Source organism: Sciurus carolinensis, chromosome 13, assembly GCF_902686445.1.
Source record: "Sciurus carolinensis chromosome 13, mSciCar1.2, whole genome shotgun sequence".
In the NCBI taxonomy this organism is placed as follows: Eukaryota; Metazoa; Chordata; class Mammalia; order Rodentia; family Sciuridae; genus Sciurus; species Sciurus carolinensis.
This window is the reverse complement of record NC_062225.1, coordinates 77,332,264-77,404,352: the sequence shown is the minus strand read 5'-3', so window position 1 is coordinate 77,404,352 and position 72,089 is coordinate 77,332,264.

Genomic DNA, 72,089 nt, shown 5'->3' with positions numbered 1-72,089 from the left:
CTTGTTCCAGAGTCTTCTAGAGCCCAAAGGTGACTGAACTCAACTGATTTTTAGGACTTTTTATTGTTGAGAATTGTTGTTTTTCTGCCTTTACATATATTATTTACTAAACTTTCTTATCTTTTGTGTCTAACTTTTTCCTATTTTGACAATGGTGCATAAATGCTCATTAGATTTGTTCCATGCTGGTTAGGGCTTATCAAGAGGATATCGTCTGGTTTCAGGGCAAGCCAGTCAGCTCCAAGAACTCAGTCCCAACCTAGAATTCTTAATTTGCTGCTATTTTAATGCAGTATGTCTAAGTTTGGATTCTTTGTAATTATTCTATTTGGGTAGAATGACGTATATCACATCAGGTCAACAAATTTTGTGTACAAGCATCTAAAAATAGAGTTAACTTCTAGGCCTTCTATTTCAAAAGACACCAAAGTAATGAGGACAAGATGAATGAAGTTTCAATGAGGAAAGAGCTGGGGTCTATGGTGAGTTGACATTCACAGACCACTTTTCTCCGTTAAAGGTATTTGTGTATTCTAGTTGTGGGACAATAATCAGACTTGGCCTAGGCAGAATGTCTGTGTTGAAAGAAAGAGAAAACAGTTCAGCTAAGATTGTACAGATGATGAACCAGAGTGCAAAGGCAGAGCCCCTGAGTATACACAAGCTTCCCCACAGTGCTCACTGAGTGCTGGGGGGCATGGGAGTTTGGGGAACATGAGAGTTCGGGGAAGCAGACCAAAAACATCTAAAAACAATAAGAACTCTCTGACAGTTTCAATGGTTTGAAAAGAAAACCAAACCAAAACAACTCAACCTATAGCTAATGTGTCCTGAATACTTTGCACAGAAAACTAAAGAACAATGATTAGTACTCTAGAGGGCAGAAGTGAATCTCTCAAACTTTCAGATCTGATGCCCCCAAGTGCTAGATTCTAGAAAGAGAATCAGAGGTGGGCAGAATCTTACCAAGACTGAAGCCTAAAGCAGAACATTCTGTCCCTGGTCGAATGTCCTTGTTCACACTCTCAGTCTAACAGAAGGCAGGGTGATCATTCTCCTGGAGAAGGCAACAGTATCCTCACAGTCTCTGGGGTTCTTTATACCATAAAAATCATAAAACATGTGAAGAGGTAGGATATGCCTGAAAATCAAGAGAAAAGACAGATAAAGGAAGCAGACTCCCGAATAATCTAAATATTGGTTTCAGGCGGCAAGGATTTTTAATGGACTTTTAAAATATGTTAATCTTTTATAGGTTTTTTTGTGCTTCTTTAGTATCTTTCAATATTTCTGTAATTTTTCTCAACTAATATATTTTCAAATAGTGTCTCTTAATGCCTGTGCAACTCTAATTAGATATAGCATGGATATTCTTATTCTATCCAACCCATCTAATGTACTTTGAATTTCACTTTTAAATTTTGGTCTCTTTATCTTCGATTAGTATGCTACTCCAGGGGAAAGATTTTGATCAGTTTGTTTACTGCTGTTACTTTAGAACACAAAAAAGTTAGTCAGTGCAGTAAATTCTAAAGAATATTTTGATTGAGGGAAATAAAGCCTCTAAGAACATAGGAATGAAATGATATATGTATAAACTCATTTCTATGCATCAAAATAAGTATTAAAAGCTATTATAATAGTGAGAGATTATAATATGTACAAATAAATAAAAGAATAGTTAATAATTATTGAATGCTTGATTTTTAGTTTTATTCTACCTTCTAGTATTCTGCTCTATACTGGTTGGTCAGCATAATTAAATATAATATTTGAACTTCTATTAAAACAAAATTATTGAATGTAAGAAATGAATAAAATTACAGTTATTTGTACCTATTATAATTTTATACTAAGGAAACTTCAGACAATTTACTGAAAACCCAGTAAAACTAATAGGAGGGATAAATAAAATGATTAAATATAAGATTAATTATAAGATTAAGTATAAAATACTTTCCACATACTGGCAATGCTAGTTCAAAAAATATAATGTAAAATATTATCCATATAATAAATTCAAATTTATTAGAATAGTTTTTTAAAAACTTATGGAATTAAACATAAAGAAGATAACTTTTCTGAGATATAAAGATGGCGTTTGTTTGAAAATTTATTTGTGGCAGTGTTTTCAAATGCCAATGCTCAGGACACTGATATGAGGTACATCAATATAGGTAACGCATATACATACACACAAATGTACATATTCTATGGCAAAGAAGTTTGAGAAATGTGATTTTCTGTCTCATTATTGAATAACCACAGAGATATTCACCTGGATATATTTCCAGAATATTCTGCCATAAGTAAATCTATAGTAAATATACCTCTGTTTAACAAAGATTCATTTGAATATGAGCTTTTGGTAGAACCTTATTAACCTATGGCACAGTGTCATGAAGATTAACATTTTGAAACAGTGCTAATGAATAAGTTTAACCTAATTCAAGTCAAAATCTCAGCAGCAGTTTATCTTCAAGTGATTCTATTGTTCCTCTGAATGAACAGCCAGTGGTCACTAGAGTATACCATTTTACAAGGTGTTACCTTGAGCAATTTCTTCTTCCAGACATTATAGTATGGTACAAACTAGTAATAACTGAGAATGCATCTTTGTGCCTGAAAAGAAAGGTAACAATAAATGGTATTAAATGGTCCTAAAATCCCCATGTAATAATCTGTCTCTTAATGAATGTTTACCAAAGAATCATTGTGCTTGAATAGTCAGTGCATTTCCTCTGTGTGCCTTGATTTATCTATGCACTTCACATCCACAAAAGAGAAAACAGAAGTCACTGGGAAACAAAAAGATAATTTATTAAATAATATCAAAAAAATAATTTAGTTATTTCAGTATATAGCCTCATTTGACATAGCAACAACAAAAAAATTCTATTTATGATCAAACTATATTTAACTATAAACTAACACAAGAAAATATAAGCAAAAGGCTTGAAAATATATTTGGATGGGACAGGACCATTTAAGTTTAAAATAAATGAGGGAAATCGCAAAAATTTTAAAAATCAATGGATTGGACATCAGAACATTAAAACCATTTTCTCAAAATTATAGACAAAATAAAATGGAAAATTACATAAAATATGAAATATAATTTATAATAAATGCATAAATATTAATATGTTAAACTCTTATAAGCACATTAGATAAATGTTCAAAGGTCACGAGTGTGTACAGTGGTGCACACCTATAATCCAAAGTGGGAGACTGAGGCAGGAGGATTACAAGTTCAAAGGCATCCTTAGCAACTTAGCAAGGCTCTAAGCAACTCAGTAAGATGCTTACTTTAAATAAAATATTAAAAAGGGATAAGAATGTGGCTCAGTGGTTAAGTGCCCCTGGGTTCAATCCCTGGTACAAAAAAAAACAAAAAACAAAAAACAAAAAAAAAAAAAACAGGAGTAATCAATGCATAAGAAAAAAAATCAAATCAATAAAAATGCACATACACTCATTGCATGCACATTTCTGTTCATATAAGTTGGTGCATATTACTTTATAAAAATTACATATCTGATCTACTAAAGGATGACATAGTCCAATTTCTTAAAGTCAAAATCCTGAAGTTCAGTCCCATTTCCCTAGCATAATGCACCTCTCAAAAGAAATATTCCAGATTGTTTCCATGAATTGCACCATGGCCACATTGCACTACCCAAAATAGTTGTGAAAACACACAAGCCATGAACCTTTTCCTCGTTTTGAAAGTGACCAGGAATTGAAGAAGCAGGAGGAAGATGGAGGCCATGGCATCCCACTGACTGTTGTACTTTTGTTTTGTTTACTCTTTTATTTTCTGAATGGACTAGTAGCTAATCTGAATGGCCCTACAAACGTTGAAGAGTAACCCTGGTGACAGGTGTGGGAAAGCTTAGGTGTTGGAGAGCAGGTGGTTCAGTGGATTTTCCAAAGATGGTCTATGCATCCACAATGGTTTGTCCAACCTAGAAAGGGAAGAAAAATGAACCCATGGCTTTTCTTGACTAAGCAATGCCAAGGAGACCCACAACCCACTACTTTGGAATGGGAAAGCGTCAGTATTGTATCATCTACCCCCAACCAGATATGAAAAGCTCATCCCTGCAACAAGGGCACTTAGGAGGCCAGCACACCAATTTCTTCCATAATATAAGCACAAGAAACACCAACTTTGGTTTAACTTCCATTACACATGGTATTCCTTTCAAAAAAAGAGTAAATGATTCAGAGTAAAGAATTACAAGCAAGCCTTATTCTCCAGAATGGTCATTGCAAAAGTGAATTCATGGTTGCCTTCATACAGGAAACAGCTCTTCAAAAAGATAGTCAAAGGATTCTTAAAACTTTCATAAACAAAATGGCCTTTTCATTGCAATATATTAGGGATTATTCTACTCATAATGAAGGGATTTCTCTTCACGCCACTTCTAGTAATGGCAGCCACATTGCCTCCCCTGGGTATCCAAGAGTGGGCTTTCCCTGTGAGGAGCATGGGTTCCATGCAGACATTTAGGAAGTAAGATAGTAGAAGGCTTTACCCAAGGTCATGCCCCTCAGGACAAGTCTTTCCTTTGCTTGTTTACATTAATCAGCAACCATAGGATTGGCTTTCCTAATAGGCAGTCCTACTTCTGTGTCCCCATAACCTTTCCACATCTTTTACTTTTCCTGATGGGGAAGTTTTTCCCCTGATTGCAGCTTTCTGTAGCCAGAGGGCCCTGTGTATCCTTCTCTCCTTACTTTGTACATCCAGCTGGGCAAAGTTTATTCTGTTTTATGTACCATAATCTGTCATGGCTGATTTTGTTATAACAAGATCTGAACAGATGGGGAATGGTTTGCTCAAGAATTACTTGCAATATGAGTGACCTATAGAAAAAATTGGAAGTTGGAATGCAATCGCTGCAATAAAATCCCAAACTCGTTATCCTCCCCACAGGATGTCCATGTATCTCGCCCCCACATGAAGGTGTTAATGACTAATCCAGAGACCTATAAAGGAGTCTAGTCCTCTGGTAAACAACACATGCACAAACAAAGAAATAAGATAGCAACAGAGAAAGGCACTAACAATTTTTTGTCTTAACTTGTCTTTTTGATTTTTTTTTTCTCTCAAGTGACACTGACTTATAAGATACAAACACAATCAGTTAACAATGGAATGGAAATGCTGTAAATAAGGTAATTTCCTTACTACTGGAAAATCTCCAGAATTAGACAGATTCCCATCGGCATTTAATAAACTTTTTTAACACCTACTGAGTCCAATTTCATAGTTCTTCAAAGTTCTGGCTAAGCATAACAGGGAAGATAATCAGAAATCCTTATGGACAATATGCTGTCTGAAAGAGTATTAAAAAAAAATAGATCAGGCAATGAGGGCGCCATTAATCCTCTAATCCAACTGCCCACACTTATGTTGATTTTCAAAAAGAAAAAAAGATGCTTTTCTAAGTTGTTAATGCCTCCATTCCAAAAAGAACATACAAATACATTTTCAAAATCCTTTTCTGCATAAGTTCTCTGTGGTTTAGTATGTCTCACTCTGACTGCTCAATTAGATCCAGCCTGAAGCAATTTCTATATTTAAAAAATGGCAACATTAACCATATGATCTTTGAACAGCATTTATGATCCAACTACATATTCTCTGCAGGACCTAAAATAACATGACTGGAGAAAATAAATAAAATGAAGAGAAAGAAAAACTCCAGTTTTCATCCTGTTGTACTGTAAAGTGCTCCTTTAAAAATATACTATCCCTTTTAATATGCCTGCCCATATCTTAGGTATTTTCCATTTCTTTATTTCCATTTCTTTATTTCTTATTCTCCACACCTTCCCTGATGTCTTTAGTATATATCAAAGTTAGGAAATTATTTTTTTTCCCTATATCTCATGGTTAATACTTGATTAGACTATGCCTCTACTGTCCTTTCCATTTTAGGGAAAATTGCTTCTGCTATAAAAGTATAGGTAAGGAGCACTAGCTTTCATCTTGCATTGTTAACACTAAATAATACCAAATAAATAAGTGATCATTTCCACAGTGATAGTAGATCAATATTTAAATTTTTTTTTCTCATAGCCTAACAATTCCATCATGCTTATTGAAAACAACACAAGGAATTGAAGGTCTTTTGTTCATTGACTGGCAGGATTTGAAGCCACTTCCTTGGTTTTGGTGAAAGAAGAGTAGGAGGAACTTTTACAAGACTCAGCTCCACAGGTCATTTGATGTCTTCAGAGAAATCACCTGACCTCCAAACATATCATTCTTATATTGTAATCTGTGCCCTGAGTTAGGTATTTAGTTAGACATCCAGTGCTTTACTACTCTGGAAACTTTCCCCATAGAGACTCACGAACTTTGGCAATCATTTTCCAAAGCTACTTTAAAAAGTGAGTCACCCAGGTAACAGCGCTCAGCCTTTCAACAGCTCTTTATCCCTCTTAGGTAATTACCCTGCAATGCAGAAAATGACAATGGTTCTCATTTAAGAGCAAAATGAATGGTTTTACTAAAGTTGGGGAAGTCAGTGAAGCTGGTCTCTAGAACTCTGGGAATGTCGATTCTCGTTCACCCTGGAAGATACCTGGGCCTCTCCTCTCTTTTTTCCTCCTCTCCAGGTAACCCAGTGAGGACTATTTATTTTCCTTCTATGTTGTCCTCCATTTAATCAGAATTCAGGCAATGAATTTTTTATCCGCTTTTCTTCTGCTGTGCTCCTTCCTTGAACAACCCATGAACAGTGTAAGTGCCAGGGAGAAACCAGGGCTTTGTCTAAAATCAGAAGAGAACTCTGGCGGGAAAGAGGAAGAAACTGAAGGAAGAACTACAGGTGGTACACCTGCTGCCACACACACAGCTGCACACACACACACACACACATACACACACACACACACACAACTTGTGCACACACATGTGCAACATTAATTACACATTAAGGGCCTTTAAATAGACATGATTAGCATCATTTTCATGTATTGTTTTATGACTTGTGTTCTTTCCTCAGCATGTGTTTTATTTTTTTTTTTTAATTTATTTATTTATTTATTTTTTTTACGTTTACATAGGGTAATGATGTTTATTATATTTTTCCCCTCCCCCCCACCCCTCCCACCCCTCCCACCCCTCCCACCCCTCTTTTCCCTCTACACAGTCCTTCTTTCCTTCATTCTTACTGCTCTCCTTAGCCTAACTCTAAACCTAACCCTAAACCTAATGCTAGCCCGTCCCACCCCCCATTATATGTCCTCATCCGCTTATCAGCGAGATCATTCGTCCTTTAGTTTTTTGAGATTGGCTTATCTCACTTAGCATGATATTCTCCAATTTCGACCATTTGCCTACAAATGCCATAATTTTATCATTCTTCATTGCGGAGTAATATTCCATTGTATAAATATGCCACAGTTTCTTTATCCATTCATCAACCGAAGGACATCTAGGTTGGTTCCACAATCTGGCTATGGTGAATTGAGCAGCAATGAACATTGATGTGGCTGTATCTCTGTAGTATGCTGATTTTAAGTCCTTTGGGTATAGGCCAAGGAGTGGGATAGCTGGGTCAAATGGTGTTTCCATTCCAAGCTTTCTGAGGAATCTCCACACTGCTTTCCAGAGTGGTTGCACTAATTTGCAACCCCACCAGCAATGTATGAGTGTTCCTTTTTCACCACATCCTCGCCAACACCTATTGTTGCTTGTATTCTTGATAATCGCCATTCTAATTGGGGTGAGATGAAATCTTAGGGTAGTTTTGATTTGCATTTCCCTTATTACTAGGGATGTTGAACATTTTTTCATATATCTGGTGATTACTTGTACATCTTCTTCTGTGAAGTGTCTGTTCATTTCCTTAGCCCATTTGTTGATTGGATTATTTGTATTCTTCGTGTAGAGTTTTTTGAGTTCTTTATAGATTCTGGAAATTAGCGCTCTATCTGAGGTATGGTTGGCAAAGATATTCTCCCACTCTGTAGGCTCTCTCTTCACATTTCTGATAGTTTCCTTTGCTGACAGAAAGCTTTTTAGTTTGAATCTATCCCAGTTGTTGATTCTTGCTTTTATTTCTTGTGCTATGGGAGTCCTGTTAAGGAAATCTGATCCTGAGCCAACAAGTTGAAGATTTGGACCTACTTTTTCTTCTATAAGATGCAGGGTCTCTGGTCTGATTCCGAGGTCCTTGATCCATTTTGAGTTGAGTTTTGTGTAGGGTGAGAGATAGGGGTTTAGTTTCATTCTATTGCATATAGTTTTCCAGTTTTCCCAGCACCATTTGTTGAAGAGGCTATCTTTTCTCCATTGCATATTGTTGGAACCTTTGTCTAGTATGAGAAAATTGTATTTATTTGGGTTTGTGTCCATGTCCTCTATTCTGTACCATTGATCTACCTGTCTATTGTGGTACCAATACCATGCCGTTTTTGTTACTATTGCTTTGTAGTAGAGTTGAAGATCTGGTATTGCAATACCCCCTGCTTCGCTCTTGCTACTGAGGATTGCTTTAGCTATTCTAGGTTTTTTATTCTTCCAGATGAATTTCATAATTGCTTGCTCTATTTCTGCGAGGTACATCATTGGGATTTTAATTGGAATTGCATTGAATCTGTATAGAACTTTAGGTAGTATAGCCATTTTGACGATATTAATTCTGCCTATCCAGGAACATGGGAGATCTTTCCATCTTCTAAGGTTTTCTTGAATTTCTTTCTTTAGTGTTCTGTAGTTCTCATTGTAGAGGTCTTTCACCTCTTTTGTGAGATTGATTCCCAAGTATTTTATTTTCTTCGATGCTATTGTGAATGGGGTAGTTTTCCTAATTTCTCTTTCTGAAGATTCATCACTTATGTATAAAAATGCATTGGATTTATGAGCATTGATCTTGTAACCTGCTACTTTACTGAATTCACTTATGAGTTCTAAAAGTTTTCTGGTGGAATTTCCAGGTTCCTCTAAATATATAATCATGTCATCAGCGAACAGGGATAGTTTGAGTTCTTCTTTTCCTATTCGTATCCCTTTAATTTCTTTGGTTTGTCTGATTGCTCTGGCTAGAGTCTCAAGGACGATGTTGAATAGAAGCGGTGAAAGAGGGCATCCCTGCCTTGTTCCAGTTTTTAGGGGGAACGCTTTCAGTTTTTCACCATTTAGAATGATATTAGCCATGGGCTTAGCGTAGATGGCCTTTATAATGTTTAGGAATGTTCCCATTACCCCAATTTTTTCTAGTGTTTTGAGCATGAAGGGATGCTGTATTTTATCAAATGCTTTTTCTGCATCTATTGAAATAATCATGTGATTCTTAACTTTAAGTCTGTTGATATGGTGAATGACATTTATTGATTTCCGAATGTTGAACCAACCTTGCATCCCTGGGATAAAACCCACTTGATCGTGGTGCACTATCTTTTTAATATATATTTGTATGCGATTTGCTAAAATTTTGTTGAGAATTTTTGCATCGATGTTCATTAAGGATATTGGTCTGAAATTTTCTTTCCTTGATGTGTCTCTGTCTGGTTTAGGTATCAGGGTGATATTGGCTTCATAGAACGAGTTTGGTAGGGTTCCCTCCTCTTCTATTTCATGGAATAGTTTGAGGAGTATTGGAATGAGCTCTTCTTTAAAGGTTTTGTAGAACTCGGCTGAGAACCCATCTGGTCCTGGACTTTTCTTTGTTGGTAGGCTTTTGATGACCTCTTCTATTTCATTGCTTGAAATTGGTTTATTTAAGTTGTGTATGCCCTCCTCGTTCAGTTTAGGTAGTTCATATGTCTCTAGAAATTTGTTGATGTCTTCAAGGTTTTCTGTTTTGTTGGAGTATAGATTTTCGAAATAGCTTCTAATTATGTTTTGTATTTCACTCGTGTCTGTTGTGATGTTTCCTTGTTCATTCCGAATTTTAGTAATTTGAGTTTTCTCCCTCTTTCTCTTTGTTAGTGTGGCTAAGGGTTTATCAATTTTATTTATTTTTTCAAAGAACCAACTATTTATTTTATTAATTTTTCCGATTGTTTCTTTTGTTTCGATTTCGTTGATTTCGGCTCTGATTTTAACTATTTCCTGTCTTCTACTACTTTTGGTATTGGTCTGCTCTTCTTTTTCTAGTGCTTTGAGCTGTAGTGTTAACTCGTTTATTTGTTGATTTCTACTTCTTTTTTTGAATGCACCCCATGAAATAAATCTTCCTCTAAGTACTGCTTTCATAGTGTCCCAGAGATTTTGATATGATGTGTCTTTGTTCTCATTTACTTCTAAGAATTTTTTTATTTCCCTCCTGATGTCTTCTGTTATCCATTCATCATATAATAGTGTATTATTTAGTCTCCAGGTATTGGAGAAGTTTCTGTTTTTTATTCTGTCATTTATTTCTAATTTCAATCCATTATGATCTGATAGAGTACAAGGTAGTATCTCTATCTTCTTGTATTTACTAACAGTAGCTTTGTGGCATAAAATATGGTCTATTTTAGAGAAGGATCCATGTGCTGCTGAGAAGAAAGTGTATTCATTCTGTGTTGGATGGTATATTCTATATATGTCCGTTAAGTCTAAATTGCTGATTGTGTTGTTGAGATCTATAGTTTCTTTATTCAATTTTTGTTTGGACGATCTATCCAGTGGTGAGAGAGGTGTGTTAAAATCGCCTAGTATTATTGTGTTGTGGTCTATTTGGTTTCTGGAATTGAGAAGGATTTGTTTGACGTACGTGGATGAGCCAATGTTCGGGGCATAGATATTTATGATTGTTATGTCTTGCTGATTTATGCTTCCCTTAAGCAGCATGTAATGTCCTTCTTTATCCCTTCTGACTAGTTTTGGTTTGAAGTCCACATTATCTGAGATGATGATGGATACTCCAGCTTTTTTGCTGTGTCCGTGTGCATGGTATGTTTTTCCCCATCCTTTCACCTTTAGTCTATGGGTGTCTCTTTCTATGAGATGAGTCTCTTGCAGGCAGCATATTGTTGGATTTTTCTTTTTAATCCAATCTGCCAGTCTGTGTCTTTTGATTGATGAATTCAGGCCATTAACATTCAGGGTTATTATTGTGATATGATTTGTATTCCCAGTCAATTGACTCATATTTGTTTTTGAAATGATTTGGTTTCTCCTTTATTTGGCTATTCCTTTAGGCTAGCGCCTCCTGTTGCTGATTTGCATCGTTGTTTTTCATCTCTTCCTCATGGAATATTTTGCTGAGAATGTTCTGTAATGCTGGCTTTCTTTTTGTAAATTCCTTTAGCTTTTGTTTATCATGGAAGGATCTTATTTCATCGTCAAATTTGAAGGTAAGTTTTGCTGGGTATAAGATTCTTGGTTGGCATCCATTTTCTTTCAGGGCTTGGTATATGTTGTTCCAGGCCCTTCTAGCTTTTAGGGTCTGGATTGAAAAATCTGCTGATATTCTTATTGGTTTCCCTCTGAATGTAATTTGATTCCTTTCTCTCGCGGCCTTTAAAATTCTGTCTTTATTTTGTATGTTAGGTATTTTCATAATAATGTGCCTTGGTGTGGGTCTGTTGTAATTTTGTATGTTTGGAGTTCTATAAGCCTCTTGTACTTGGTTTTCCATTTCGTTCTTCAGATTTGGGAAATTTTCTGTTATTATTTCATTGAATAGATTGTTCATTCCTTTGGTTTGTTTCTCTAAGCCTTCCTCAATCCCAATAATTCTCAAATTTGGCCTTTTCATGATATCCCATAGTTCTTGGAGATTCTGTTCATGATTTCTTACCATCTTCTCTGTTTGTTCCACTTTGTTTTCAAGGTTAAATATTTTGTCTTCAATGTCTGAGGTTCTGTCTTCCAGGTGTTCTATCCTATTGGTTATGCTTTCTATGGAGTTTTTAACTTGGTTTATTGTTTCCTTCATTTCAAGGATTTCAGTTTGGTTTTTTTTCAGTATCTCTAACTCTTTATTGAAATGATCTCTTGCTTCCCGTATTTGGTCTTTTAACTGTTGATTGGTGCGATCATTTAATGCCTGCATTTGCTCTTTCATCTCCTCCTTCAATGCCTGCATTTGCTCTTTCATCTCCTCATTAGCTTCCCTGATCGTTTTAATTACGTACATTCTGAACTCCCTGTCTGACATTTCTTCTGCTCTGCTGTCATTGGGTTTTATTGATGTAGTATCTAGGTTTGTTTGGGACATTTTCTTCCCTTGTTTTCTCATAATGGTCAGTTGTCAGTGGGACCCTGAGATATTGCAGTTTTCCACTATTGGCTTATAGTGTCCCAGTAGATTTCCAGTGTATCACCTCCCAGCCTTCAGTAGCCTGATGTCTTGGAGGAATCTGATAAAGCAGCTCATTCGAAGAATACTGCCCCTAGCCCCCTACTGGTTCCACGTTTTGGAACTGGCTCTGTGCGGAAATGCTCTCACTGTGGGCCTGCACCGTGCAGCTGGCCGTGTGGGAAGAGCCCACTGCCGGAGTGTGGAAGACTACCTTGGGAAGACTCAAGCTGCCCTGCCCGGCTCTGCTAAGCCACCTCTATCTGGGCCTACCACCCGGGCTGAGCTTTACCCAGTGGGCAGACTCACCCGTGGCTCCACTTCAGTCCGAGTCTCTCAATGCCTCCCCTTCTTAACTCCTGGGTTGTGGAGCGACCGGGGGTGCAGTCTCCCTCTAGGCCGCCATCTTGGATCGCCCCGTGAAGAGAGCCCGCAGCCGGAGTGGGCAGAGCCGCCTGAAGAGGTCTCCGGCTGCCCTGCCCTTATCCCTGAGGCTGACTGCAGATCGAGGCTCTCCGCTGGTTCTTTGCAGGAGTACACTGCACTGCAGCGGCTCCGGAACTCGGAGCCTGCTCTGTTCAGACAGGCTCTCACTAGCGGGCCAGTTCCATTCCAAGAACCTGGAGAAGCTGGCTGTGTGGGCGGGGCCCACCGCCGGTGTGCGCAGGACTGCCTGTGGGTGACTCTAGCTGCCCTGCCCGGCTCCGATAAGCCACCTCTATCTGGGCCTGCCACCGGGGCCGAGCTTTACCCAGTGGGCAGACTCACCCGTGGCTCCACTTCAGTCCGAGTCTCTCAATGCCTCCCCTTCTTAACTCCTGGGTTGTGGAGCGACCGGGGGTGCAGTCTCCCTCTAGGCCGCCATCTTGGATCGCCAGCATGTGTTTTAAATATCTCCAAGGTTTGGGGTGAGGAGAAAAGAAGGAAGGAAGGGGAGAAGGGAGGGAGGGAGGGAAGGAGGGGATTTATCCCTCTGTCATGCTGTAAAGGTTAATGTCACATTTCATTAATTAAATACAATTTCCCTAAAGAGTCACTCTTGATGAGTTCTAGGATATCTTCAGAATTGCATATTCTTCTAGACCTATGACCTAGTTCACTTCAGCTGTTATTTTTTTCTATTTAAATGGTATTGAGTTTTTTATGTTAGTTTCAATATTTGTTTCTTATTGCTTGAGAGTTTTCAAATATGCTTTTCTGTAGTATCCTCTTATTAATAAATTGTCTTTCTCTTTCACTAAAAATTATAAACACCTTCCTATTACTTTCCCTTTATCTCTAGTCTTTGCATGTAATTTCTCCTCTTCATTGAACCTAGTACTTTTGCCCACACAGTGGGTTTTCATAATTTCTGCTTGAGACCCACTTTTTGGTGTATGACATCTTGTTTGAGAATCCAATGTTTGTACTGCCTTGTGGATTCATTACTTATGGATAAGCTTCAGATTTGGAATCTGGAGGGAAATTATATTTATTTTAACACAGTGACTCATTTCCTCCTCTGGGCCCAGGGCTTGTGACCTGTTGGTTTTTTGGCTTGTTTGTTTCTGCAGTGTGCTCAAAGGTCAATGGGCAATGCTTCACTATCCCACACTCTCACAAGGGCTAGATTTTATGCTCTGAACCTTGCTTCACCTGTTCCCTCATATGGAACCTGCAGCCTTGACTTCCACACCAGGACAGGCACACATACTTAAGTATGCATCCACTGACCTTTTGGTGCCAATGTCAAATTTCCATGCATTTAAGTTCTCTTTATTCCTGGCACCTAGAAAGTTCTTTTAATGATTTTGTATGTCATTTATGAGTTAAAGGTAGTCTGTGGAACTGGAATTTGATTTCCAGATCCACTGAGTCAGTTCCTGGCTTCTTCCCTCCAGAAGTTCTCTTCCTTCCCTCATACCAATGGTGTGTCACTTCCCCACATACGCCTGTGTCAGTCTCTTGACTCTGTTTCCTTCTGCTTGTGTACAGGTTACCTCTACATCATTATCACACTTGAATTCCTACAACTGCATAATATTCTCATAGCCTCACATTTTAAAGGACAAGATTTACTTACCCTGCTTGCTTGGTTCCCTTGACTGTTCTTGGACCTTTACTGTTCTGCAGGAATTGTGGAGGGTTCAATTTTGGATGACTTCATTATGATTATGAAACAGATCATGAGTACAAAGGAAATAATACCTAGGCAACATACATGGGTCACTGGCACTGTGACCAATCCCTCTAGTAACACTGTCTCATTGTTACATTGGAACAACAGATTACTAGGTGAGGCCCAACTGGGACTTTCTTCAGAAAATGGTTCCACTTCTGTTCTCTTGCTCCCTAGAAATGCAGCCAGAGTTGTGCTGAGGCCAGTGAGGAGGCAGTTGTCCTTCTGTGGGAGGAACTTTCAGAAATGCAGATTTTTTCTGGGGACAGGTCAGGGTCCTGCAATGACTTCAGGGAGAAAAGATTGCCATACCTATTTATTAAGGAAGGACAAGCACCAGAATATCTGCAGATCATGTTTACAAGTTTTCAAGTCAAAGTAGCAACTCTGAGATTTTTAAGGTCAGTATCAACTCCTATTAAGGATCTGGTCACTGAATAAAAGAAGGCTGGATCAAGAGGTGTGGGAAGTTTATTCCCTTCATTGCCTCACACCTTTTGCTCCTACACCTGTTCAGCACGTGCTGTGCCATATCTTGCAAGCTGTGCCAGTAAGGGAGGGCACAGGCGAAGACTTTGTTCAATTCCCAGAGACTGGTTAAAGTCTCATTTCTTAGGGGAGGAGGGGTGAGGAGGGTTGAGGAGTTTGCAGAAGGAGAATGAATCACCACACAGAACCTTCAACAATCTTACCCAGCGCATTTTAGCACAAATAGAGGCAGGTAGCTGCAGTAACTCTAACCACATTACAAGGGCAGTGTATTATCACAAAATTACTAATTTGTTGAGGCGACAGTACAATTTACACATCTCCAGTCCCATCTCTAATTGTCTGACACTTATTTGGTGCTGAAAAGAAGCACACAGCAGGAGACGGTCTGAGAGGGGAGCCAATCAGTTGAAGGCTTTCAGAAACCACAATGGGCCCACTCCTGGCTTCCAGGACTTCACAAGGAAAGGTTTCAAAGGGGAAAAGAAATCTGATGGGAAAAGAGATTTTTGAAACAGAAATCATTGTTTGATAGAGATAATATAAAATTGAGACAATTTCTGCTGCTGCTTCTTCATAGGGCTTCTGTGAGGGAATTTGAGATCATAGAAAAATGCTTTCTAAGACTAGAATGTAGAGATGCGAGGGAGGCGCCCATATTCTAGTTCTAGAGAGCATGTCACTCATCAGGGCTGCAGCGTCTACGTGGTCATCCTCCATCCTGTTGAATCATAGACTGACTCTATTTTTTCCTGTGACAAACCCTTGCAGCGATGTGTCTCCTTGTCTTTTTTTTCCCTTAAGTACCTCTAAAAAGATGATCAAGCCTAGGCTTTCTCCAGTCATTCCTTTAAATATTTAGGCAAGCATGCAATGATTTATGAAAGTTCATTGCCATGAAGGGAACTGAGAACATCCTGAATTAATGGAGTGCTACCCTGGATGAATCAAAGTCAGAGTGAGCCACAGGTATCAAGGAGCAGGGCCTCTTTCTCAGACACCCAAATAATACAAAACAAAGAGGAACAATAAAATCAGAATATCCCACCTTAGAAGTTAAATGCATTTAACTGAAGTTGCAAAACTGAAAAATATCTAAGACCCTCTGAAGATGACTTGCCTGACTACTGTGCAGAATTAAAAGATAGCCCCTGCTAACAAGGAACTTTGGATGTCTTACTGCAATATATACACACACACAAGGACACACCTTTCTGTTGTGTAGAGAATTAACATTACAAAGCAATGGCGTGCCTGATCAACTGTCAAATATATGGTGTTCACATATAAACATGCTCTGAGGCTTCAGAGGATGAAGCAAATTTTTCTTTTCTGTGAACAGACAAGGCTCTCTGGAGGAGGCCTCAATTAGGTAGACCTTGAAATATAGGTAAATATATATATGAAAAGGTGAAGAAAGATAGACAGATCAGTTGGGGATATCATTAACGAAGGCTTCAGGGTGAGACTGAGCAGTCCTTAGGGGAAAGAGAGTAGGATTATTTAAGTGGGAGCAGAGGATCTGAGGAGGAAAGAAGAGCAGAATCTTATGGAGTGATTTAGTGAGATTGGGGAAGTTCTTCATTATAAGAATGAAAGGAAGCACCTTAAGGATTAAGAAAGAAGAATTCAGGCATCATCCTGTAGCCTCAGGCAACTCCGAAATGGGCCACAGTAAAGAAAGGAAAGGAGCATTAGTCCCGGGACACATGAGGAATGGTGCTCCATTTCAAAGGCTTCCAGTCAACAAAGTGAGAGTTTAACTACTTTTAATGCATTGTAATATTCAATGTGTCAATAATTCTTAGCAAATATGCTTGTTGAAAATCTTCTTTCTTGTGATAAAGTTTCTTGGATCAGTAATGTACATGCTTTGCCATAACTTTAAAAAGATTTTAAACCGCTTTGAATGAAACAATCAGAAACCTAATTAAAGAAATAGTTTTGTATTTACCTTCTATCAAATCTTTGGTCATCAAAATAATTTGAATTGAAAAGGTTTCCATAATGGATAATCTAGGGACATATAGATGGGTCAGTGTGGAGCCCAAGTTCACTCTGCGTTTTACTGTACATATCACATTTTTACAGTGGCCATGAGAGAATGAGGAATAACCAATCAAGTGACAAATGATGAATCAGAAACCATTATCTCTCTATTGGCTAAATCCCAATCATGAGTTCACATTTATGAATACCATATAGTTAAAGAATGAGGGAGGGAGGCGGGGAGAGAGGGATGGGGAGAGAGGGAGAGAGGGAGAGAGGGAGGGAGACAGAGAGAGAGAGAGAGAGAGAGAGTTGGGAACTGATTTAAACTACATACTCATTTCATCCATAGTTTCATTCATCCAAAAATGTTCATTGAGTATCTGTCAATAGTATTCACTGGTCTAGATGGTGGACATACAGTAATGGACAAATATGGTTTTTGCTTGCCTTGAGTTTGTATTTTGTAAGGATATACAAAATAAAAAGTAAACAGCAAAAAACCAAAAAAAGACAAATATGTCTTATTAGGTCAAAGAATGGTAATTTCCCTAGGAAACAAGCAAGGAGAAGTTATAGGAACATTCTCTTACATAACATAGATAATAAAAGACTTAGAATTGTAAGAAATCAGGCCAAAGAGAGAAAGATGGCCCTGAACTGTCTGGGGGAAATTTACCACAGGTAGATGGATCTGCAAGGGCAAATGTCCCAGTTGAATTGTCACTCACAGCGATGGAGGAAGAGAAAAAGTCACAGTGTAGCTGGAGCAGAGTGAGGAGGCAAACTGGGAGATGGGACCAGAGAAGTTAGTCAGAGACACAAATATGGAGTCCATGTTAAGGACTTTGCATTTAGGAAAGTTTTATGTAGAAGACACATTATTTGAATTGTTTTTCAGAGAATTCATTCTAGCTGCTCTGTGAAAAACAGACCAAAGAAGGAAGCGTGGAAGAAGAGAAACATGTTAAGAGATTATTGTGAAAGTTTAGGTAGCAGATGGTAGCAATTTGTACTATAATGGTAGCTTATGGATATAATGAAAAGTGATACATCTGGGGAAAGATTTTGAAGTTAAGAACTATATGGATCGAATGCTGAGTGAGTAAGACAGAGAGAAGTCGAACCATATCTAAAGTTTTTGGCCTGAACAGTTGAACATCAAGTCCTGATGGGGACCTGAAGAGGAAATGCAGAGGGTAAATAGATGGAATTGAAAAGTGTGTTATGGAGGTGGTATGTTTTAAGATGTCTGTAATACATCTAAGTGGAAACAGAGTAGGCACTTGAGTGTAAGACTGGAATTTCTGAGAAAAAAAAAAAAACATCTAGGAGTCTTTAGCATAAAGATGGTTATTTAAAACAACAGGACTATTTGAAAACCGATCTGAAGTGACTGTAGACAGCAAAGAGATTACAGCACAAAACCTGGGTCGAATCAAAGGTAAGAGTTTGCAAAATTGAGGAGAAATCTGCCAAGGAGAAGGAAAGGATAGTCCAGAAAATTAGAAGGATTGCTCAGAGGGATCTCAAAGTCCAAGTGAAATGCTTCAAAAAAGATGTGATAAATTGCACCAAATACAAGTGATACATCAAAAAACACGGACTTTAAAATAGTGACACAGATTTCTAATGGAAATCATTGATACTTAGGGAGAAAGAGTTTTATTAGAAAAATGGGATCAAAAGTCTGAGTGAAATGAGTTTGAGAAAATGGGAAACTCAAGAAAATTGTGCGTGATGTGAAGAAAATGGGAAGAAAACTGGATTCCAAGCTTGTTTGCTGCTTTGTTCTGGGTAAAAATCCAAACAACTTGTACCAAAGACGTTGAGCCTAAGGAGATCTCAACTAGGTCAAAAATCAACCTAAACTGGTTATTGACCAGAGTAGAGTAATAAATGTCAGAGATCTGCTTTTAATTATATTTTGTATTAGATATGATGATTATAGAAAAGCAAGTATATGAACATGTATTTATATGTGTATCTGCATATATTAATATACTGTGTAAGTATGTATGCATGTGTGTTTATTGGTAAACAACAAAACTGTCCCAATTTAGAAATAGCTGTACTTGTACTCCAAATGTACCTGATTGCTTCTCACTTTCTGTCTACTGTTATATGAATTTCATGTTTATCTTTGCATGGTTTTTCAAAAATAGTTTCATCATATACTGGCACAGTTGAAAATTGTATTGTTTAGCTTGGTTTCCTGTAATATTTATTTAAAAGGAAACACATTGTTTAAGGCTTTATGACTTTCATTTTCAATGAACATTTTATTTTTGAGATTTATCTATTCTGATTCATGTGGGTATAGCCTATTCAGTTGCATTGTGATATTTTATTCATTGCGGTACGTGAATATATTGATATTTGTTCTATTATTTCTGGATAATTTTTAGTTGCTCTTAATACTTTGCTCTTTTAAAATACAGTGATGCACTTTTTCCTGCACAGTTTCTGAAACACACGTACTAATTTCTTTTGGGTTCATACTCAGGAATCAAATTAGAGGTTATAGTATTTACCTGTCTTCAGTTTGCTAATGACATGCTGCTTCTCATAGCCATTGTACTAATTTACAACCCTCCAGCAGTATGGGATGGTTCAAATCAATTCAAAACCTTGCCAGCACTTGGTACTCTCAGACTGCAATTTTGTTCATTGTGTGTGTGAGAAATGGTAATGCAACATAATTTAATCTGCTTTTCTCTGGTGATTAATAACATTACATAGGTTTTCATATTTTTATGTTCTATTTGAGTTTTCTATTTTGTGTGATGTGCTTTTATTTTTTTCCTCATTTTTTTCTTAGGGTCTTTGCCTTGCAAAAATTACTCCAATGGCAGTATCTATCTCAGTGTTAGTTCTTCTGTCTCCTATAACTTCAAAGTAGAGTGAGGGAACAAATCTGAGAAAATCCTGTACAGAGATAATGGAACTGAAAGGTTCTGCTTTACTGTTTCATATTATTAATTGGGGTAGTTTCCACTCCCAGAAAAAATGAAGCGAGACATGAGCACTCACCCATACTTATTGACTTCGTGGGCTCTAAGTGCCATGTGTATTAACTGAGCAGATTGACTACAAGATTGCAGCCTTCTCTTGCCTTGCACTTCATCACTCCAAACGATGTCATCCCCAATGCAGGACTGACAGGCATTCATGTCCTGACGTGGTACTATATCCCCAATCCATTAGTATTGGCTCAAGGTCAGCTTTTTGAATAGGAGATCAATTCTAATATAGTTACATTGACTTCTCTGTCTATCAGAGAGTAGATAGAAAGTTGAGAGGGATCAATAAATTCCAAACAACAAATAAGAAAATAATACATAGTGTGTATGAGCCAGTTAGCATGCATGGATTTCTCTGGGCTGGTCATTGATTTAAATATATGTAGCCCAGAAATAATGCATTTGTGTCCTTATCTGAAAACCAAACTGGAAATCAACTCCACAAGCTATGTCTTTAGTTGAATAGAAAATAGGAAGTGACCAAACCCTTGAACTCAAAATCTTACCTTTTCTGGTAAGCTACTCCGGGAAGCTTATTGCCTGAATACAGGTAGATGCTTAATCAAAACTGATTTATAGGTGTAGATGTGAGCTTGCCATGTCTCTTGCTGATGTCATGCCAATCAAACTTGACCAATCTCCAGTAGGACCCACGTCTGACTATTGCTACATTTCTGCAGCTCTTCTTTTATGCATTCTGGATATAGTTTCATCTGTCAACCTAAGTACCTGCTATTAAAGAAAAAATATGAAGCTAAAATAGCTCATGCAGAACTGTCTGAAATGTTTTGGTTATTAGGCATCCTATTCCTTCTTCAAGTCTATTGGCATGTGCTGGTATATCAGAAACTCTGACTTCTTGTTCCTAAAAACCATTAAATCATTCTACAGTTGAACATTCATGTTCTTGTAAAATCTTGATTCACCTTCCAGTTTGATCAATTAATAGAGATAATTATTATAATAGTAAAGAATTTCTGTAAAACATCATGTCTATTACCTATGAGATATCTTCCCTTAGTGCACTGCAGATTGTAAGTCATTTAATTTTCATTAAGAGTCCTATGAGGTAGGAACTATTACTGTGCTGAATATTCTTCTTCAGCCTCTTTATAGTCAGTCTCTCATATTTTTCCCCATTTCAGACACAAGAGCCTGATCTCTTCAACCAGACTTCTTGCCCTCTACTTTATCACTGGATCTAACCAGTGGGAGACACCAGAATACACAAGAGGGTAGAAGGAGACAAAGGTCAATATTTTGATTTGCAGCTTCCTTTCTGCCAGACAAAGAATATTTCCCTCCACCAAAATCCACACCTCCCATAGTTAGCACACTTCTAATGCTGTCACTCTCCAGAATCTACTAAACACATCTCCCCTTGCCCCTTGACTCCTAGGATGGGGACAACGCTGTATTGTCAGAGTACTGTACCATTCCTCGCTCATTTCCTTTAAGCAAGCTTACAACCTTATAAATACTCCCTCTTAAGACTCTTCAATTCTCCCTTTTGAGCAGTGCATCTCACTTTCTGAACCCAACCATACAAGCAAGGAAACTGAGTCCCAGCAGTAATTAGCAACTAGTGAGTGGCGCCGTTGGGAATCAAATCCTAGCTGTCTGGCTCCACAATCTGTGCTCCTGCCACTACACTATGCTGTCTCTGGGTCTGCGTGTCTCCAAATTTAGCCAGACAACTGCCTTTTCACTCTGATATAGGCCTGCAATTTCTCCTTGCCAGATGAAGTCAAGAGTAAAGGCTTCCTCCTTTGCCAGGAGAGAAAGATCACAGATCTATTTCAGAAATGATGTGGGCAGAGTTAACCATGAAAAAGGAAAGCATCACTTTTGGCCACAATTTTCACGTCATCTTCAAGGTTCTACTGCTGTCTGTTTTGAATTTACATAGCAGAGATAGACAGGAATGAAATTAAGAAAAACTAAAAATACTACACAATTAAAAACAAGGAACAAGTGAGGGAAAGAGCTACAGTGGAAAGTCATTATCCCGACAGCTCAGGCCAGTCTTTCTTTCTTGCAAATGAAAACCAATAATGAGGTTGAATTTTAATCCAAAGAGGAAATTTGGAAAGGAAACTCCCATAAAATTATTCAAAATGGCTGAAGAGAAACTCTACTCAAATCCTACGTAAATCACTCAAGTCCTACAATTAAATCACAGTTACATAAAATGCAGTGCTTTTCCCTGCAATTTGCCAGGAAGAGAGTATTGTTTTAATGCTGCTATGTACTAAAAGCCGACAATAAGTGAGGGACTTCGCCTAGATAGCGCTGTTAAATTTCCCCACATCCTTGAAAGGTAAGGCAATATTAACTCCATTTGTTAGGAGGGGAAGGGGGATCAAACTGTTTAATAAAAGAGCTTCTCAAAATATAAGTGGAGATTTCAAACTCAAGCGTGACTCTGTAGTGAGTGTGTGTGCATGTGTGTGTTAATTACTATTATACTCACAAATGTAGAATTACACAATCATTCTCAAAACAATGTCCTGGATGAAAACCACCTTGAATTCTGCTTGAGCTTTTTCTGGTTTTGTGGTGCATATGTCACTTTGATTGACTTTTGAGATTATGTAAATACAGCAAAACACATTGCTATTCTTTCTATGATGTCCTAAAACCATGCACAAGCGAGGTAAAAATAAGGTATAATTCCATGTGTAGACGCATGCAGTTAGAACCTTCTCATCTGATAGCTAATATAGTTAAATTTATTAGTTCTACCAGACTTGACCAATGTCAATACCTACCTGGCTTCAAGCAATGCGTAGATCTCTGAAATAGTTTACAAGCCAAGAATGTAGGAAAATTCTTTTCCTGATGACTTCTAGGACCACTTAAGAGAAGGGAACCTCAAATTTTAATGAAGCTTTTTCATCATTTCTTTTCCTTTCCTTCCTCCATTGTTGGTTTTGTGCTCAGCAATAAATCAAGTTGTTTATTTAAAGTCATTTAAAATATATATACACACATACGCTTAGGCAAATATATACCACAAGTTTCTCTGATTAGTCAGTTTTAGGGAACTCCAACAGGTATAACCACAAGATCTGGGACACAGGCTTCTCCTTGCTACATATAATTTTTTACCCAGAGGTAGAAAGATTGTAGGCTTCTGCTGTTGTAGGCAGGGCTGCTAACCGTGTTTACAAAAATGGTTGAGAAAACCCATGTCTGTCTGACAGCTTTTTACCACATCAATTATAAATGCATTTCCCTTGGGTGGTATTATCTCTCGCCCAAGGAATTTTCCACTGTCCTGGAGCATTTGCTGAGGAGAATTGATTAGGAAGGCGGCTTCCCAGTAGATGGAGAGAAACTGCAAATGCTTCTGTTTGTTGATGTTGTTGCCCTCGTAGCATAAGTACTGTAAGAATGTGAACAATTACAGCCGAAAATTCAAGCGGAAGCCGGTATGATAGAATTGGCAATTCACCCCTGCAGAGCGGAACAGACCCAGATAGGGGAGGCTAGAATATCTCTTCCTGAGCAAAGTGATATTTGCTGGAAAGGGAATTACAGGTGTCAGTCAACTGTAAGGGTAGGAGGAAGGGAGCCACGTGTTTTTTTGGGGATGGGGGTTAGAATTATCTGGATTGGCCATAGCAAACAGCATTTCTCTGTTTGAATAGACCCAGTTTTTTTTTTTCTCTCTCTTTTTTTTAATGGCCACGGCATGTTAGCTGAAAATTAGTAAGAAGATTAGTTTATATAAAAACCATTTAAACAATTCTGGATATATCTCTTGAGCACCTTTTTTTAAAACAAATGCAAGTAGTTTATTTTAACTTAATAAATTTACTTAATTTTATGACATAAAATTTGGTCATGTTTAATGCTGAATAAAGGCAACTGCAGCTCAAATATCCTTCTAGGAATTTCAACAAAGCTCAGGCTCAATAAGTAGTAAGTATTCAGTTAATAAACTAACCAAAAGAAAAATGCAACTCAAGTTGATAGACCTATTTGGAAAAGTGAACAGCTATATGAAGGTGAAAGTCTTAAAATTGTTCAACATTGGAACCAGTAGTCCCTTTACTCTGAATTTGTTTTTAGGTAACCAAGAAACTGTACTCTAACAGAGTAGACACAAGTCACATCGAGCATGGAATATTTGGCTGCTCTAAATTGAGATGTGCTGTAAGTTTAAAATGCTTACTGAATCCTAAAGTCAAAATAAAAAAGAATCCAAAATCCTTCTTTAATAATTTTTATTTTGAATGTGGAAATGAAATCGTTGAATATATAGGATCAAATGAAATGCTATTTATGTATCTTTTTAAAAAGTTTTAATACTCCTATTAATATTAACTATTAAAGGAAATTTGATACTATATATTTATACTTGGCATTTTATTTCCATTGGATAGATATTTTAAAAGGAAGACTACTACATGTAAGAGGTCTCCTATTAACTGTGCATGTATACAACCAATGTATCAATCAATGTTGCATTATGATATGGATATACAACTGAATGCTATGCAGACTATGAAAATGGTAAGAGAGGCAACTGCACAAATATAAAACCTATGTGGAACAGAATTTTAAGGGAGAAAGTAGAAAATGAATTTGTATGTACAATAGGTAGAGTACTTTATAAAAATATGGATGTGAACAGAAAAGTACTGGAAGAAAATAGGAAAAATACTACTCTATAAGTAAGATAAGATTTTAGAAAATACCTTTTCTATTTTAAAGTCTCATTTTGGGCATTACACCACTGATTTCACAAACAAAACAAATAGAATAAAAATTATTATATACAGGAGTTTAGCAATCTCTTTGTCTTCCAAATGAAGAATGTTTGAGTACCTTGTGAACCTGGGTGGCCAATCATTGCAGCCAGGGAGCAATTGGAGCTTCTGATGTGGGAGTATAGTCAATGCATGGTTCATGCTGGGTCTTAGGGGGAAATTGCCAGCCAGCTACAATCCCCCCATACCGTGTGAATGCTGTAGAAGACTTCACACACAAACACATAGAATTTGATTCTATTCAACCACTGAAGGAATAAACACAAGTTCTTGCATTGCTCTGCTTCCCCATCACTTCTATTTCTATTACAACGCCCTACATTTAGATCCCTGTTATCACTTTGTCTGTGGTCTTCTATTTTTATGACTTAACAGTAACTTTCTAACTCCATGCCTTTATTCTTTGCATTGCACAAGATCAATGTAAAGTTCTTCTTTTCCCATGTGTGTTCCCTGCTGTTCAGGAAAGACAGTGTAAACATAAAGAACATTCACATCCCTAATCGTACACTAAAGACCAGTTGCCTTTCAGTGGTCTTTTGTTCAATATCAGCATTCCCCTGCTCTTATCATAACTGCATGTAGATCCCAACTTCCACCTAACCTGGTCTAATTGCCCCAGTCTAAACGGTGGTCTCCATCCATTAACACAGGTTGCGTCTTAGAAGGCCTAGGTTAAGTGCTAAAATTTAATAAAGTATTTCATCTGCCACATGCCAGTCATTTGGGCAGAAATACAAAAAGTAGCTCCTAACCTTGATCATCACTTTTCATCTAAGCACTAAATTCTATTAAATCTTCAAGCCAGACACAGGCGCTCACACCCACTGTGCCTTCTCCTTTCTTGAAGCACATTTTTATCTTGGTTTCTCTTCCTAAACAACTCTCCATTTCCTCTCTTCATCTTTTTACCTTTTCTCCAGTTTAGGTCCACCATGTGTATCATACCTGGAATTTGATAACCATTCAGATCTTGTTCCACTACACCATCACTAAACAGTCATTCCTAAACACAAGTTTATGTGTGCACTCCCCTCCTTGAAGATCCTGGCTGACATTAAATCACTTCCAGGGTGACATTCATGGTGTTCTGCAAAGATTCCCTTGATGGTCCTTACGTAGCTGGCACCATCTCCCAACACTCACCCTGTTAAGGACTCTGCTCCAGCACCACAAATTTGCTTGCTGGCTGCTAAGCTCAGAATGAAGTTTTTCAGTATTTCGTCTTTTCTCTGATATGTTCTCTGCTTCATCAGACCCTTCCTTAGTACACTCAAATGTTGAGATCTAAATGAGTGTGATTTTCTCTAAAAAATGATCAGAAAATTAGCCCTATTGGATATTAGCTGGTTTCTTTGTGTCTCATCTATTCTCTCTCTCCCCTGATGCTTTACAACTATTTGTTCATCTTTATGAAGTTTCAGAAACATTTGTGTTGGGACAGCTCGGCAGACAGTAAAAACTTTGAGAGCAGAGAATGCATTACACCACTACTCTATTAGCAGTTGTCCACAGTTGTGGACACTGTGTATCACTTTGTGGAATGAACTCACAAATGTGGTCAGCCAGGCTCATCCACAATACCAATCTATTCCAGTTTTTAAATCACCTACTGCCAATGGTGAAACTAATATTAATTTATTTAATCTATGGACTCTCTTCCCCATTAGTCAAAATATTATTGCCAATGTGAACAATTGTCTTGACTTTGCTGGCTTGTTATTTTCCACCCAACTCAAGATCCTGACATAGCTTGGAAAGACAGAGGAGGAAGGAGCTAGAGGCAGAGATCACCTTGCTCTTGTCTGGTAGCTTTCAAGTTTATGAGATCAGTCAGCTACAGCCTGCAGAGGTGAATCCAGGTCCAGGTAAATGTTAGTATTAGATATTTGAGTTTTGCAAGAAAAACATTTTTCATTGGGTTGCTCCTTTTAAATACCATGACCAGAAGTGTCCGCGGGGAAATCAAAGAAATGTGTTTGCCTTTACTTCTCTTTGTTATATGTGCTATCTATTCTTGGATTGTGACACCGCACTGCTTTTGTTTGGTGAGTAAGAATTTCCTATGGGACTCTGAGGTATCTTTTGAAATATCAGAGAAATGAATGGCCATGCTATACGACTAATTGGATAAGAATGTATGTTAAATTTACAAAAATATGCAAAGGGACTTTTTAAATCTAGCCACTTTGCATTTAGTTTTCCTCTTTTTACATAATTTATTGTAATAGGAACTAGACATAAATGTTTCCGTAAAAAAGCAAGTAAGTAACACATTAAGACCTGGTTATAAGCAACACAAAGGTAATTCGAAAGAAAAAAAAATGTCTTGTTAAATAAAAATGTTTAGATTATAATTCTAAGAACTACATATAATCACAAAATGGCAAGTTTTGATAGTTTGATAATTTTCTTTGAAATCTTTACTAAGGAATAAGATCACTCTTGAGTGTTACCAAATAAAATTAAATCAAAATTTTGTTTAAAATATTGTAGACTATAACATTCAAATTTTAAAAGCAATATGTTCTGAAGATTATTACTTTCTACTACAAAAGCATATTTATTATTATCTATCTTACTCAGATATTGCTCTCAATAGGCTAAATCATTGGTCAGTAAACAACTATTTTCTAAACATGTATTGTTACCAAGTTAATGTATAAGGATATAAGAATTCTAAGAGTACATAAAAATTATAAAAATTTTCTAAGATGATTAAAGAAAACCCCAGTGCACTTGTTCAGTGAAATTACAAAAACAATTTAGAAAACTTGTTTTCAGGCCATATCATATCTAGACCTCAAGGAAGGGTCTCCAGCATGTAAGGTTGAGCAGCTTCTCCATTTATCAAAAGTACATCCTAGCTGGACAAGTTGGCCTTTACAATCACATGTCCACATCTCACAGGAAGATGTTTTAAAATAGGAGATGGTATGGTATAGGGTGAAAACATTAAAATAAATTTTTAATATTTTGAATCTTCCTTTGCAGGCCCAGTGGGTGGGAATCCTATTTCCGTGCAGAGCCTGGATCAGCTGTGGAAGTGACCATCCATCTCCATACCCCGTGCTCCTTTTCAGGTGGTCCTTTCTAGAATGAGCAGCATGGCCCCCTCCCCGCCAGCAGCCTCCCCCTACTTTAATGCTGTTAGATGGTCCTGACTCAGGCTTTAGGTAGCAGCTGATGGCCAAATAATCCAAGTGTAATTAAAAGTCATGTTCAGAAAACAAAAAGAAATCCCTGCCGAGCGGTTTCCAAGAGGAAAGCTATCAGGAATCCACACAGGAGGCCAAATACAAAGGACACAGGAGCCAAAATGACTTAGGAAAGAAAAGGGAGCTGGCTGAAGATGGAAACAGCGAGGAGAGAAGCTGGAACTCGTAGCCTCCAAAGCAATGGCTGCTCAGAACTGATTAGCTCACCTGAAGGTGACAGGAAAGGAGAAGAGGAAAAATCCCCGCCTTGGACCCAAAACAAGAGAAATGCCCTAAGCTCATTAGCATCGGGGAGCCAGAAGTCTTTGTTCCCACATGAAATTAGCAGAGAGAATTACAGAATAATGACCATCTTTGGTAAACAGATTTAATGCCTGGACCTAACTCTGGTGCCCCAGGTCCCTTACTCCTCCTGTGGCAGAAAGGGAGCATTTGTGTTGAAGGCTGTGACTTCAGCTATGGAGCTTGGCAGGATTTTCCCTATGAGGCAGGGAAGAATCATAAAGCGGTAAATAATTTTGACAAGAAAATTCTTTAAATAATCAAAAACATAACAATCCTTCCCTTATGAAGGCAAGTTTCTATGCTTTGAGGTAAAAAAAAAAGACATGTCAAATGTGTATTCCACGAAAATTACATGATCTTGGTCCCCTTGTTGGGCAGGTGTTTAACTAAGTACAGAAGGATGCCTCTTCTGGTCAACACTATTTTTTTTTTTTTTTATTTTTGGTGGATTATCTCAATTTGACAGAAGACATGATCCCTTGATGAAATATTTATGCTAGATGTAGGGAGGCAAATTTTTCTTAATATAAGCAGAGTTGTTTTCTAAAATTACTATCAGATTATCTGATTCCTATGTTGTTGAGAGTAATAGGGCATTATTTACATTACCCATCATACAGAGCAGAAGCTAATTTCAGGATGGGACTGTTTTGTGAGGAGCGTGGGATAGCAGTATTCTTTTTTGCCTCCTCTGATTTTAAATGTCTAGAGTGTGCATGGTAACTAGGTACGTAGAGTCATTACCTTTGCTCTAAGGCTTTCTCCATTCAAAAAGCTGGATAAATTGTTATTTGGAAGATGTGCTGGGGGAGTCTGTCATCAGATGTAGACCATGTGGCATCCACGATGCTCACACTGGATTGCTGTTTTGGAGGTCCTCAAAGATGTCACTTGTCTCCAAAGCAGCTGAAAGGGAGGCTCAATGAGAGGCTTCTGCAACTGTCAGCCAGGAGGAAGGAATCATACATAATAAAACACTGTGTGTGGGGAAAGCAAACAGTGCAAACTCTAGAGTGGAAATCACTGGCACAGATCTTTTAAATCACAGACAGTGAGGTATTACCCAGCTGCTACTCTTACAGGCAGCTCTAGTCTGAGTGGCTTCAAGTTTGAGGTTTAAATAATACTTACATTGCCTGAAGAAATCTTTAGGACACCAGATATTTTAGAGTAAAGGTAGAAATTCTTTTAATAAAGCATTATATTTACTAGAAATGCAGGTTTCTCTGCTGCAGTTAGCTAGGTAGCTCCTGGGTTAGGCAGTGAGGTTTTATGTGGGGGATGCAGGGAAGTGTAGCAGTTAGGATTAGTGATTATAAAGTTACATGAATTTAGAACAAAATCTTATTTCTGCTGGTGTATTACTTCATTTTCCATAACTTCGTTTTCTTCTTTTTCAAAATGGAGAAAATGATAATAATCTATGTTGAGAGTTATTGTAATTATTAAATGAGCTGATGTGTGTTCCACACTTAGCGCACCATCTGCCACAGGACATTCATTCAAAAACCACACAATAAGGGCTGGGGAGACAGCTCAGCTGGTAGCATGCTTGCCTCACAAGCACAAGGCCCTGAGTTCAATCCCCAGTACCGCAAAAAAAAAAAAAAAAGAATTTACAAAAACCACACAATAAAGTAAAATACGTAAAGTAGATGTGATCAATCATGAATGACTTTCTATTTAGTGAACTGCTTTGAAGATTAACAGTGAACAGTGACTGACATCAAGTAAAAGGTTTCTTTAGCAAGGAAAACTTGCTGAATACAATGTCATACTACCCCACAGAGAAATAAGGTTGCAGTAGCTACTATTATTATAAGGATACCCAAGAACCTGACTGAGCAAAGTTCTTTTTCCTACAGCCCTGCCCCTTGGTATCCTAAATTTCTCAAGATGGTAAACACCTGACAGTGACATGTGACCCTCCTTTTCCTTCTGACATTTTACCAATTTGCTATAGAATGCCTCTTGCATCACTCCATTCAAGCTATGTGTAAATTTTAGGTAACCTATTTCTTCAAATATCATAGTCAATGTTGTATTGTTAACAGATGAGATAAGGTTAAAAAGAAAAAAAAACATGAAAAGCCTCTTTTTTTTATATGTTCCAGGGTGGAGTTTGGAAATTGAGGGACTTGAGGGAGACATTAGTTAAAAGGATATAAGAGTCCATATTCTATCTGTTTTAATTCAAACATACAAAGTAGGAAAAAAAAGTGTCAATGACCCTACTTGAACCCATTATTCAGATTAAACAAGTTATCGATTTTCTGCTCTTCTATGTAGATTTGTTTCTTTTTTTAATTTAATTATTTTTTCATGTTACTTTTATTGGTACATTTATATATATATTATATATTGGTATATTTTATATATATGTAATAATAGTATTATGGTTTAAATATGTGTTGTCCCCCAACAGCTCATGTGTGAGACAACACAATAAAGTTTAGAAATGAAATGATTGGGTTATAAAAAGTTTGACCATTCTTCAGTTTATACCCAAAGAACTTAAAATCAACACACTACAGTAACACACATACATCAATGTTTATAGCAGCTCAATTCACAATAGCTAGATAGTGGAGCCAACCTAGATGCCCTTCAGTAGGTGAAGAGAAAAGAAACCATGGCATATATACACAATGGAATATTATTCAGTCATAAAGAATACTAAAATTATGGCATTCACACATAAATGGATGAAGTTGGAGAATATCATGCTAAGTGAAATAAGCCAATCCCAAAAATCCAAAGGCCAAATATTTTCTTTGATAAGTGAATGATGATACATAACGGGGGTTTAGGGGGTAAGGGAAGAATGGAGGAACATTGGATTGTGTAAAGGGAATTGAGGGGTGGGGAGGGGTGGGGGAAAGGAAAGATAATGGAATGAGATAAACATTATTATCCGATGTACATGTATGATTTACACAAACAGTATGACTCTACATTGTGTACAACCAGAGAAATGAAGTTATATCCCATTTGCATACAATGAATCAAAATAAAATAAAATGAAATAAAATTAAATTAAATTAAAAAGTTTAACCTAATCCCAGGTAGGGATTTACATGGTGGTGACTGTAGGCAGGGAATGTGTAGCTGGAGGAGGTGGGTCACTGGGAACATGCCTTTGGAGTATATCATCTGTGAGCTGAGCTGAGCTCTCTCTGCTTCCTGCTACCAAGTTCTCATCATGTTCTGCCTTGCCTTGAGCCCTGAGGAATAGCGTTAGCCATCTATGGACTGATACTTCTGAAACAGTGAGCCCTTGAGTAAACTTTTCCTCCTCTTATTGTTCTTGTCAAGGCTTTTTGGGTCACAGTGGCAAACAAGTTGACAAAAACAAGTGGGTTCTCTGTGCCACGTTCATACATGCACATAATTTCGTCAGTCTCCTTCCTGGGGTCTTCCCTCTTCCTTCTCTCCTCCCTCTCCTGACACACTTCAGGAGCTCATATTCTCAAGGAGACCTTTGTCTCTAAGTCAAGCTATAGCGACATTTTCTGCCTCCCTCCAGCAACCTGTTGGATACCATGTGAATCTGATGTCTCCCAACCAAGTGAATTCTTCGAAATTAAGCCAAGATACTCCAGAGAGTCACACATTTTTAGGAAATATGATAATTTATGTATAAAATATAAACTATTTTGGTGCTTTAGTGAAACAGGTCATTGTTAATCACTGCTTTCTAGAGCCACATAGTTTGATTTAAAGAAATCTTGGCTTATTTGCCATGCAAACTGTTATCTTTATCAGGCCTAGACCTTAAATCATCACCATTTAAGACATTTTTCATGAAATGAGTACAGTGTGAATATTATTGCTGTGCAGAAATTATTTGACTTATAGGGGGTGTTCTTAAAACACTTGAATGAACTTCAAGTACTTTTTTCACTTTTGAGAGACAGCAAACATCTCTACTAAGGCATTTTAAATGGAAAGATGGTCTTCCTAAAGTAACTTACTTGCTGTATGTATCTGACTTTGTAAATAGAGCAAAAATTCCAATATACAACCTCAGATTTGTTGTAATGCTCACAGCTGTTGAAGGAGGCAGGAAGCAAAACCAAAATAAAAATAAAAAAAACTAAACTATGATCTTCTTGAACAAGATAAGTTTCAAATATTTGAGGACGTACTTCCTATTCGCTTTAGGCAGGAGTAGTGTGTTTCTATTTTAATTATTCAGCAATTAGAATTCAGTGATATAAAAAAAAAAAACTTTTGAAGGTGATTTCTGTTAAATGATTGCAAAATTTAGATAGATTCAGAGTAATGCCTTTATAACCTCAGTCTGATATCAATCACATCAATGGTACAGATATTGTTAAAGATTGTCTAATTGATTTGAGAACAAAGAAAGAAAATACTGGAGCATAAACTCATTCTGAAGGTTTTGAAGAATTCTCTTATTCCTTGAAGAAAGTTATTTTCATCTTAATGTGAACTACGGGAATTCTGATGCTCTTTGTTCTGACCCTGTGAGTCAGAACTTTCTGTATTTGTTGCTATCAAAACATAATGTTAGAATCATCAGAATGTTAATGTTGGCATCTCATTGAAAGGTACTTCTGAGAAACACAAAGCTTTATATTCTACTTATTTTGTATGGTTAGAGTTAAGTCGCCCTTTTCCTGGAAAAAAGGCATTTCCTTTTGCATGAAATAATGAGAAACATAATATTTGTGAAGATTTTTTAAGGCCAATATATGTGAAAAAAAATACATATTCAATGCAAAAATAAGTTGCATGAAAAAAAATGCTATTTTGTGTTTGTATGTATTTTTAAAGGAATTTGATAAATTTTATTACATTTTCAAAAAATTCTGAGAATAAAACATAAACAACAATAAAGGAAATTATTCTCAATGTTTTTTAACTATATAGAATAAATAAGCTCAGGAAGTTTGCATTTTGAAGGATCTTAAAGAATAATTGTAAATTGGTCTTTTAAATGTTCTTGTAATAGAAGCCATTTAGGCATTGTCAAGTTTAGGGCCATAACGGCATGCAGTATCTCAAAGAAAGGAAGTCTATCAAGTTCCTATAAAGGAAAACACTCTTTCCTCACAGGTATCATCTGAATTTGAAAATGTGTTCTTCATTAACCAGACTCTCCTGCAGAAATTATTAAATTGCAGATTCTGATTTAGTATGCCTAAGGTACAGTCTATATTCTGCCTTTCTAATAAGCTCCCAGGTAAAATCAGCACTGTTGCCCTATTACACATTGAATAGCAAGGCCTAAGGCTCACAATAAATGCTGTGGTGGGGAAGAAAAGGGTTACATGGTGTTTCATCTGACTTGCTGATTTGTCTTGTTTTGGCACTTGACTTTCCTAGAGCCCAGAGCCAGCATTACTGCCTCATATCTACACTAATGCAATGTCCTACTAGCTATGCTTCCTTCTTCTATCTGTTCTCCATCCAAAGTGATTATTATTACTAATATTATATTTTGTATTACTCTGATTCATGCTATGAACCAGGAACTTCTTTAAATACTTTAAAAATATTGATTTATTAGTCCTTCTTACTGCCACATTAAACACATTTCGAAGCATTATTTTTATCTCATGGGTCTCATGCTCCAAACCTTTCAGCAGTTCCAATAGTTCTCTTACACTGAGTTCAGATTTTTCTCTGGATTTTCCTATTTATCATCATTTTTCTAGTCTCAGAGCTCCTGGATGAGGCAAATACAAATGGCATGATTTCTAAGTATTCATTGCTAATATCATTAATTGAAACTATCTAGAATTTGGGGCCCTCTGATATGATTTATCAGTGATTTAACTTCATATAACATAGCTCCATAAATTTAACCTCTACTCTATCCAGAGTTCCATGAATATGTCAATAATATTCTAGCTTCCACACTTTTTTTGAAGTTGTTAGCCCCAGTGGAAATACTCTTGCTCTCTACCAAAAGCATCCCATCCACTCTCTAAGTCCTAGCCCAAATTGCATCTGAATTTATTTCCATCATTTTATGGAAGATCCTGTTTCCTTCGGAACTAGTGAGGCATGTCCAATCCCTATTGGGATTTTCTGTGCATGTCCTGTCTTCTTCCCTAGTTCATGAAAGAAAGATCTGCCTTAAACTACTTGAATACAACCCTGAAGCTCTTTCAATGTTCAAATTCTGATTTCCCCAGTGCAGGCATTACTGGGACTAGATTGACAAAGTGTTTACCTTTAGTTCAGTAAATTTCAATGTATCCACAGTTTCTTTATTAGCAACTTACTAGAGATAATTTGGGGAGATCAGGATTCTAAGGTATGGACAGGGCTGGCTTATACTCTACGCAGTGAACCCTAGTGAGTACACAGGGACAGACTTCATAGAGGAAGGAGAGCTGGAAGGCAAAGCTCTCTTGTGAAATTCCAAAAAAGCAAACCAAAACAAAGCACACAGCAATCGTTCTAGTCCTGGATGTCTCTTGTAGATAAATCTCATGATATACGCCACCATCACGCAAACAGCATGTGCTATTAATACCTATGTTCTGGGAAGACTCTAGTTGTGTGTTGGAGCTTCTCCTTAATTATACACATAATGATTAGCCACCTTCTGGGACATATGTTTTCAAATAGATGTCTCTTTCCTGGAATTTTAAAGTAATGCTTTATGAATCCAAGCATCACTCTCCAAGGAAGCCAGGATCCACAGGAAAACCTCCTGAAATTGCAATGAAGAGGCACCTCTGGATTAGGGTCTCTCTTCTTGGAATACCTAAGAGGATGAGAATTCTAATGCTGAGTATTCTATTGGGTGACTTCATCTTTCCATTAACATGCATATCACTTATATTCCCAATTACATTCTTATGTATCACTGGTGATAACCACATGGATTATTCATTACATTATGACCTCAAAATTAATGAAAGAATGAAAGTTTATAAATAAGGGAACTAGCACCTACTCGGAATCTAGTAATGTGGGGAACCAATAATCTACACTCAAACGCTGGATGGAAAAATCTTTAGGGTTTCCAGCAGGGAAACTTTAGAGTTCGTAAGAGACAGCAGATTACAAAGGGTCCTGCATTGCCATGTTATGGAGACAAAAACCTGGTCATGCAAGAGGCTAAATCACAACAGCAGTAAGCAGAGGTGACTGTCTTTCTAAACCTGGTCTCTATGGTTGGTGTAGCAGTGGAATTCTGCAGTGCATGCGGGGTGGGATTCTTCACCCATTTGAGGGATGGGTACCAGGCCATATGGTGTTCAGTATTCTGTGAAAGCATTCAGGGAAACCTTACCTGAAGGTGGGATACCTGGATAGGGTCCCCCTTGCTTTTCCATGCTACCCTTATTATATGTCCCTTGTTGTAATATCAGGTAGTTGCTTGTTTATTCCAACTTCACAGTGAGTTATTTAAGAGTAGGGAACTTCTTACACATTGCTTTATTCAGACATTTCACAAAGTGCTGGCCCTTTATTAAGTACTCAGTCATCTCTGTTATACAAATGAGTATAGTCCTAATTCACCATGAGCTTTACTTTTTTACTTTATAAACTTAGAATTCCCCAAAGTATCAGGACATTCTGGTTTTCTGAAAGGTTTTATAGCCATTTTTCAGTAGTTATTAATAATGCAGATCTTCTATAGACCTGGGAATTCCTTTTGAGGTGCTTCTTAAAAATCTGTCTTCTTTTTACAGCTTAAAAAAAAAAAAAGTGTGTGTGTGTGTGTGTGTGTGTGTGTGTGTGTGAGATAGGGGTCTGTATTATCCCAGAACTTCAGGGGAAATACAAAAGTAACAATCATTCCTCTAGTTAAATCATTCATTTGTTAAAAGAAATATGAAATGCAATAAAATAGAGCAATATATAATGAATAAAATAGAGATTGGCAAATATACCCTTAAAACAAAAAAGCAAAGAAAGCTCCCAGGTCAACCAAATTCTACTTGATTAAGAGGACTGAACATTTTAAAATGTCTGGGAAAGACTGTATTGACTTGAAGGAGAGTTGGCTTGGCTTGAAAACATCTGTGGAAGAATAACTAGAGAAGAGAGTGCTTCCTATGGCCATCTAGGAGGGACCTGGGGATGAAGTTAAAGTCCCATCGTGGAAGTACAGAGTGTTCTTCAAGTGACCATGGCCAGGGACAATTTTCTAAGATTCTAATCAGATAGATCCATGACTTGGTTTGGCTTCCAGTGTAGGTGTTTCTGCAGAGAGAAGGTAGCCAGCCTGCATGAGTTCTGACTTCTCTGTGACCATGCTACTGCTCAGCACCTACTAATAGGCTACTTATTAATGTATATGTCTCCAACAACTTATCATCATTTCTCTAAAAAACAGAACCAACCCCTTGTGATGAAGAAATCAAGGCTATGAGCCTATGGTAGCAAGGGCTACACTGGTTATTCTCTATGAATATTTCTTATATCACATGACTTTCATTTTAAATACCACCCCTTTGTTCTAATGTTTTAACTCTTATCCTGCCACCTACTGGGTTGTAAAAAATAGAAAATATTAGATAAAACTCCTCTGTTCCAAACTCAACTTTACTGTATCTTCACCTGTGTTATCTTCTTTGTGAAAAACACAACACACAGGTGCACACACACGTACGTCTGTATAAATATTTATATATACACTTGCATGTATATATCTATATACACACTCATATAAGTGTATATACATGGATTTATGCCTGTAAGTCTCTATGAGCATGTGTGTATATATGTACATCAATCAGCATTGTATTGCTTTAAGAGTAAATACTTCTACGGTGCTTGGAATTCCATTCCCTCTAAAGTTACTGGATTCTCTGTGTTGCCAAAGTTTTATTAAACAAACTCTTATCTTCATTACATCCTTTTAAAGTCAACTTTCCTATCTCAATTTTGAAGAGAAGAAAAGTCACAGTGAGGTTAAGGACAAAACAAATGGTAAGTGATCCAGCTGAGAGTTGAAACCAGGTCATTTTGACTTCAAAATACTTGTTCTTGTCTCTTTCTTTCTTCTATTGCTTCTTTTTTTTCTAGTAGAACTTAGAATCTTTGAGACCTGAGACCTTGTCTCCAGTATGAATTACTTTGTTCCCCAATTCTAGAAGAGTGCCAGGCATATAGTATGTATTCAATTAGTAGTAGTTAAATAATTCATAGGTACATAAGTAAAATTCCCATCTACTCTCAAGGATATGTAGGCTGAGGATCAGTTCCTCTGACCCCTTCTCAGTATAACTGGAAGTTCCCTCCCCACCCATCATCTTATAAAAGACTTAACAATTCTTCCTCTTTTCTTGAAATTGATCAATTTGTCCAAAACATGGCTTATTGTTTTACATTTAAAGGTTTATTCTTGAAATATTTCCAATTATTTCTCATTTTGAAAGATTCTGGCTATTTCTGGTACATCCTGTACAGAAGGCTGAAGGGGAAAATTTGGTTCTGTTATCAGACTCTACGTGACCTTGTTGTTTCAAACACCCTCCAGCCAAGTCTAATTTATCTTTTGCCTCGTGGGCACGTATTACCCCAGTTTTCAGTATTCAGTAGTTTGGTGTGGCTCAAATCAAAGCTCTGCAGCTAAGAGAATCTCTGAGTTCAGTTAACTTCCTCACTGGATTTTCTTCTAAGTGAACGGGTTCTATTTTAGAGGATCGAAATAGCTGGTGGGCATGCTTTCTCCTTAAGCCTCCCTCCCCTACCACTGAGAGCTGTTGAACTGTTTTTCCACACGAATATTTTCCTTCTTTTACTTACCCCTTCCCTGACCCCAGAACTCATGACACTAATCAATAGATTGTTAGATGCACCTTTGGGGGAAGTCTCTAAGCTGCTAGAAGTCTGCAATTGCAACTTTCCTCTTTTTATGCTCTTTCTTTGGGGCCAAATTCATGAATTTAGCAAATCAGGTATACATTTTTGATCTCTAGTAGTTTGCTCCATGGAATTTGGGAAGCCCCCCCTTTCTTTGTTGTGTGTTCTTTTATATTGTATCTAGTAGTGGATGTAAATATAAAGAGGTTTAGTTGTTGCTTCAATGCAGATTACCAGGGCCCATCCTTGGAGAGTCTGATGGCAAGTCTGAAGCTGCATTCACACATGCCCATTTTTTTTTAAGCTCTCAAAGCTTCATAGCTATTGAGATGCGAACCTGGTCTTAGCAACACTACCCTACAGAGATGGCTGTTATTTAGAAATGATGAGCAAAATGAAGGACAGGTCTATTATGACTCTCTGAGCTAGACAGTAAATTTTTTACAGGGATAGAGTTTTGGCTTTATGTCTTCATTTTTTACATGGTGAAATAATAGTCAAAGCATCTCATCAAAGCTTTCATGGATTTGCTGAGGACCTGGGCTTCTGTATCAGAAAGACAAAGGCTGAAAGTAAAGGGTTAAGTCCATTTTCACCTAAACATAAATGGGGTAGAGGAAGAGAAGGCAGCTTCTGCCCCTGGAGATTTGAAAGGACTTAAATGTTAGCACTAACATATTGAACCTAATTCTCAGCTTCAAAGGCAGTCAGGGCAATCACCCAAGAGATCAATGCTCCCTCTCCCCTGGGGACACACTCTCCTGCCTTTCTGATTCCATTCCCCAATCCTCATTTCTGACCAACTGCCCAAGACAGAGAAGAGTTGCTGTTGTTTTGTTCTTCTTCTTTTTTCCGTGAAAAATTCATTTAGGACATAACATCATAATTCTCCACTCCCACTCGTTTTTCTTCTTTTTGTGAAAATCAATAACCTATAGGACTGGATTGTATGAAGGCTGCAGCCCTTAGAAGAAAATAAAGGAATGAATCTTTCCACTCGTCATATTTCACACACCCACCTGCTTACTGTCTTTGTGCCAGCCAGAAGAGACTCTGGGAACACCTAGGTGTGGCCACCATGCCCCTGGGCAGTGTGCACAGTGGGTGGGAAGGAGGAGGATCCCCAGAGTGACAGTGAGAGAGAGAGAGACAGACAGACAGACAGACAGACTCAGAGAGAGCGTGCGCATGCGCCATCATGCCCAACAGAATAGAAGTTAACTACTAAACATGTGTTGATTTAAGTGGCTGACAGCTAACTTATTAAGTGAATTAATAATGAATAGGGAAATCAACATTTAGCAGTAAATGAGAAAATTCCATCTGGGAATGTATTAGAAATATACTGAACTCTCTGGTTCTTCTGTTTGTGGTATAGGGAGAACAGCTACCTCTCTGATCACAGGGTATTATGATCAGAACAGTATTGAAGGTTGCTAAACCTGAGGAGGAGTGTGGGATGTGCCAGAGGGAATAATGATGGCCAGCAAGGTCATAGGAGAATAGCATCTAGCTTGAGGCATGTGAGGGAGGTGGTTCCTGGGATAAGGACAGAGATAATGTGTAGAAAGGAACAGGCAGACGTCCCACAACAGAAAAAGAAATAAGTGGGTTTAGAGAAAAGATTCAACCGCAGGATGAAAGGCAAAGAAGAATCATTTAGGAAGACACTTGTCTGAAACTCAAGATGTTATTATCCCCTCTGGGATAAATTTTCCATATGGTTAATTGCTGTCTTCTCTGGATTTTCACTGTAGTTTGTACATGTTTTGTGTAGAGATTGCAGTGTGGTTCTGATTGTCATTTATTTGTTTTTATGCTAAATTGTTAGCTTTTTGGGAAAAGATACCTACTTCCGAACAAGAAAAACAATGCAACGGCTCTGGATAGGAGCTCCAGGGACCTAGAATAGTTGTCAGTGAGGGACAGGACTTACCCATCAAGTGTTTCAAAAATAAAAATCCAAAAGACAAATTCCAAGGGTAAGGCAGGAGATAGAATTAAGCATTGTGATCCAATAGAAGCAGCACCTACAGTGAGGGCAAACATGAGACAGAAGTCATGCATCGATATTTAGGATAATAATAATAATTATAATCATATATTAAGCATTTACTCAGTATCAAGAGGAATATATTCAAAATTGGTAAGTTTACATGAATAATTTATTTTACCACTCATGTCTATCTTCTTTCTCACTCTAAGCCCATTAAAGTTATAAGAAAGACATTCTAAATCTGTATTATCACAGAAGATAAAGATAAAGCAAAAGAGAATGCAAAAAAAAAATGGCAAAACATTCTTCATTTTTTTTTTTTCAAGACTGGAATGAGACTGAGGAAGGGATATCTACTTAGCCACATGAAAGGATTTTTAGTCCAAGGGGTGACCCACCTCCAGAATCTCTGTCCTTCCCCCATAGAACCACAAGAGAGTCCCTCAGGTGCTGAGAAATGGACTCGAAGGTGTGCAGTGTGACTCGGCTAAGGTTAAACCTGAACTGACATATTAGTACAGGAGATTAGGGGTTGTCTCATTTCATATCTCTCATTTATTTTTTTGACATTTTTATCAATTATTTATTGTGTATGTTTTAGATACAGCCATGCATACCCGCAAGGACACGTCAGTTTAATTGAGGAGACAGAAGTATAAAGTCTGAGTTGCCATCCAAAGAAGAAAGTCTTAAGAAACTGGGGAATGTAATAGGAACCCAGATAAAGACACCCTGTGTCAGATTGGGAAGGTCATTGAGACTCGTGGAGGATCTCTTCCTGAGCTAATCCAGAGCCTGTCTGAGACAGCAAGTAGAGCCTATGAGGTACAGTCTAAGAACATCTCAGAGGCTTCAGGCAGAATGGGAGACCTGGAAATGTGCACATAGTTTGTCCCCCTTATAGACTGGAAGGGTTCTCCTTCCTCTTGTTAGGAAAACCATATCAACAACAGCAGTCTACCACTGCAGTGGACAGCAAGGTGTCCATCTGACCACACCTTTAGGATGACCGTTCAGGAAGACAGTGTGGCTTCAACTGGTATGCCAAAGCCATAAAGTATGTCCTCTTATAAGACAAAAAAATAGAGGAATGCTGTTACATTCAACAACTCATAACATTACTGGACAATAAACCTCAAAACTGTTCACAACTTTTATCTTAATCCTCACTTAACTCTTCTATGGTAAGTTTTGATTGTCAGTTCTTTGTGCTATATTATTACTAAAATTATTTATAAGAGTCATTCACTTGGGTGTCCCTATAATATTAAAACTAGTATATCATCAAATATTTTCCTGAATGAACGTACTGAGTCAAATTTTGACCCTTGGGGCTGATACATGGTTTTTTACGAATGATGGGGATACCTTGGGTGAGGAAATGACACCGAATTGGCTCAGACGAAAAAGAAATGCTTCCTCCATTCTTCTCTTACCCCCTCTCTGCCTCAAGGGGGCATGGGGAAGGAAAGATAATGGAATGAGACAATCATCATTACCTTGTGGACATGTATGATTGCACAGAGTGACTACTTCGTGTACAACCAAAGAAATGAAAGTTGTACCCCATTTGTGTACAATGAATCAAATAATAATAAAATAATTTTTTAAAATGAAATGCCTTCCTGTTGTACATTCCGACCCTTCCCTTTTCCATGCCCCTGTCCAATATTACAGGCTTCTTAGGATGCAGATGCCATCCACATCATTTACCTCTTCATAATTTTACATGAGTCCACGGTACTCGCCTTTTACAAATCTGACTAACTGAGGTCTGGGAAATGATAATGTATAAAAGGTATTGTCTTCAGATATTACTCTCTGTGACCATGATTTTTGTACATGTCTGACATGAACTTCAATCCTAACAAACAAGGAAGGAGCTTTGGAGCCAGTGACCATCCAGCATACAGCAGGAAGACAAATACTGGATGATGTTGGCATTCAATTAAGGAGACAATAGTAGTAATGATATGCAGTTATGGAAAACTGCTAAGTATTCATTTCCTCCTGTTGAGCTTACAGCAGAATGCCTTTGAATGACCAGTCATTACATCATGATTTCCATCCTCTTTCCCATTTTAGTTATCATGTTAGGATTTTCCTTTTACCAAAAAAAAAAAAAAAAAAAAAAAAAAAAAAAAAAAAAAAACAGCCCTCAGACATTGGAATTATTCACAAAATATTTTAACAAAAATGAAAATGAAAGAGATAAATAATATATCTTTCTTCCAGTATACCAAATTTTGCTGATTTAGTGCAGTTAAACCATAGTTGTTATGAAAAGAAATTATCCGCAATATATTGTAATATTTGGAATATCAAAAGATTATACCCTTCCCATCTTCTCAAAAATATTGGGTGTGGAATGATAGAAATTCTCAGGAAAAAGAAGTGAAAGCTATCTTGTCTATACTAACAACGTTCCTTTCTTCTCTCCTCCTTCCCTCCTTTTCATTGCTACATATTTATCTTCCAGGTTGGGGGAGGTGGTTGTAGATAAAACAATAAGGAGATTTGAGAAGTTACTGCAAATGCAGAATCTTTGAATCATTGTCTCTGAGTCAGACCATGTTAGTTGTCTTCATCATACACAGTTCAAAAGTCAAAGCATTAAAATATTACCCAAATCATATATTTCATGCCTGTAGGAAGAATCATGTGACGCTGGGCTTCACCTCTCCCCCATTTTCCTGAGAAGTCATCACCCTGCCTAGTCTTAGTTTTTTTTTTTCTGGTGAAGAGAAATCCCATCCCACTGAGGAGGTATAGTGAAGCTGGCTTTCGCCTGTACAGTATTTTCTCTCTCTTCTCTTGACACAGAATTTATTCATTCAGTCATTCAACAGACTTTGATTAAGTGCCTACTGAGTACCGGGTCCTTCTCTTAGCATGAGACTCTTTACATTACGAGTTTTAACTAATTGGTAATCCAGGGACAGTTTCAACATTGACAGTTCTTCCTGTCTAAATCTACATCTACAGGGGCTTGATGGATTTTAGCCATGCAGAACCTTCTTCCCAAAGAGACCTTAAGCCTGGAGTACTGTCACACCTCTGAGATTAAAGCATCTCTACATAACGCATGTCAAGGTGCACTCATTAAACACCTGCAGAAGCCAGCCACAGAAAGAGAATTGCTGCATGATCTCACTCGTGTGTGAACTCAAAGCTCCGTGAGTGGAATGATGGGTACCAGAGGCTGGGAGGCGGGGAGACAGGGGATGTGGAGTCCCTGATCAAAGTGCACAAAGTTCTCAGATAAACAGGAGGAATAAGTTTGAGATCTATTGCATAGCAGGGTGACTGTAGTCAATAATAATGTATTGCATATTTCAAAATACCTGAGTAAATTTCAAATGCCTCATAAAAATGATAAGTAAGCAAGTGATGGTTACATTAATTAGATTGATTTAATCATTCTGCATTATTTGCATATATCAAAACATTGCATTGTACCCCCTAAATGCTCATTATGATTTATTGACTGAAATATTATTAATTAAAATCCCTTATAGAACACTGGAGTAGGCAAAGTGAGTTAGGGAGAGCTGACTTATAGATGGTATCTGACTTTGAGAAGCTAAGTGCCCAGGAAAATTCAAGAAGACATTAAATGGCAGAAGAAAAGTGCATTCAATGTGTTGAGTGGATCTACACAGACCAAGCTGTTGCTGCAGAGCAGGGATTCTTCAAAGCTGAGATGGCATTTGAAAGTCACACTTGCTAAAGAGAGCCTGAACCTCTGCATGAACTTGAAACCCCAGTCTCTGTACTTTCAAAACGGAAACTAGTCTAACTTCCTTTCTTACCTTGAACAGAGATTTCAGGAAGAGAAAGCAGAGGTAAATATAAATGTGTTCATACCCAAGCTTCAAGGGAAGTTTAGTTTCTAATGAAGCAGAAAGTACACAGCACAAAGCACATGGAGTTATGGTAAAGCTTTTAATATATAAACCATCTTCAATCTTAAGCTAGCTGTAAATAAGTAGAGACACGTTTGGTTTAAGTCCTAACCTTGCAGTTGCTATGGGCCTTCCCCTTCTCCATCCACAGATGACCTATCAAAGCCCGAATGCTGGGAGATCTGACCCACAGCAATGATTTTGTAACCAGAGTCCACTCTAATCAAGGGCTGCATCTCAGAGCCTTAGATTACTGTATCCATCAAAGCAAAAGCACTGTTCTCTAAATGACCAAATATTCCTCTTCTCCTAGAACAACCCTGGCTTATGCATTTTTTTTCCCACTCTCAAAAATGCCCCCAACCACATGACTTATCATATGGGCACTTTAACTATACCCTGTTTTTCATAGCACACGCAGGGATGAGTTACAGAAAGTGCTTTCCTATTAGCCTAGTCCCAAGCGATGCGGAGCTGTGCAAAACACAAAAACAACCTAGTCACTGCCATGAGCAAAAGGCCTTCCCATGATTTGCAAAAGATAAGCTATTATCAATTCAGTGTATCTTCATTTCTAGCAAATTATATTTGTACCTGCATACATTTATGCTTGTTTGTTTGCTTAACAGATTATCAGCTGTCTCAGGTTTAGATTAGAAGCTTTGGGAGACAACAATTCACGTGAATAAATCAAGATGATGCCAGTAATGAGGAGACGGCATGTGTGCCTCCTTCTGTACTTCACAGAGAATCTGTGACAATTATTTCAACTCATTCTCAAAATCCTGTGAGGTATCCTAATTTTACAGGCAAAGAAACTGAAGCCCAGCACATGATTGAGCACTAGTAGCTATTGAATTGATGGCGGTAGGACTTATTCAGGTGCTCTGAATACAAACGCTAATCTCTTTCCACCAGAGTCCACGTCGCTGTGTTTGTTGCTATGACCAAATGGGATCGGAAACCCAGCAGGCACTTCAGAGGCATTTGAAATCTTCCCACAGCTTTTTCCCTTGCCAGTGTCCGCCATTCACCCAGGTTCTTTTCCCTGCCTGTCATTTGACCTAGCCCGGAAGGATTTTCCTTGACCAGTTTTGCACGTCACCTTGTTCAAGGCCTCACCTCCTCCTCCTGACCTCATTGGTGCCTCAGGTCCAAGATACTTTCTGATTCTCTGAATTCTTAATGCTCTTAACGTATGGACACACTCATTTGGAAAATCAGTTGTGTGCTGTTTTAATAAGGCTTTTTTTTTTTTTAATCTCCTCAGTGTCTTCTGAACTCACTCTGACCAGAGACGGTACTTGTTGATTGTACACAACAGCCAAGGACTCAGAGACTTGGCATGAGAAGCAGAAACAGATAGGAAAATATCTGGCAGTGACAGAATCTTCTTGGGAAACTCTGGTATTATTGTCTCCTGCTGTAAAACTCATTCCCCACTGACCAAGGTCCAGCTCCCTGATAAACTATGAAAAGGGATGATTAGACTCAGGGGTCTACTAGCACAGATACCTGCCCTTTGCCTTCCCTGGTCCCTTACACAACTAGGGTCTAAAGAGCTTCTGCCCAGGACAGATGGAGGATCGTGGGCCTAAGCAGATCTCTGCATAGAAACATCATTCCCTGAGGCTGGGCCCTGTTAATAACCATGACAGTTTCTGAGTTCCAGCATGTTCATGTCTGTAGCCATCATTGGGACTAAGCATCATTTTTGCCACAGGCTATAGATCCATCGTTTTAGGGTTTAAAATCAATCATGACAGGCTGTACCATTTCGAACCTGTTAAATTAACTCATATTTCAAAGTACTAGAGAAATCTCAGAAGGAAAGACAAGGGCAGAGAACACAATTATAGAAATCTGTTACATCATTTAAATGATGTATCCTCATGAGTATCTCTCTGACCTGGGACACTCTTCCCTGGAAACCCACCTGGTCCTTATCCTTCAAGTCTTTGCTCCTTCACAAGGAGTCCAATACTTGCCCTTGTTCTCATTCTGTCACCTCTCTCTGAACACTTGCTCTTTACCCTTTGCCCCACATTATCCTATAAATGTTTCATTTCACATATTAATTATTTTTTCCCTTTCGCTGGAATTCAAACTCTATGTGGATGGAAATTTTTGGTAGTTACAATGATGTGTTACAAGTACCTAGGAGAGTTTCAGTCATTAGTAATTACTCAATAAATAATATCCTTATGAATTGAAAGAATAAATAAATATTGTAAACTTGCCAAACCCTGGGTCTCTTAAGAATGACTCAACCTCAACTAGAGATAGCACAGTGAGAGAAGATGTCAGGAGACTTCCAAGGATGCAGGACCACCTGAGGACATGCAAGTCAGGAGAGACATGTCCACTCAAAGAATGGAACTCAGAATCCTAGCTATACACCTCTGGGGTCTTTGCTATTACAAGGTGTGAACTAAGCTGGAGCATGCTACTACCGCCACTTTCTAATGACCCAAGAGTTTGGGAAGGTGAACCTGAAAAGTCATATATCATCCTTGCCTATAGCTCATGGACATAGCCTGTGTGCCACATTACTAGGATTGGCCTCAGCTTTTAGCAAGAAAGAACCCAAAGGAGCAAAAGTGGACTGTGATATCAAGGTACCTATAATCAAAACTCAGAAGACAATATATAATGACACATAACATGATCATAAGACAAATACACAGAATCCAAGTCTCTATTGTGATTCAAGTTTGATTCTGGATATTGGAAATAACTAACAATGGCAACATATGGTTTCTGCCAGGGATAAGGGAGACCAGTAAGAATGTGACTATAATGTAAAACTATGAGATTTGTATATAGAAAGTGCCGTGGAACAGAGATGCTGGTGAAAGATTTTCCCCATACACATAAGGAAAGTTAATGTGACAGAATAACATTTTATTTGAGTCTTGAGGGTACACAGAAACTTTCTAGATGACAGTGGACATTTCAGTAAGAAAAAAAAAAATGGTGGCAGAAAGATACAAGATATCCGGTTGACAGGATTTGCAAAAGGCAAGATCCTAGACTTCCCAGAAGAACTTGCTTTACTTTCAGAGTCAGGGTATGCCTGCTGCTCTTGGTCTCTCTTTCAGGACATAGGATAGTGTGTGATTGACAAGACATACTGGTACAAACTGAGTGAATGCTTGGAATTGAGGAAGTCAGGGTCTAGCCAGCTCATCAGTCACGTCTCTCAGCCATTTCCTTATTTTTAACAGAAGGACAAATGCTTTTGAAGACTCCTTTTTATAATATTGTTTTATGAACATGTGTGCTGACATCCTGACTTTGAAGGTGATGGTTGGGCCCTCTGGTCAGGAACCACACAGCTTCCCTGACCCTGGAGTGCTTGGCAAAAGTCTGGGCATGGTATGTTTGTTCAGAAAATGGTACAGGAGGAGCACTGAATGGAGAAGCTGAGAATCAAGCAGGCTGCTTGGGTCCATGCCCTGCCAGCTACTAGTGAGTGGTCTTGGGCAGCTGCTAAATAACACTATGAGTCTATTTGTAAAGCAGGAATAAAAAAAAATCTAGGTACCAGCATTGTTATAAGGTTCAAATGAATAACATTACATGAAAGCTTTGAACAGCACCCAACACAAAATAGACACTTGTTAGCTGGATGCTGTTATGAGCAGTTGTGACACTGTTGGGGGATTCCTGGACTATATTGCTGTTCTGCCAGACCACTTTGACAGATCAAGCAGATAGAAGGAGCTGTGTACCAGGAATCTGGAGGCCTGGGGTCTCTCTGAGTTTTGCCCCAATCTAGTCTCTCGTCTGAGACAAATAACAGTGTATTCTGAGCCTCATTAGGTTAAGAAGGTTATGGTGAAATTCAAATGTGAATACAGAGATAGAAGAAGTTCACACACAATGGTTATAAGGCTCCTTGGGTTTTCATCTTCTCCTGGATATGAAAAAATTGAAAAACATTCCCCAACAGAGGGTTGTTTAGTTTTAATTGGTGAGAGAATAGGACACAGAGAACGACACAAATCAGGACCCTGAGATGAGAACCTGAGGCTGTACCCAATGGATTAGGTCTGGAGGTTCCACTGCCAGGCCCCCTGCTGCTGCAGTTCAAATGCACCTTAGCCTGACCAGGTGCAGGGAAAAACAGTCCCAGCCTGCTCCTGGCAGGTTGCTAAGTGAATGGAAAAGTCTCCTCCCAGCAGCAAGCAGAACATGATGGGAAGGTGATAGCAAAGGAATCTGCCTCTCCTCCAGCATGGCACTTAACTTACTGAACTATAATTACAGGATTGACTGATCTGTGTTTTCTGCCAGATCATGAGCTCACTAAGGGCAGGAACTGCATATTATTTGTGGCTATAGTCATAGCACCTTGCAAGGTGCCTGGAACAACAAATAGATGTTGAATGCAAAAGGTAATAAGTAGGTAATAGTAGTAATGCCAAGAAAACAAAAAAATGACTACTGTACATACAGACATTTGACTCTGCACTCTGTGTAAGCACTGTGTAAGGCATCGTACCTCCATGTTCCAGTCAGTCCAAGGCCATGTAGTAGATTCTCCCGTCCGTATCTCATGGATAGGAAAACAAAATTTAAATGATGAGAAACACATACATGTTTATATAGCCAGCAATCAGTAAAACTAAGATTCAAACTGAATTCAGCCTGAATCCTAAGCCATAGTAAACCTGGGGAGAGGTACAGCATAAAAATAGTGGGCTAATGGAAGGCCCCAAACCTAGAGCAAACCTCAAACTGAACTAAATCAGATGCCCACAATTTTCACCTTCTCAACCTCTTTTTTTTTTTTTTTTTTTTTTTAAGAGCACATCACTAAAATCTGAGTTCCTATTTTTCTCAGCAGCAACTCTTTTTTCTGGGTTCATTCAGCTAATCCGTGAGACAGTCCTTCTGATAAAGCCACCCCACCATTGGTGAGCATAACTAGGAGCCAGGCTCCTACATCTGGTGGCAGTGGGGGACAGTGGGCACTTTCAGCATTGTAAGTGAGCACAGGTGTTCTTCTCTTTCACAGATCCTCCTCAAAAACATCAGCCCAACCAAATATTAATTTACCATCCCATTGCAAGTCACAGTTTGGCTAGAATAGTGTGCAATTTTCTACAAAGTCCACTCTGGTGGGGAGCTTGATTTTTAGCCTAGAGTCCAAGTCACCCTTGAACTATGTGTTAATAGTACCATTATCTGGACATCATGCAAAAATGGAACTCTTCAAAGCACTGAGTTATTTCTTAGGTACCTAATAATTGCAGATATAGAAAATTCTGAAATAAAATAAAAATCTCTTGATATTATGGGCTAATTTAATCTGATAGCAATTAACTTGATTAATCCCAAGTGAGAGAAGTGAAGAAAGAGCAAAATGATCCATTTTAAAAGACTTTTTCATATAATTTAAAAAAATAACTGATTTAAAACTACTTATTTATACTGTCACATTATAATCTGAAATTCACTAAAAAATAAAACAAGAATTACTCTGGAAGGCCTTGTGTCCATGATTGCTTATATGTGTATTAAATGTGGGTAAGGCATTGACAGTCCTGGAAAATTAAAAGCCATGCTCTTCCTAAGAATGGGAGCCAGAATGCAGAAGGAGAATCCAGAAAAAGTAGTAAGAAAGGATCCTCTTAGGGAGAGACATGAAGATGCAGGAACTGTGTCCAAAAACGGCCCCTCCTCCAGGGACCATGACTTCTGAGCATAAGGGGAAGTGGGCTTTTTCTCTGCCTCTGCCTCATGGGCCACTTCAAGAACATAGAATATTAACTTCCCTGGGCGCATGCTGATTACTTGAGTAAAATCTGTTCTTTAAGAGATAGGATGTCTCAAAGCTCTAAGCATCAAGCCAGGCAATGTGTCAACGACGCTAACTGTTCAAGAAGAGGTACCTACAACAGAGAGCAAAACTGCCCACTGAAAGAGGACTTGCAGATCATGAGCAATAAACTCAGACTAAGCAAAACACAAACTGAGGCAGCAAAGCTGAGCAGCAGCAGCCCACCAGGGACCCAGCGCTTCAACTTTTGGACTCAGATTGGAGGTTCAAGTCGGTGGCCACGGTTGATTTATCAGGGCTCCACATGGGATAGACACAAAACAGTGAAGCACATGTAAGTGGTCCTGTTTGTCATGAAGTCTATATTAGAGTGAAGGACATAGCAAATACAAAATAGAGAAATATTTGCAATGTGCTATGAGGGACCTATGACCAGTGATTTAGGTCTATTGTGTCTCTTCCTGTGATATTTTTAAAAATTATAAAAATAATATTTCCCACCTTACCCAGCTCCTAGTATAGGATGAAAATCAAATGGAAAAGCCTCTGAGAAACATTAACAGTTGTACTCAAATATGATGTTATTTCATGGTTTTAAATTGCCTTGAACAGGATGTTAAAGAATTATAGTGATTAGCATAATAGAGAAGAGTAATGTGTATATTGGCTTGGAATGCTGAAGGATGCCTACAACTGTTAGAAAAGACAGAAAATGAGAGAAAGAGAGTGAATTCAGGAACTAAGTGGAGAACCAGGCATCTAAAAGGGTCAGGAATGGCTCAGCGAATACCAGTGGCCAGATGTGTAAAGTGGCATAGCTGCCTTCTGCAAGAGAACTGTCACTTTTGGAATTTCTGAGACTATCTGTGCCAGCGGGAAGTGACAGAAAAGGACAATTTACAAGGTGATCAATTGCCCAAGATTGGGGGCTAGTGTTACCAGGAACCAATACACATGGACTTTCATCAGTCCATGATTTCAGGGTACACCAGAGAGCAAAGAGATGAAGAAATCAAAGAGGGATGCTCATGAGGATCAAAGGAGGGATGAGAGAGAGAAAGAAAGATACAGACAATAGTGACAAAGAACACCCATAAAGAACAGCTCTTTGGAGGACACAGTCACTGCAAAGGTGCTTACAGACATGGGCAAGAGAAATGGTGGAGACTCAAGAGAGTATTAAATGTGGTTTTATATAGAAAGTGCTTGGATGATTAAAGCCTTCACTTCTGCAAATCATCTAGCACAGTCCTTGACCCTGAGTGAGCACTGCTGAAATGCTAGCTTCATTTTATTTTTCTGCCCCTTTACTAAACTTTGAGCAATTTGCAATCAGGCATCGTCTCTCCCCTTTCTAAGCATCGCACATTATCTTCACTACTGCCACACAAAAGCGAGGAGGTGTGTCACCTTTCTGTAGCCAAGCTTCCCCATCAGGTCACAGAAGTCTAAAAGCCAGAACATTTTGGTGGAGAAAGACAAAACTAACTGCAGGGCACCTCAGAAGAAAGCAGATGGAAAGGTTATGTTTTCTTGTGCCAAAGGAAGAAAAGTTGAAGTCAAGGTACTCCCAGCGATGTCACTGAGAGAGAGCGGAAGTCAAGTTTGTTATAAGAAGGTGACAGTGGTTATGTGAATATACACTTATATAAAAACATATCACACTGATCACCTAAACTTTTGCCACTTTTCATACCTCACTGACTGCAATGATACCGCAATGAAGACAAGTAGCGGAAGAAGTAATGCTCTTTCTGCATTCCACCAAACACTCAGGCTACTGCTGGTGGTAGTTGACAAAAGACCTGGCTCAGCACAGGCAGCATGGGATTGTCCCACAGATAAGGCAGCATTTGAAGGTGCAGAGGGGAATGTTGAGGAGGGAGTTAGTGTTTCCCGCTTGGCATGGAACCAAGGATTGTGCCCTGTTGGCCTCAAAGATTCTCAGGGAAAGAAAAAGAATAGTGCCAGTTTTGGGGGGCTTTCCAAGTTTTGTATATATGACCTCATTTAACCTTCACTCTATTTAACAGGTGAAATTGTTGTGATGCACTCAGAGGGTTAATTTCCCAAGCAAGGAGTGTGCCAGGAGGAGTCAGAGAAGGGAATGGCCATGGTGCAGAACTCTACTTCAGGTGGCAAAGATTTTCTCCCATGCTATAGGCTCTGTCTTCAAGCTCTTGATTGTTTCCATTGCTATGAAGAAGTTTCATGCTATTGCATTTATTTATTGTTGATTTTACTTCTTGCACTTTAGGAACCTTGTTAAGAAAGTCAGTTCCTATGCTGACATTTTGGAGTTTGGGCCCTACATTTTCAATATTTCTATGTTACAGATAGATCATTAATTTCCAGAACATATAAACAACTCAAAAACTTAACACCAAAAACCCCCCCAAAACAAAAAACAAAACAAATAACCCAATCAATAATTGAGCAAATAAATTGAACAGATACTTCTCAAGAAAAACAAATGGTCAACAAATATATGAAAAATTGTTTAACATCCCTAGAAATTAGAGAAATGCAAATTAAAACTATACTGAGATCCTATCTCACTCCAATCAGAATGGCAATTATCAAGAATACAAGTAACAATAAATGTTGGCTAGGATGTGGGGAAAAAGGTACCCTCATACGTTGCTGGTGGGTTTGTAAATTGGTGCAACCACTCTGGAAAGCACTCTGGAGATTCTTCAGAAAACCTGGAATGGAACCACCGTGTGACCCAGTTACTCCATTCCTCACTATATATCCAAAGGATTTAAGATCAGCATATTACAGTGACACAATCAATGTTTATAGCAGCTCAACTCACAATAGCTAAGCTATGTAACCAACTTATATGCCCTTCAACAAATGAATGGGTAAAGAAAATGTGGTATATATTCATATTGGAGTATTACTCAACCATAAAGAATGATTTTATGAAATTTGCAAGCAAATGGATGGATCTTGAGACTATCATGCTAAGTGAAATAAGCTAGTTCCAAAAAAGTCAAAGGTCAAATGTTTTCTCTGATATGTGGAATCTAACCCACAATAAGGAGCGGGTGTTTAGGGGAAGAAAAGAAATTCATTAGATCAGACAATGGGAAATGAAAGGAAAGAGGGGGATAGGAAAAGGAAAGACAGTGGAATGAATCTGACATAATTTTCCCAGGTACATATATGAAAACAACAGTGAATCGCACCATCATGTACATACATAAGAATGGGATCCTAACTAGAATAAGAAAGATTCCATGCTTGTAAAATTATATCAGAATGGATTCTGTGTCACATATAATTAAAAAGAACCAATAAATAAATGAATGAATGAATGAATAACTCTTTTTCAACCCAAACCAGAACTATGTAGTTCTCTTCTGTTTTTCTAAACTGGGTGTTTCCCTAACATTCTGGTGGTTGTCAGAAGTCTTTTCTAGATAGACGTCTACTCTGGATTGTTGCTGCAGTGTTACAGAGCAAAACCAACCCTGCATTAAATTAATTCCTGTATTAAAGTGACTCCTGACTCGACTGCCTCTATTACCACCCATATGAAATATAAAGGTAGCACAGGACCTCAGGGACTGGAACTTGGGAGTTGACCTGTACTTCCTCCTCTATCCTCATACATAGCTCTCTTTAGCAGTAACAGTTGTGATATGTATGAAATGAGGGAATACTTCACTTTATTAAGAGGAAATGGTATTCATGGTTACTTATGGAGTGAAATCAAATAGCAAGATCGCTGCTTGTCTATAGGGGATCTTTCTCATCAGTGTCACAGAAATGGAAGTAGATGCTTGAAGAGATTGAGAACGTATGGCCTGGATGTAACCACATTTATCTAATCGATTAAAAGCCAATTTTAAAAATAGTATTATAACTTTTTCCTCCATTTTGTGATAAGAATCTCCCGATTCTAGAACCATAATCCCACTCCTTAGTAGATAAAGTAGAATGCCACCTTTCTAGCTCTTAAACAAATCTGGAAGGCAAAGAACAATATGTGGTGGAATAAGCATGTTTTCTCTCACCTCTACCTTCTCTACTAAGCAAAATAAGTTAATGAGTCGACTCATTTCCAACCTGTATGCTACAAGCCGATCGCTTAAATCAAATCAGAAGCTCTCTGTAGTACAGGACTCAGTGCTCAAGTGAAAGTTGTCAGATTTGATAAAGTAGATTTGTTCTAGAAGGAAACATTTTCTTTCTATTTTCCAGGGTACATCTGTTTGCCAGAGTACATTTCCCAGCTAATACCAGTTTGTCGACAGCATTTGCAATGAACTTTAATTGTGTGCTTTACCTGACAGTCTTAATTGTAGTCTGACTTCCTTCAGGTAGCAATCAGCCGAGTGAAGTAATCATATCTCCCTGAAGGCCATAAACACAACCACCTGCGCCTCTTCTGTTTCATGCTCCCCTTTTTATAACTCTAAGATCACACACACAAAGGGGGTATATGGAGCCTGAAAAGGTGCAGCATACTCAAAATAACTGCTATTTTCCTATCATTACAGTGGTATATAATTAAACACGGATGGAGTAACTGAGGACAAAAATAATCCTATAATTTAAATTGTAATAGTCAAGTTGCTACATAAGCAGAGATGGGCTCTTTGAGTAAGGAAGGAATTGAGTCCAATTCATGTTCCTGCCTACTTTGTAGGTGTCTCTGAAGATTCCTCTCGGAGCATGGTTTTTATGTGAATTCCAGGGCCTTTCCTTGAATCACCTCCTCTGGAACCTCCAACCTGTTTCCTAGTCTCCATACCACTGCTCACATCCATGACTGCTCCTGTCATGGATTCCTGAAAAGGACTCCAGTTGCCTCTGTATGTCCAACTTGCCTCTGAAAATCACATCATTGCCATGCGTGAGTAATCTAAGATGATATCACAGATCCCAGCAGAATTCACCAAGTTGAACTGAGTTGAGAAAATGCCACTGTAATTACCAGTTTACAACTTCCCACCACTCCCTGCCCGAAACAAATGCACCAAAAGAGACAAAGAATCAAGGAAAACTTCACCAGGATTACAACTAATAAATTGAAGTTGATGCAAAAATCTCACTTTCATAACTTAAGTGTGCATGTAAAACATATACGTTAGATGTTTTGAAATGAGGATGCTGCCATAATTAGCATCATGAATTTCTGTGTATCACAAATTTTTTGATTAAATATTCATCTACAATAAATAACATTTTAGGGGCTGAATGTAATTTAATTGACTTTCATGGAAATTTACTCATACACTTTTCTTTATTCAATATTTACTTTTTATTCAATGTTCCGAAAGAGCAAAGACAACAGTAAATGATTAAAAGTTTTCAAACATAAATCACTTATTTCCTAGGGGAAAAATTCCCTAAAGCAAATGAAAAGGATAGGTATAGTATTGAAGTGGGCGATGTCATCTATGTATTATGCTCTAGATGATATCAACTCATCAGATGAAATGTTATGGTTTGGTAGTGCTCATTTTCAAGGATCCCAAATGCTGCCTCACGTGTTAGCTTTACTGTCTTAGATTAATTTTGAGTTTGATAATTATCTCACCTGATTACTGGCCATCTATGGAAGATATGGGTATTATAGAACAAACAGGTTCTTTCCCATTATTCTTTTCTTTGCTTGTGGACTCATCTATTCTTTGCTCACCCCTGGAGCTCCTCATGTATGAATAGTAATCATAGCACCCAAGTCCCCCTTCCTGTGGTTTTGCTTTTTGTGGTGTCAGTTACTCACAGTCAACCGTGACCTAAAAATAAATGGAAAGTCCCAGAAATAAACAATTCATAAATTTTAAATTACATGCTTTTCTGAATAGTGTGATGAAACCTTGCACCATCTCACTCTGCTCTGCCTGAGATATCAATCCTTCCTTTGTCCAGCATATCCATGCCATATGTGCTACCTGCCTGCAGCTCACTTAGAAGTGGTCTCAGTTATCAGATGGAATGTTATGGCTATGCAGAGCTCATATTCAAGGAACCTGTACTCAGTGACCAAATGCTGCATCCCTAAGCCTGCTGTTCACCCCACTTCATCTCCTTACAGAGGCATTGGATCAGCTCACATTATCACAAGAAGAAGGCCAGTATAAGACAACACAATAAGGAGGCACAGAAGACAAAACAGGATGCAATATAATAAGAATATACAGCATAAGACAGTTTGAGAGATCATATTTGCATAACTTTTATTACAGAATATTACAGGGTGTATTTTTTTGAACTGTATTTTTATTTTTGTACTGGGAATTGAATCCAGGGATGCTTTACCACTGAGCTTTATTCTGAGTCCTTTTATTTTTTTTTTCTCAATTTTGAGACAGGGCACTGCCTTAGCAAGAGGTAGGTCTTGATCTTGTAATCCCCTTCCCTTGATCTCCTAAGTTGGTATTTCAGGTGTGTACCATACCCAGCCAGTATATTGTTATAATTTTTATATTTTAAGTGTTTTTATTGTTAATTTATTACTGTTCCTAATTCATAAATAAACTCTATTATACAAACATATGTATAGCGAAAACACATATATTTGGGGTTTAAGACCATTCAGTTTCAGTCACCCACTGAGGGTCTTAGAACATATACCTGATGAATGAGGAGGTGCTACTAAATTTCTCTTGTCCCTTATATCTCCCAATCTCTTAGGTAGCCATTCGAGTACTTTCCTTTGTTGGCAAACTTGTAATACCTCCACTCTCCTAATTTACTCTTTAGCACACTGAAGGGATTTGAACAGCAATTTTATAAGTTGCCACATATGCATTTGCAAATATCTGTAACTATATATGCTATCTTCTCTCCCATTAACTGCAGGTGAGTTCTCCAGACTCCTAGCCAAGATCAGAACTTGTGTGTTACCTCCAATCCCACAAGAAGTAATGGACATCACATTAGCAATGTTCATCTATTTTCACTGCATAACCTAATACTGGATTATTCCTATCCACAATGAGATTTCTTCTTTCACATCTCCTATTTTAAAACACACACACTCACACAGAACCAAAGAGTCCACAATTGTCTTTATTTCCACCATCAACTACCAGTCATTTTTATCCTCTACAGCAAAGCTCTGGATATAATTGTCTATTTGCCTATTTTATTGTTGCCAAACCTGATCCTTCCATTCTCCTTAAAAGAGTTCCAACTAGAACTTTAATCCCCACAATTGTACTATAAGTTGTAAAATATTAGTAGCATTTAAATTTTTCTTTTGAAATACTTTTAGCTAATTTTCCTCCTACCTATTGAGTCACCCTCTTCAGGATCCTTTGCTAAAGGAGGCTGAAATTTTATACCCTTTTGTATTGGAGTGTCACAGGGCTCAATCCTGAGCTTTTAAAAATTTTTATTTAACATCTTCCATTCTCCTCTCTTCTTTCTTCATACCCAGTCTCTCTCTTGGAGATTTAATGAACTATTTGAATTTAAATGCTGGGAGTAAACTGAACAGTCTCATAATTTCATCTTCAGTTTAGACTGACTTACTTCTTACACCCCAGACTCCAATCACCAAGTGCCTACCTCTGTGGAGATGCAAGTATTCCAAATGCAATAGGTCCAAAAGCAAGCCCTTTATTCTCCTTCCACCTGTTTCTCCCAAAATTCTTCTACGCCTGCTATGGCATTTCAATCATTCCAACTGTTAAGGTGAAAACTGTCCTTGATTCCTCGATTCTTCTTTCAGCCCACATCTAATCTATCTGCAAATTCACTAGCTCTATCCTCAAAACATATCAACAACCATAGTATGTATAAGCTCCACTATCTCTATCTGCCCCATGCGTTTATCATCTTTAATCTAAAATAATACAAGATTTTTATAACTGGTCTTCCTGTTTCTTTTTTCTACTTTATTATTTAAAATTTAAAAATCAGAATAAATCTGTAACATATATAAATCCATTTGAGATACTTCTGCCAAAAGCCCGGCGGTTGACCATCTCATATAGCCTACAATCTGGAGCCCTTCAAACAACCCAGAAAGTTCTACGTCGTTAGACCTGTGATACACTCTGGCCTCATATCCTTTTCTATCTCACTTGGTCACTTCTACATGCCTGTGGTGACCTCCTTAGTTTTGTATAAATGGGCCAGGCATACCCCTACAACACAGTTTTTGCATTTGCCGGCTCTCTGTGTGGAATTTTCTCCCCTAGACATAAACATTGCCCACTTTTTTTGAATTCTACCATTGGAGTGAGGACTTTGTGCCTGTGTTTATTGAATTTCCACTTACAATATGAGTTTCTATCTCACTCTTCACACTCTACTTGCCCCCATAGAGAAATCACTAAGGAGCTGCTATATAATTTACTAATTTAATTGGTCATCTGCCCACCTCCCCAAACTAGACTATAACTCCATAAGGGGAAGGAGTTTTATTTGATTTATTTACTAATTCATACCCCAACTTTAGCACAGTAGTTGGAACATACTGATTATTAATAAATATCTGTTCAATGAATAAGTAGGTGAGTAAAATATATAAACAAAATGATTAAAATACCCAAGTGCCCACCTCTGACTACTCACATGGGCATATTTTATGAAATTGCAAAAAATATCATTGATAAGTGGAAGCATTTAGAAGCCACAGGGGAGAGAAAATAGATCTTCAAAGGCCAACAGCAGATTGACACAGGTCTAATGTGTCATCTGCACTGTAGATGCCAGTATTTGAAGGAATAAAATCCTCAGCATGCAGAGGGAAAAACTGTCAAGCTTGAATTCCTCAATCAGGTAAACCACCTTTGAAAGCATAAGGTAGAAATAGAGACATTTTAGACATAAAATCTCTAAAGGAGAAAATAAAATAAAATAATATACATAAATGTTATGATTCCTCTAGGGAATACAATTAGCAAAATTGTCTCAAAATAGTAAGGAAAACTTCACAAGCCAAAGAAAATCATAGAAGAAAATGAGAAAAGATAGTTGCAGATTTAGCTATACAATAGTATTAGTTCCAGTTAATTTATAGCAAATAGTTCATTTCAATTACTAAAAAATGTTATTAGATTTAAGAATAAAGACTCCAGAATTGAGCCATTTTATAGTTGTGTAATACTTTCCAAGTTACTTAACATCCTAGCTGTTACCTCTTAGTAAGTGGATAATTAGATTATTGTTCCATAGAGCTGCTTATAAGAACTCAGTAAGGTTATACAAGTTTTTAGTGTAATCTCAAAATTTCAGATATGTTTTATGATTAATACTATCTTATTAGAAAAATGTAAATCCCTCCACTTCTTTTTAAAAGCTTTTCATAATCCTAATAAGACTGGCTTATAATATGAAATAAAAAATATTAATTTTCATATAATTCTAGATGATATATCATAGATAAGAATTATAACCAATCAAATACACCAGTGTGTCATTATCAAGTAGGATGTAGCCCAGAATGCAATGCATTAATGGATTAACATTAGGAAATTTATTCAGGTAATTCAGAATTTAAAATATGAAAGGTGAACAATCATATGATTATCTCCAAAGACTGCTGATACAACTCAACATTCTGCTTTGGTAAAACCCTTAGAACACTAAGAGAGGAAAATTTTCTTAACCTGAAAAGGTTTGTACCATGTTCATATAGTTAGTATTTAGATTCCCTAAATCCTGAGATTTCCTATTAATGGTATGTGACAATCAAGTTACTTCTTCATTCTGTACCTCAGTTTCCTCTTATGAAAAGTGGAAACACTCAGGGTATAATAACATCATTAGAGTGTTATGAGAGTAAATCAGAATATTAGTAAGTATTTTCTCAAATGATGGCTTAAAATGCATTTAATTGGAAAACATAATTCCTATAAATTATTTATGAAAGAAACTGAACATTAATCTCTTTTTAACATTTTATTGAGAGTCCTAGATAATGCATTAAAATACAAAAGGAAGTGGCAGGTAAAAATTTTGGAAAAGAAATATCAAAATAGTCACTAATTGAAGATAATACATGTACATAAAAATTCTAAAGAATCAAGCAACAAACTGTTAGAACTAATGGGAAAATCGAATCAAGTATCTGAATATAAAATGAGCATAAATCATTGCACAATTAAACTGGTAATAATTTTACAAATGTAATTGTAAAAATCCATTCACAGATGCTGCAAAAAGTTATTCATTCCTAGGAACATTCACAAAGTGGACCAGATCTCTGTCAAAAGTACCAGAGACCTTTGTAAAACACCTTAATAAGGATTTCTTACTAGGAAGATAGAATATTGTTAAGTTTGTCAATTTCCTCCATATTGATTTATAAATAAATTTCAATCCATTTTAAAATATATCCTTTTGTGCTGCTTCTATAGGTGGTAAAGAAAATGTACAATTATAATACAGAGAATAATGCAGTGAAACTTGAGCCAATTCAAACTGTAGAACAACCAGAGTAGTCCTACGTACACAAAGAAATAGAGGTGTGTATCAACAGAAAAAAAGAATCATACTTCCCAAACTTAGAAAGAGATAATTTAAGATGCTTTTTTTTGGTACCAGGGATTGAACCCAGGGACGCTAAATCACTGAGCCACATCCCCAGTCCTTTTTCATATTTTATTACAGAGAGGGTCTAGCTGAGTTGTTCAGGGACTCGCTAAGTTGCTGAGCTTGGGTTTGAACTCATGATCCTCCTGCCTCAACCTCCAGAGTCACTGGAATTACAGGGTGCACCACCACCACTAGCTTAAGATGCTTTTAAGAACATTGATGGTTTCTTTGAGGAAGGTAAACAAATCACCATATTTTTACTTCTACCCATAAGATTATCCTCTATTTCCCACACAGCACCAGAGCACCCTTCTAAAATGCAATCTGACCCTGTATATGTCCAGCTCAAAACCTTATAGTAACCTTCTTACCACACAGACTAAAATATGGAGCTGCACTTACACTGTCAGTGCCTAAGCAGGAGAGCATCCTGGGCATTATCTGGACCATCTTTCATTGCCACCTCCTCACAACTCTCCGCCTTCCCTTGCTTCCTTGCTGGTCCTCTGCATAGATGTCCTTCCACAAGATTTTTGCTTGCTTCATTCACCTGATCTGATCTGTGGGCAGGTTTCACTTACTCAGAGAGCAATTCTCAGAAAACATCACCTAAAATAGGTGCCTTCTCCCTGATTTATTCTTCTCAGGGGCACTTTTCATCATGTGCCCATTCATTTATTGTCTGATTTTCCTGTCAGTCTAAGCTCTAGGAAAACAGGGATCTGTGCTGTTCACTTTCTATCCTGGGTCCGAGAATAGTGCCAGGTATGCTAAATTCCCTTCCTAAATAACTGTTGAATATGTTGGTTAAGTTTCCTCATGTTATATTTTAGACATGTCTATTATAATGGATATGAGGGTTACATGTGTAAAAAGCTATAAAATTTCAGCACAAGGTAGGAGACAGAGAGTTCATTCTATGGGGGAAGCACTTTCAGAAAAAGATAAGAAATTCAAAGTTCGTGAAGACAAAGAAAAACATTTTATCTAAGAAAAGTAAGCATACGAATAAAAACAAAAAAAAATCCATACATTCAAATAACAATGCTTATTTGACCAAGGAAAAGGCAAAGTCCATACTGAGAAGAAAGCTTTGGCAATATTTATATTGATGACTAATTTACTGAAGGGACCCACAAATGACCTTATGTATCAGAAAGAAAATACAAACAATTCTATTAAAAAATGAATAAAAAAATGAATAGCTAATTCAGAGAAAATGACATTGAAATAGGCTTTTAATGTGTTCAAACTCACTAATAAACATGAAAATATAACTTTCCCATTGGCATTGCAAAAATTAAAAAGTTCAGTAATTTCATATATTGGTAAGAACAATGACTTTCATATACACAATTATCAAAAGAGTAAACTGATTACTTATTTTTGAAAGAAAATTTCTATCATTCAAATTTAAAAGGAAAAACTTGAAATATCCCCAAAACAGAGAAAAAATTGATTATGATATATTCGTATTATGGCATTTTATGCAATTAAAAAAATTAGTATCTTTAAAATTATTTTAAATGAAAACTAAGTTGCAAAAACATAAATTATATGATATAAAATTATATTATGGTACTGCAGGTATGTATATTACATATACAAGCACAAAAATTAAAATAATTAAAAATCACTTTTTATATAAACTGACTCTTCAACAATGGTTATCTCTTGGTAAGAAGAGAGTGGGAAGATTAATAAGGAGGCACTCAAGTTTATTTCATATTTACAAAAATTTGCTGGAATTGTCATAATTATGTACTATACATTGCTTTACTTATTATAATATCATCTTTAAAACAAAAGAATAAGAATGTTTAAAGCCAGCAATATACAACCAGGCAAAATTAGAGGAAACTAATATATATTTATCTTCTACTACTTTCAGATACTGTACTGTGTGCTGGGAACTATTGCATGCATTCTTTACAAACCTGCATAATCCTACTCCTGTCTCTACTGTCTGAGTAAGATACTTTTACTTCTGATTTACATTGAACACCCTAAGGTTTAGAGAATCTAGTAACTTCTGTTTTATGTTCAAAAAAATGTTCAATTAATGGCAAAAAACATCTGCAACAGATAGAGAAAGGAAACCCTGTGAAGCGGGGAGGTTCAGGGAGAAGAAAGGGACAATGTCACCTGGACCCTAAGAGAGTCAGTCCAACTCTGGTTACCCAAGCGTGATCGCTGGCCAAGGTCCTGATGGGCATTCTCCAATGGTTCACACAGCCACTTCAGACCCAGTGTTATAAATCAGAGTATAGCCAGGGCTTATGAAAGCACATGGTCACCAGGACTTCTCAGAACAACCTCCCCATACACCAGGAAGGTCAGGGAGCCATGGAATTAAATTGCCTGCAAAAGGTGAGCAATTTCTTTCTTTTTATACCCTATGATCCAATATAACACCTCTCTCAGAGGCTATTGCCATTTTCAGAGAATTGAGACATTTTCTATCTGTATGTACTTCTTAGAAACAAAAGGATCTCAATAGAAAGTTCTACTCCTTAACAAATTAGATTTTTCTTTCATCTCCAAAACCAAACAAACATAACCAGAAATAATTTAACAGATTAACTTAGCTTCAATTATTTTTTAATGAAATCAATAAATAAGGATATTTTTAAAGAGAGGCTTTGTAGCTACAAATCATAAAGAACTTAATGTGATTTCCTCAAGGATAAGAGATCTTTGACAATGACTTTGCCAGTGAACAAGAATCAGGAAGGCAAAAACTGAAGAGAATTAAGGATTTTTAAAAAGCTTAGTTCAAGCAGAATACAATTGACAAAAATCAGACTGCAATATTTATTCCACAAATATTTATTGAATTTCTGCTATGTGCCAGTCAGGGCTAAGCATAAATAATGAACAAATGAGAAGCCAAACATACCTGGTTCCTGCCTTAATTGAACTTTTACTAATTTGAAAATGATAGTGTATTTTTTCAAGATAAAACACAGTTTAAAGGAAATTGTAGAATAATATTTTCACTTAGATGATTAAATCTTAAATATAGAACTAATAATCCTAATGAAAATACCAACCAAAATAATCAATATAATAAAGTGATACTCCATGATAATTAACCAATAAGAATTGAACCTAGAAATGGAAGAATGTCTAATAACAAGAAACTACTAATAACATCCTTATCTATCACAAAACTACATAATCATCTCATTAGACATGATAGATTTTAATAAAATTCTATACTTTCCTAACAAAACCTCTTTATAAATGAAGAATTGAGTTAAATGATGAAAATTACTCACACCATACTAATATGTAATTTCACACCTGACAGTAAAACACTTAAGGAAATCCCATTGAACTCAGGAGCAAAACTGATCTGTCAGCTCTTTCTCACCATAGGATTTTAAATTTCCCTTGAATTCTAGTCATTACAACTTGAAAAAACTTAACTTTTCTCCATTCAAGATATTTCCTAATGCAAATGGTTACAAAATAAATACCTGAATGCAAATGCATTCAAATGTACTAGAAATATTGATTACAAAATAGAAAAATACACATTAAAACATCTACAGATACTAATTCTCCCTATTGAACATATTTGTGTTTTCTTGAATATTTTGTTATTTCAAACAGAAATATAATGGACACATACACTATATCCTTTCTGCTCATCACCCAAGCCAGAGTGGGGTTTTTATAATTTCAATAATTTTGTGCTTTATAAGTGGACTTGGCTATTTTTCAGCAGTTTCTCAATATAATGCTGTACTGTTACTAGAGTATTTATTATTTACTTTGTCTGTCTGAATATTTTTAAATCCCTTTGTTTTAAATTCACAGATAAGATAGTAGATTGTCTCTAGTTCTCTCTCTCAAAATGTGTTTTTCTCTATGTTCTGAATGGATAAACTTATCACTTTTATCTTCATATCTCTCTTGATTTTACATAATTTAAAAAATATGAGTTATGAGGGGCTACACATAGTAAAAGTTCTATTTTTCTTGGGCTATAAATATGTTACTTCGAATGTATTTGTCTCTAGTAGAACTTTTCCATGTATTACTTTTTTGTTTCAGAGAGAAGGGACAGGCCTGAAATTATGATTCTTTCTCATTCCTTTTTTCAGTCCATGACCTCTGAGAGGCTATACGACATTAAACTGTTTTCCTGAATTCCTGAGTTTGCATTTTTCTTGAATGGATCAGATCTTATGAACCCTAGTTTCATGTAGTGGCTTATTTCTAATTCTCAGGACTAAGGGACTCCTTCTTTCACTGTGATGACTCCAATGTTCGATCTGTGCTCCAACTTTAGGTAACCTCTTTATTTGGAGATTTTTTAATTTGTTTGTAGTTTGAGCTAAGCTATTTCTGTTTGTAGCTATTACATAATAAATGTCATTTTTGTATGTTTGAAATGGGGTGGGGAACCAATTTCCTGAGTCAGTTCAGTTCAACTATTTAATGAAAATAAACTTTGCATTTACATGAAATATTGTAATTGTCAATTTAGGCTACAGTCTTCCATGTAGAATGATTTCCTTGAAGGCAAGGACTGCCTCTATTGATTTGGGTTTCTATTCCTTAAATGTATGAATTTATCACCTATGCTCTCATCTTACTCTTGCCATTTTCTGGTAGTTGAATTTTTCTGGCAGCTGATAAAGTTTTTGCAACATTTGGTTGCTGAAACACAAACATATGAAAACCACAGTGACCTTTAGTGTTTGGTGCGGTTTAATGAAGCTTTATCTGAGTGATGGCTTCAAATCCAGATGAAGAAAATGAAGCTTTCCTAGTCTCTGTTATTAGCAGGAAATGAAAACAGAAACATAATTATAATGTATGTCTTTAGTAAAGCTGCCTCCTGGGATTAGAGGTAGGCTTCTTTTTATTGAAAATGTTAAATAGTTGCTTCAAAAGTTCAATGAATCAATTAACATTTCTTCTTCGTATTTAAGTCTGCATTTTTGGAGGATAGAAATTTAAAAGTACTTTGTATCTTTATTCTATTCTTATCAAGAAAACAGGTTTTGATTCTTAAACCAAAATTAAGAAACAAAATTGTGTTAAATATTTTCAGCAAGTCTCATTCCAATAGAATGATGTTGTTTTAATTTGTCAACTCTATTAGACATTTCCATTTTTATGGTTAGCCATGAGAACTTTCATGAAATAGATATGGTTACTTTTTGTCTGTAGCCTATGGTTAGACTGTGAATATGTGTATTTAGGGGAATTTAGAGGATAAATGACAATGTAGTGAAGTTCCTTTTCCAGAAAGATGATGGAATGAGTACTATATCCAATAGCTATTCCCTTTAATTCTAAGAATTACATCAGAACTTCCTGTTCTCTTTTAAAATCTTGCCTCTTACCATGCTTTCTCAGTTGACAGCGTGTGCCCATCAGCCAAGCAGATTTCACAGGGCTTTTCTTTCTATAGCTTGCTTTGAGAAAGGAAGTATATTGAAAATGATTTTTAAAATTATACCTCTGTTCTCAAAATATTTTTTTGCAGAATCAACAGCTATTAAAATAAATACATTTTTCCTTGTACTAGACCAGCACCTGCCATAAACAGAATTTCAGTTTTTATCCATTAAGGATAAAACTGTTCATCATGAACAGTTCAAACTCCCCATCCCAAGAGGCAGTTCCAAATTTCAATTCTAACCAGATAAGAACTGTTCTACTTCAGGGGTCAGCAAATGGTCAGCAAGACAAATCCAGTATAAGACTTTTTGTTTTAATATGTAAAGTTTTATTGGAACACAGACATGCCTATTTGTCTTTGCAATAATCAGGGCCACTTTCTGGTTACATTAGCAGACTTGAGAAATTGTAAATGTTGCAACATAGACTATGGTGCATGAAGATGGAAATATTTACTATCTGATGCTTCACAGAAGGTCTTCAGATAAATTTTCTTTAGGTAATTAAAGCATAAGGAGTTCTATAAACTGCATGACTTTATAGTACTAAAGTCAAACATTAGCAAATTGAACAGATATAGTGATAGTATTTTAGTTCAAAATATTTATTGTACCTTTCTGGGGGGGGAATTATTATTTTCTTTCTTTTTAAATACAGGCTTGGAAATATAACTTCTTTGTTCAATGAACTGTGAATTGAATAATGGGTTTCACCTCCAGGAAGAAACTTTAAAATCCAATGCATGACTTCCTGTGCACTTATTTTCATCTGCAAGGAGGCTGGTGATGCCTTAGAGTTTTCTGTCTGCCTAAGCCCTGAGTGAAGGTGACGTGGAGTAAGTAGAACTGCAGCTAACCTACAATAGATACCAGCATGGGTGAGTAGGAAACCTGATTCAGTGAAAGTCACAGAGAATTCAGGGTTGCTTCTCATAGTGGGATAACTAAACTTAAGACGGCAAAGAAAAGGTTCTTAGAAAAAAGATGCTTTAGTCGGCTTCTTGAGAGATCAGAAAGTTAAAGATCAAACAAACAAAAATCAACACCAAGTAAATGAATGGATTTTTTTTAAGTCTGGGCTTAAATAAAAAGCAATTTAAAAGTGTCTATTTTCAATGAAGAAATATCACATCTGGCAAATAATATCAGAATACATAAATGTGCAACTTACATGTATGTGTGCATATATATGTATATATATATAAAACATTATATGTAATACACACACATAAGTGATAGTATAGAGTCATTCTCTGACATGTTTTCACATTATAAAAATGAATCTATTTTGCTATTTTTAATGATTCCATAACTATATAACTTCTGGTTGTAGGATTATCATATTTAATGCAACCCACCCCCACTGATAAAGTATCAATATTTACTTTTCCCTTTGCTTTTCGCCAATCTTTTCACTTGTGCAAGTACATATCTAAATGGACCTATCCAGAAAAAGACTATGACTATTTCCTAGAACTTGCTGAATCTTTTCCATCAAGTTTGCCCAAATGAGAAAGCAAAACATTCAGAGGATCACTAGAAGGTGGTCCAGGAGCCCAGGACTCAGCACACGATTATACTCATGGCTTGGATTTACTCCACAGACATGGTAAGAGCACATGGCTGGATCCTAAAGACAAGAGAGTCAGGGGGAGTCTGAGAAACCCACACACAGGCTTCCCCCACTACATTGTGAAATTCATTGACATTTAACTTTTGTTTAATATATGTGTATATCTACTTCTGAGCCCAAGAAAGCTTCGTTTCTTTTGTTTTTTATTTTGTATTCCACTTTTTACAGACTAATACTTCAACAATTAAAATGTTTCCATTACATTTATATTCTCCTATGTTATCGTTCTCATCAGTTTTAGGAATTTACCCTAAGACAATACTTAATTTTCTAGATTCTGCGCTAATAATGATTCTAGGACCTGCTATCAATTTAATATAGTAATAACTATATTAGCAATCATGTTAAAAGTATACAGATTTTTCTAAAGCATACCCTGATTTTAAAGTAGTTAAGTGTTTTAAGTGTTTATTTTAGGATTAAGGGTTTACACTCATTCATATGATGAAAAAACACTGACACAAAGGTATTTATGTCAGATTTATTTAAAGTGGCATACTGATATTCAAATAAATGTCTAAAATTAGATAAATAACTGTGTGAGGTGTATCACATCTAAATCTTTTGTAGCAATAGAAAATAATTGGTAACATATAAGGCGAATGTGAAAGAATGTTAAATGAACAAAAATAATAAAATTGTACCTGTACTGCAGATAAAACTCTCTAAAAGCATCCTTGCATATGGATAAACACTGGAAGGATGGATAGGAAAACATTTACAGAGCACTTAAAGTGTTGCTAGTGATGAGATTGGAGGGGATTCTACTTTTTCTTCTTTATTCCCTTCAAACCAATTTTGTTTTAAGAGTATTTATATAATAAACAAAAATATAGCAACTTCAGAGATAAAAAGTAAGCAGCAAAGACCATTCTTGAATGATCTACCCCCAGAGCACTGAGAAACAGCAAGAAGTAACTGGATTCAGAAGAGGTGTTTCCCTTATCTTCTACCTGAGACATCCACACAGCACGAGCTGCCCACAGGTAGGTCTGAGCTAAGCTGTGTACATGGACTTGAGGAACTGATAGAACAAAGGAGCTTTGTAGGCTAGACCAACACCTGACTCACTTGAAGTAATATTAGTCCACCCATTTGGTTAACAGTTCTGTTCATAAGAATTTTTCTAAGCTAAAAATTGAAGGAAAATATCAAAAACTTTATAGGAATTGCCATGATTATCTTTGGAAACCAAAAAGCAATTGTCTCCCACCATTTTCTTTCCCTATAACTACTGGTATCTTTAACTTTTTCTCTGCTATCTTCCGTTCTCTCTCTCCCTTTGTTTCTTTCTCTGTTTTACATTGCTAAACCTTGAATTTCCCCCAAGATTTTACTTTGAGGAAAACACTCGTGTCTTATTATTTTTTTAAATCTGCTATGTACTGCTAAAATTTAGGTATATATGCATGCATTGGATAAATGTAATTGTCTCTTATCTAGTATTGCTATTTTTTAGGTAGTCCCTGAATTCCCCACAAATAATCCATTTTAAGATGGAGCTTCCTCCAAATATTTCATAGAAAATTTGTGGTTTTATGTTATTTTGTGGAATTATGTTATTGTTGTTATTGTTTTCTAGTGATTCTGGGAGAAAAATATCTCAACAATGTCAGCTCTCATCCAACACCTCAGAGTGGATCCACTCTTCCCTTATGGCATATTTCCTGGACTGCTGGTATTTTTGTTTCATGCACTCTATATTGACACATGAATCTCTTTCCCACTGGCATCTTTATTGTCAAAATCTAATTTTGATCACTGGCCCCATCTCGATTTTCCTAAAAAAATAAATTATATGCAAAATCCAACCTATATTCTTCAGATTAATCCCCCCAAACACATACACGCATTTGGTTTCTCACATCCATTTTTAAAACTCAAATATAGTATGAAAATATATTTGGGGGGATTTGGATTATTCCTATATTTTTGGTACTTTTTAAACATAATTATACGAACTAAAAATATACGAGCTTTACTTTGTCAAAGTATAATTTTCAAAAAGCTAAAAGAACAAATTGTATGCATATATAAAGCAAGCACATGTCAAAGAATTTTTTTCAGCTCATTAATGATGAAATCACCAGAATGCTTAAACTGGTTCAAAAAGTATTGGAAAGAAGCATATATGTAGAGTGACTTTAAGATTTATAAAGAGTCCAAATAAATTTTCTAGTTTAGGTAAACTGGTTAATATCTATAAAGGACAATAAAATTATAATTATTTGATCAAATTTTACTTATAACTTACACAGGAAATTCATTTCTATTGCTATTGGATTAGAACATTTTATATTGCTATCCATTTTATTCAGGTTAGCATGTATTTTTGTGAAGCTATAAAATACACAAATAATAGTAAATAGCAAGTCAGAAAGGGAATGTACATGGTAAAAGAATTGGGTGGTCCCCAGATGAGCTGTTAAGGCCTAAAATATTGTGAAGATTCAGAACCCTTTCTACGTTTTGCATATTTTTTCTTAACGGTTTGAATTTCTGAGCAGAGTTTTCATCACTGAATAGATTTAAAGTATGTCAAAATTCAAGACATTTTACCCAATACCCTATAGGTTATGCAGACTGATATGGACTATCTGTAGTAGGTATCCCTCCCACGAAGAATTTCATGGAATGCCCTTCTTGTGCCAGAGCTGAGTAATACAGAAGAAAATTCAATTCTTCTCTGGATCTGAGACCCTAATTGAGAAGAAAAATGTACAATCAATTACGGTAGAATCTGACAAGTATTTCAGGGTGCTGGGGCCCCAGATGAAAGGTACCTGATGTCAATGGCTTCTGAGTCCAACAAGCCTGAATCTTACAACTGAATCATTTGTTTACTTACTACACAAAGTATCCATAACAAACTTTTATACCTTGATTCCAAGCTTGAAATCTTAAAAAAAGTATGACATAGTTCTGTGACTCCATAACCTAAAGATATAAAAAGAATTTAAACTGATTAAATGACTCTGGGTCATTATGCAAAATATACCATACCACACTGGACTGTCACTCAGCAATGACCCAGAAACCAGTGAGTCATAAAGGACGTATTTTTCCTTATAATAAATAATCCCAGACTGCTGTGTTTTTAAATGACTGTATCTGGTTTATATGACTTTATGTCTCTTATGCTCTTTCCAATATCACTTTGACATATGGTTACAGAAAATATTCATCATAATTATATAGTTTTTGTGTAATATTATAAAATTTGTGATTAGTGGTCTAATATTTTTTATTTCAGGATAAATTATGTTGATATGACATTGCAAAGGATAAATTTTTTGTTTGTTTTTTTAGTTTTCCCATCTGGAAAATGGGTGGAATACAAGACAGTGATGCTAGATACTGAAGTAATAAAGAACTTCAAGAAAGTCAAAAAAAGTCTTTAATAAGACAAGCCTTTGTGCATTACAACGGTAGAGCAGTGCTTTGTTAGTTTTATAAGGGATAATTGAATAGTTAATCTTGTTCTGTATTACTTTGAAAAAGCTTTCAACACCTCATTGTGTTCAATTACACTCCTGATTGCTCAGATGCAGAAATCTGGGGAATGTTTAGAGATGCTTACCTGTAAATTCCTAATGAGGTGTTTTCTCCCTGTCCTTGATCTTTGATTCTGCCCTTGTGTCCTAAAAGGTCAGGATCAGGTTCTTGGGTCCTTTTGCAGGCATCTCTGAATTTTAATGATCATCTTAATGTATGGAATTTGTAGATGGTATCCTTCATCAAAGATTCAAGGGTCAGTTTTAATTAAGGAAAACTGCTAAGGAGCTGTGAAGACCCTCCCTTTGCTCTGACTATTACCTGCAGCAGAGGCATTGCTAGGCTAGCTCAGGCTCATGGACTTCTGCACTCCATAAACTTTCTTTGTACCTGTTTTTGTTTGTCCCTCCCCTTAAAAATCATACACCAGAAATGTGCAAAGTGATGTCCAATAAAAAGCAGTGCTTTTCTGTAGAAGAATGTCTGAGGCAGAATTTCAATTCCTGAACGATATTTCTCCTCTGACTTCTGTGATACAACTGAAGATGGACCCATTTAGAATTATATATATATATATATATATATATATATATATATATATATGTGTGTGTGTGTGTATATATGTATTTATAATATATAAATATATAGTAAGAGTGACTTTTAATATCTTTGTGATATATTTATATATGATATATATGCATATGATATACATGTACATATCACAAAGATGATATTAAGAGCCATGCAGTTCAGTCTGACTGGAATGTAAATAAAAGTTTTAGGTTCACATTCATCATCTCTACCTGTCGAATCATAGACTAAAGTTGTTTATGTCTGCTTCCTTTCTCAGAGAACTTAAAGACTCAAGACCTAGAGAAAAATCTAGGCAGTTGATTCATTCAATCCATTATTTCTTGTCAAACATGGATAGAAAGAGTACTTGTTCACTGAAAGGATAAACCAGTAAGAAAGATCAACAGCAGGCAAGGTTAGTTAGTGTAATTGGTGCTTCATGGGAGATATGCCTGGAGATACAGGTCTGTAGGAGGTGAGGAGAGAGCATGACCTCGCAGGAAGGAAGAGTTTCTCACAGGAAGGAATACCTACACCGAGAAAGGAAGAAGAATTAGACAATGAGTTAGGTGAGGTCCTGGGGAGAGGCTCTCTCCAGGCAGACCAAACAGCAAAAGCAGAGATGCTATAAGTTAAGTGGCAGTTTTAGAGCTCCTGAGGGAAAACTTATGTGGACAAAGCCAGGAAAATAGTTCCAGAGAGTTCCATAATTGAATGTGTGTGAGAAGCAGTGGAGGGGACTTCCACGGACCAGGATAAGTCAAGATAAGAAAGGCCTATG